The sequence below is a fragment of the Cynara cardunculus genome (genome assembly GCF_001531365.2).
Source record: "Cynara cardunculus var. scolymus isolate 2C chromosome LG 2, CcrdV1, whole genome shotgun sequence".
NCBI classification, from domain to species: domain Eukaryota; kingdom Viridiplantae; phylum Streptophyta; class Magnoliopsida; order Asterales; family Asteraceae; genus Cynara; species Cynara cardunculus.
In genome coordinates this window covers 35,412,877-35,466,916 of record NC_037529.1, presented here as the reverse complement: position 1 = coordinate 35,466,916, position 54,040 = coordinate 35,412,877, and the positions used below count along the sequence as shown (strand labels likewise).

The window sequence follows — 54,040 nt, the reverse complement described above, 5'->3', positions numbered from 1 at the left end:
AAGGGATTATTGGGCTAAGGTGTTAAACCAAATTCACAAGTCACAACACATATTTCATTTTTATAAATATTACATATATATATATATGTATATATATATATATATATAATTTTATAAAAAAATATACATTTGCGGGGGGTTGGCGGTTTGGGTTGGGTTACGTTATGCCAACCCAATTTCAACCCTTCTAATTAGCGGTTTGGCGGTTAGCGGATTGGCGGTTTAGCGGTTTGGCTGTTTGGGTTTAATCGGGGTTGTTAGCGGTTCGGGTTGGGCGGGTTTCGCGGGTTGGCGGTTTTTTGTTCACCCTACTCTTGTGACAACCGGACCACTTTAAAATATAGTTTATATTTTACGGCTCTTTCACAAAATCGTAATAGTAGCAATCTAAAATCAAATAATCGTGCTGATCAAAGTAAACGAAACAAAGACGCTGTCAAAGTCGTGTCGGTCTTTCTCTAGTTATCCGGGCGTCGTCACCGACGCAGACGCCGGTGGTTAACGTCTGTAACAAGCATTTGTATTTTCTTCCGACTTCCATACTCTCTTCCATATCCCTAAAAGTTCGTATATTCATCTCCCAGACAGTCTGTGAAGAGCTCATCATCAGGCTGCACTTGTAGAACAAGATCAAGTGCAAGAGAAAGGGGGAGCCTGGTCGGATCGATCAAAATTGGACGCATTAGTTCTTAGTTGATCGATTAAATGGCTTCTACGAATGGCCTGGTCCCCATTACCAGGGCTTTTCTTTCATCTTACTACGATAAATACCCATTTCCTCCCATTGTGTCTGACGTTTCTCGTCTTTCTGATGAGCTTCACAACATGTCCAACGAGCTTTGCAAGGGTTCTCCTTTTCTCCCTGAAGGTGATTTTCATTTCTTTTTACTCGTTTGTTGCTGTACAATGCCTTCGAATTGTTATTCCCAATTTAGTGTAAAATAAGCCAATTTTCATTACTTGCTGCTCTCCTTATCTTTATTTGTGAGATTTGGACTACGGGTTACTGTTGATGCGTCTTAGTCGGAGTTTGTCAGGGTGTTTTTTCTCTCAGTTTTTTCTTCTGTGAGTTTCACTTTTTTGCAGCTTAGGGAAAGGTATATTAGGTTTGATATACAGAGGATCTCGAATGGCATTCTTTGCGGTTGTTCTGTGGTTGGTGACACCAAGAATCCTCCTTTTTCTACTGTACAAGTTATGCTGCAAATTGGTGGAGTGATTATGATGTTCCTGTAAACAACTGCTAAGTTAACACTGTATGCATTTTAAGCTTTGGTATTCATTTGGCTTTGTGAAAGTTGCACCATAACCGAATGATCTACAAATTTTTGCTCCGACAGAGCATCTTCTGTAAAATATCCAAGTTCCAAATAGCTTATAGTTGAAGTTTATGGAGGAGAAGCATAGTTCACTTATTAGTTATGCATGGGAGTGATGTGTTAGATAGGTTGGAGAGTTGGCCATTGTTGTAGGACTTAGAACCATAGAGTGCATAAGAAACTTAAGTAGGTCATAATTTGGACGATTTACAATTTAGAGATCTTATATCCATTGTGTGTCCATGTGTAGATGCTGGTTGGTACTAAACAACTTATTATTAGTAACCACCTTGTGGGCGAATGGAGTAATGTTAGTTCATGTTGAGTGTGGAGTGTGATGTTACATGCTGTTTGTTTGACATGACGCTTGTGGGAGTCCGAGGATGTGATCTCCTTGGTCAGGTTTTCCAGAGGGAGCTGCCCTAGAAGGAAAATTCATTTTATGGCTCAGGCCCAAATAGAAGCTTTTGGCCCATTCTCCTCCTATAAATACATTTCCTTGTATTTGTAAAACCCTATAATTCTGATTTGTCAAAAATACTTCTATTAGGAGTTGGAAGCTTGGTGAATGGAGAAGCTTAACGGAAGCTCAATGGTAAATTCTGTAGGATGCGGTTAAACATGCTATGATTTATGAGGAATATTGAGCTATCAAAAGACGTTTAAATACAAGAAGTTTAGCAAAAATTGCAAATGTTTAGGGATACATCCCACCCAAGAAGTGATAAGATCAGAATTAGGATGTAAAGGAGAAGGTTCGTGTCACACTAATTGAGAAGATGCTTATGCAACATTATTTGAGGAAGTGCAAGTTCCAAGGTAGACCTTTAAATCACCAATTATTTTACCAAAAGGTCTTTAGGGAAGTTAGAGATCAGCAAGAAGTTGACATGCTTTTGTGTTACCTTCTGGATTTTAGTTGATTGCCTCACACGTTCTTTGTACGGGTTGTCGAAGGTGGTGAATCTATTAACCTTGTTGCATACCCATGCCAGTTTTCTAGGCTATTGTGACATCCAGATTTTTGTACCACAACTTAGAACTTTAGACCTGGTAGTCAATCTTTATCGTCTGTCACTTTGTTCGTCGCTGTAGTTTGTTTTCTACTGCTGTAACACACAATCACAACCTAATTAGTAAATTGCATGGTCTCTTTTCTTTTGCTATGGTAGATTGTATTAGATACCCGTGCTGCTAATATAGGTCACACTTGATCTTTTCTCTGGTTTGTTGTTTTGATCAACCCTGCTGCTGTTTTGGTTCATGATTTTTAGCTAGAAACACGGCATACACTGTTTTGCTGATCTATATTGATGATCTTGTAACCTTTGATGATGAGTCCCAAGGATGACAATTCTAAAGTTCTTTATTTGAGTAGCATTTCATATGAAGGGTTGAGAATCTCTGTTACTCCTTAGATAATTAGCTGGCTAGGTGTTGCAACAGCCCTTTTTTAGAGTGTCTTTGACACCTTGGTTGAAGTTGGCATGCTTTGAAACTTGGGAAGTTGATTCTTCAATGATCCTGGTGTCTAGCTTTATCCTTGCAATGGTCAAATTCTTAGTGCTCGAGAGAGGTTCTTTAGATTAGTTGGGAATCAATCTATGAAGGTGACTCGCATTGCATTTTTCAGCTAGTGCAGTGAGATGTCTAATTACATTGACAAGAAAGATGAACTGAATAATACTTTGCTGCATTTACTTTGATTATACAAGGCCTTATATATAGGTATTTACAGGAGATGAGGGAAACTAAATCAAGGAAAGATACAGTAAATATAACAACTAAGAAGGCAACTAAATCCCGTAATTATAGGGATTCCTCCTAATCTACAACCTGTACTCCTCGACACTCCCCCTGAAGCTGAGCAATATATGTCTTCCACTCCCAACATGGAAATAAGATCATGGAACTCGAACTGTTAAGGCCTTTTGTTAGGACACCAGCGGGTTGACATTTTGATGGCACAAAACACATGCACATTAATCCTCCTTCCGGTTTCTCTTTAATGGATGCCGATCAATTTCAATATTCTTTGTACTATCATGTTGAAGAGGATTATGAGAGCTTCATAGGACCTTCCCATTTGATCTGTGAATCATTCATAATAATCTTCAACCATAATAACTCACATGACATGTGAGCAATGGCCCTAAACTCTGATTCTGCAGATGACCTTGCCACCACATTCTGTTTCTTGCTTCTTCATGTCACCAAATTACCTCCAAGGAAAATGCAATATCCTGAGGTAGATCTATAATTCTATTTAGAACTAGCATAGTCAGCATTAATGTCGGCTTCGAGAGCAAGAGTTTCATAGATTGACACTCAATTATGTAGGCAGTGGACCTGTTCGCACTGTTTTCATTCTCGTTTTGATTGAAGTAGTAGAAATGATTTGCAATAACCATTCTTTCTAAGAAGCGTAAGGAACATCTCAAGATTTAAGACAAGAAAATATGTGTTTTTGTAGGGAGGCTATGCATCACCACTCAATTATATCTTAAGGTACATTAGTTATTGCCTTCTTGGCCATGTTGTGGGGAACAACTTATGTTTTGTTGGTTACAATAATGCTTGAGCTGTAGTTTGTTAAATGGTTGTGAGACTGATACAACTTGTCATATTCTATATTAGCGGAATTTGTACCTATACGGCTATACCTAAGATGATGGAACTTCTATATGATGTATGTGGTTAATGTTTGTTTGGTTCAGTTGCTTTCTCCTAAAATTTGCACCTTGTTGATAAAGTAGAAGATAAAAGCAGGTAACAAATTGTTCACTTTATACCTAAACTTGGATAAGGAGCTCATTATACTATGTGTACATTCTTCTATGCTAGAGCTATCCTTGTTCACAAGGAAGACCTTAAAAACTACGTAGTAATCAAAACTTGTTCTATCACTAAGATGTATGGATACCTAAAGCTACATGAGCTTTGCTCTACCGATACCAATGAATTTGTTATATAGTCGTATATATGCTTAGATGCATTAAGGGAAAAGCAACCACATTTAGTTACCAACATTTCTTTATTCTATTTGCAAATTGGAAACTTTGGTATGAAATATGAAGTCAATACTTAGTCTTGAATCACAGCACTTACAGAGTGGACGGTAAAGACCCTTTTTCTCTTTGTTCGTGGTTGTAGTTATGACATATGCCCTATATTAACTTTTCAAGGACATCGTTTTCCTTCTTTCTATAGGTTTAACATTAAGAATAACACTACCATCATGCTGGAAATCAGTTACTTGAAACCCATTCATAAATTACCTAAACAACACTTGCTTGAACTTGCACTTACCCTTATGGAAAATTAGATGTCTTTGTTGTTTGATGGTCAAGCTAGAGGCATTCCATTGAACAACTTGGTAGGTCCAACTATAGCCAAAATGCCATATTTAATGCTATACATGGATTTAGGAACATTTGTGTATCTACACCATTGGCATGCACAAGTCTACACCATTTTCAGATACTATCTAATAGGGATGTTGGTTTTTTAATTACAATGATACACATCGTCCAGATCATTCTTGAAAGTGTGCTTATTATCATTGACCGATTATAGAACACATTGATGAGCCTTGGCTCTAAACCCTAAAACCATAAGATGATAAAAGCAAAACTATAATTCTAGTGCCCATGACAACCATGACCCATCCACAAGTTGGACCATCACCTGTAGAGATGCACAAGGCCCGGGCCTTCCAAGCCAGTTTTTGGTAAGCAAGAAAAAGAGCACATGTTTTGGGTGTGAAAATAGGCCTGATAAGGCTTTTTCAGGCCTGGGCTTTTGAAAAAAACTTCGCCTGATCGGGTTCTTATGCTTTGACTGGGCCCGAGCTTCTGGCTTTTTGTGCGTCTGTAATCACCATCAATATGCCAACTTGTCACCAATCAATGCCTAAGATGCTCTTTGGAGTTTAGACTCACTAGGCGCTTAGTGTGATACTTTCTGGATGAAGAAGCTTATAGCAGTGATCTCATTTAGATCATCAACTGTGCCAACTATGTTGCCTACATACACGACCAACATAATCCTCCTGCCATTTCAAAAAGGAGAACCAAACCTTTTGGGGTCTGATTCACACTGTAGGTCACCTATGCTAACAATGGTGTCTACATGGAACACCAACATAATCCTTTTTGCCATTTTTTGAAGAGGAAACACTGAATTACGTACACTAATATGTATTTCAAGTCATCTCAAAGGTCTCTCTAAAGCTTGTGAAGAAACAGAAAAACCAAACCTGACAGGCCTAGTTCGGACTTAGAGTTGCATCCATGAAACAACCCACCATGTACTGACCAGTAGTAACAATCAAAATTCATGCTTTAACATACATCAACTTCCAATATTTATAGACGATTCAAGTCTATTCACAGATAACAACCCAACAGATGGATTAACAAAAATTTTCGTCATAACAAAACTTTAGTCTATAATTCCATTACATCTTTCCTTTGCCTTTATCCTTTGATGATTGATGACCTGCAAAATAAATTATTACAACAACTGAGGGTTCTGGAAACTCACTTACAACAGAAAGATCTGCTATCTTATTCTTTTCTTTACATCCCTTACAACAAGAAAACTGATACACCCCTTTTGTACATACTTTGGAGCCTGTAAAACGGAAATAAGGCTGGAATAACGATCTCGCTTGTCGCCGTAGATTATAACCGGTCCCTTCCCCGGTAAACCTATATGAATCTTTTCTTATTACAGATTACATTGGCTTGGTTTTTAGCCAACCAATCCATATCCACAATTATATCAAATTCTTTTAACGGTATAGGAAATAATTGGATGGGTACCTCACACCCTTCTACTGATATGGAGCAATTATCAAAAACTTCCTTAACCGACACTTTACTATCATTTGTTGTATCTACTATCAAAACTTCATCTAATACTTTAGGTTTTAGACACGTGCAACCAACAAATGATGGTGACACAAAAGAACGATTTGCACCGGAATCAAATAAGACTTTAACACATACTGAATTAACAATAAATGTACCTGTCACCACTTCAGGATGTTCTTCAGCCTCACTTCTCGTCATCTGAAAAGGCTCGTCCCCTAACCACTGCCTCTCCACGTCTTACTTCCCCACGACCGCTAGAAACATTTCGATTATCTATTGATCCCCGGTTGGTTAGATAATCCCTAGTATAACCAGAGCCCCGACCCCCAGACTAACCAGATCCTGTCCCCCAGCAGAACCAGATCCCCGTCCCTTAGCTTGCGGATAGTCTGCATTAATATGTTGGGAGGAATTACACGTAAAACATCTTCGTATCATTCGGCAATCTTTGGCTATATGACCTGATTCTTGATATTTGTAACATGTTCTTGTTTCATTGTTGCATTCCCCTTGATGTATTTTATGACATTGGGTACATGTTTTATCAACAAACCTTGACATTGGACGATTCAAATTTTCAATAAATCTAGGTTTACATAAATCAGTTGCTATTGCCTCTCCTTTCCTTTTCTCTCCAACCTTTTTGGGATTGACGATTGATATCCTGCTCCAAAATTTCTGCAGCGTCAACTGCTGCTTGAAATGTAACCGGGTTCCTAGAAATTACATATTTTCGGAGGTTAGACTCCAAGCCCCAAATATATTTTCTCACCTTGCTGCTTTTCGTAGCAACATAGGCTTCAGCAAATCGAGACTGCTCCATGAATACTTTAGTGTACTGACGAACCGTCATGTTACCTTGTTCTATCCGAAGAAAACCGTCCTCTAGCTTTCGAACAACAGCTTCAGGACAATACTGAACTTTAAATCTGGCTACAAATTCTTCCCATGACATTGTTTCTAGAATGTTCGGATCTGAACTCATCATGATTTCCCACCAATACAATGCACTTGACCACAATCTTGATACCACAAACATTACTTTATCCTCTTTCGCCCTTTTACTAGTCTTTAGACTTGATTCGAATTCCTAAAGTCAACACATGGCCTTAACAGGATCACGCTATTCAGAAAACTTAGGAGGCTTGCATGCAAGAAACATCTTGATATCGCCTCCCTTTTGTACCGAAGATGAAGTATGTGGTGCAGATGTAGTCGTTACCAGTGTACTTGCTCCGGCTACTTCATGAAAATCCGGGTTCCCCATTCCTTCCGGATTATACTGAGTGGAACGCCCTAGTAGAGTTACCAGATTATCTTGAAAATTTTCCAGTTCAGCTGCTAACATTTCCTGAGTAATAAACCCAGGGTTGTGAGCACGACCTCTGCCTCTCGTTCTGCCCCGTCTATGACCTGACATTGAGCTTCCTTGTACCGACATTTCCTGTTCTGTATGAATTTCTTGTTTAATACCTCTTCCTCGACCCCGACCTCGGCTTCTTGTTTCTATGGTTGTAGCAATCTCTGGATTTTCTTCAGTGTTCAAAATTCTTCTTCCCTTGCCTCTTCCATGGCCCGTAGAAGTTCTCCGAAAATGATTAGGATTATCTGCCATTCTTACTTAATACTTGCAACACCTTAACTTCCTTCACTGTCACAATAAACATGTATACAATTAATCACATACCGAAGTATGATAATATGCTTACGTTTAAATCAGGCATCTGAAGCTCAAGATTACATTAATCTCATTTAATCTAAATCTACCATGCTTATCATCACATTAGGTCTAATTATAACACATTCCCAGGTTCAAAATCCCTGTGGAACCTATTATTACATACTTAACGCCTTTAGTTTAAGTCTAAGTATCAGGAAAATACCCAGATCTCTTAAACTAAGGCTCTGATACCAAATGAAACAACCCACCATGTACTAACCAGTACTGACAATCAAAATTCATGCTTTAACATACATCAGGTTCCAATATTTAAAACGAGTCAAGTCTATTCACATATAACAACCCCAACAGTATTAACAAAAAAATTCGTCATAACAAAACTTTCGTCCATAATTCCTTACCTCTTTCCTTTGCCTTTATCCTTTGATGATTGATGACCTGCAAAATAAATTATTACAACAACTGAGGGTTAGATCAAAGGGTCTAGTGAGTGAATTTCCCTCTTGTAATTAAAATTTGCTGTAATACTCTAATACAATTCAGACCTGATTTTTAATGATAAATTACCAATCATCTATAGCGGTTACACCGCCATTTCATCTATCACAGTTAAAACATTCTTATCGAACAATGCTGTAAGCAATGAGGGTTAATCCGGACAACACTTTGATCGGTGAAGGTTCAATCCGAACAACACTTAACCGGTGAGGGTCCTTATTGGACAACACTTGATGGTTGAGGGTTCAATCCGGACAACACTTGATCGGTGAGGGTTCAATCTGGACAACACTTGATCGGTGAGGGTCCAATCCGGACAACACTTGATCGGTGAGGTGATTGGTGAGGGTCCCTTATTGGACAACACTTGATCGGTGAGGGTCCTTATCGGACAACACTTGATCAGTGAGGGTACTTATCGGACAACACTGAGCGATAAAGGGTCCTTATCGGATAATACTTTTGATCGATGAGGGTCCTTACTGGAGGATGAAGGGTCTTATCGGATAACACTTTGATCGGTGATGGTCCTTACCGGACAACGCTTTGGTCGATGAGGGTTCAATCCGGACAACACTTGATCGGTGAGGGTTCAATCCAGACAACACTTGATCCGTGAGGGTCCAATCCGGACAAAACTTGATCGTTGAGGGTCCAATTCGGACAACATTTGATCGGTGAGGGTCCTTATCGGACAACACTTGATCGGTGAGGGTTCTTATTTGACAACACTGAGCGATGAAGGATCTTATCGGATAACACTTTGATTGATGATGGTCCTTACCGGATAACACTGAGCGATGAAGGGTCTTATCGGATAACACTTTGATTGATGAGGGTCCTTACCGGACAACACTGAGCGATGAAGGGTCTTATCGGATTACACTTTGATCGATGAGGGTCCTTACTGGACAACGCTTTGGTCGATGAGGGTTCAATTCGTGCGATAAAAGGGGCTCACCTGATGAGGCTTGGAGCGATGAGGTTCCATAACAGATTTAATAACACCATAACACAATAATTCTATATGAAAGGTAAATACTCATAACTTATCAAAACATGTAAAACTCACCTTCAATCGAAAACCTTCCTGAATACCTTAATTCTTCTCCTTATTCAATCCAATTTTTGCCAGAGTTACTTTTCCAAAACTAGTAACAAAACCTTTTTCCAATTCCTCTTACTATATATATAGTAAGTGTAGTGAAAGCATGGCTAGTAAAAAGGAAGGCGGTGCATGTACATGCACATGCACATGCACGCCCTTCCCCCACCCCTTCATACTTCTCCATAACCTTATTGGACCAAATTTGTTTTTGACACAAGGAGGTGACCCAAGTTCCAATACTGGTCCCTCTACTTTCAGTAAATGTTACCTCTTACCTTTGAACTTTCCATTGTTATTTATTTTCGAACCCCAACCAGTTATAACTTAACACCAATTATTATAATCCCTAGGCTGCTCATCAAAGGCCTAACACTAAGCCTCAAAATTAGAAACTATAATCCTTGTTTTAGTTCTCCATATGGGCTGAGGCCCACACACTTGGTGTAGTGGAACAGTGCCAACTGCCTCTTCAACTTCCTTAGTCGGCAGATAATGATCTTCAAATATAGGTCCACATAAGCTTGCCTTTACTATTTGGGTCACATGGCTTTGCAATGCAGATTATAGCGTAGACAACCATGTAATTGATCCAATTGCTAGCGTTAGCTCATTATCATGCCTGGTCATCCTTCAAGTCCTTTGCCACAGTGGTCCTTGCTCACATCATATCACCTTGGAAGTGATCTCTGCAATTAGGGTTTATGTGGGGGGCAGTTACTATAATTTTTCCCCGACAGTTATCCTGGCTATTAAATGGATTGCGTGATAGTAAATACATTTTTTCAGTAGCTGCCCTGTTCTCTAATGACAAACTTATGAATTGATACATTTCAGGAGAAAGATTATTGCTACAAGAAGCGGAGTCCCAGCCACCACACAAAATGGATGAGAACATGTGGAAGAACCGGGAGCAGATCGAAGAAATCATTTTCTTGCTTGAAAGCTCTCATTGGCCAAAATCTGTGAGATCCATTTTTTTCCAATTCCTATCTCACACATTAGATTTTGGGATAAAGACACGTTGCATCGTTAATATTCTTTAGTTTGATGAATTTAGTACTTCACCAAAATATATCTTAGTTACGTACACCTTAAAACCCTAACATAACAATCTGTTCAGTCAAGTTACATTAGTCTTCCTGGATTGCCTTGCATGTTGACCTCTATACCTAGAATGCTACATCTTCAGTTATAGGTCCATATGTTCTTTTTGCTTTATTGATCTGGATTTAAGAACTGCATATTTTAGAAGTATGGAATTGTATATATGTTGGATACTTGTGTATCCTATTAGGGATATATCTATATATGTGTGTGTGCTTCAGTTTTCAAAACATCTCTCATCTTGTTGTCACAGTGCTATTTATACGGTTTATACCTGAGAACAAAAACTAAAATTTTGTACTTTGTTGCTCTTGGCAGCTTCAACAACAGTCCACACCAGAAGACATTGAGCTTGCTCAAGTTCTTAAACAGCTGAAAGAAAAGTTTGAAGTCGCATTAAAGCTGGTGGAATCGTTTCAAACAAAAAATTCTAGTAATGTGTTCAACACAGGTTAGTTTGAGGACCATTAAAAGCTTTATATACCTACATCATATGGAAACCCCTCTGCAGGGGATGATTAATATGATCTATTTAATCTGAACGTCCATCCTGCATAGGAAGTTAAAATCTATTGCATGAAAGAACCCTGATGATTTTTCATTGATGTACACTGGGCTATGATATTCTTACTGAATTGCGTTTTGCTCCTTAGTCATGTCAGACAGTCAAAGAGCATTATATGCATCGGTAGGCATGCTTCTTAACAGTTTGTGCATTACAACGTGTTGATGATTATTAGTCATAGGTCAGAAAATTGAATGAGGCTCCCCCACTGTAGGCTGTAGGTTCCAGCTTTTCAGGGTGTATGCATGTTCAAGTGAAGACAAAAGAAGATCCAATCAAACAAGCATAGGCATTTTATTTTGTCTGATGTCATGGCCTTGGAAATCATGGATCATAAAGACATGCTTCCCTGGTTTGGTCATTTATTACTTTGACACGGAAACAGTAACAGAAAAATTCTCAATACTCTATTCTAAAAAAAGGGTAGACTCCACTCTCTTGAGGCGCTACCACCACACTGGTCCCATGATCATCATGGGGAAGGTAAATCAGCGCATGCATCCCATTGGCAGAGGAGTGGTGCCCGGGCTCGAACTTGGGACTTCACTCATATGGATTACATGCACACCTCTACCCACGCCAATATTCAAGAAAATCACACAGATGGTAGTGTCAGACTTAGATTAGTAAGAGTGTTGTAATATATCATAGAAGCCACAACCATGATATATAACTCAAATAGAATCATAATCAATTATCCTCATCACTCATCTATCATGGCCTTGTATTATTGGATTTCTAGTTTGAGTTTATAAGTCCATATTATTGTGCCTCACTTTAATGTGTGTGGGCAGTAACTATTTGATCCAACTGCCTACCAGTTTTTTTGAAGCTATACTGCGCAATTATATCATGGCATGTGAAAAATAAACTGAACCCTTTTGATGAAGATGAAATTATATGGCCTTACAGTTACTTATCCTTTTAGAGAATGAGATATATCATGGCTCCAGAACCCTTATCTTTATACAACAGTCTGAAAAGTCTTGTTTAGTGACACCCTCTTTAACATACTCCCTAGCTTGGTGTATTCATCTCAGCATTAGGTGTAACAAAAATGAAAAGCTATATGGTAAGAGCTAAAAATTCAAAATTACACCTGTAGGAATCGATCTAGGACCAGACGATGGAATTTATACATATTAGGACGTGTGAGAATACTCTCCTTAGGACAATTAATAGCCCCCACTGAAATGCTGTTGGGTTAGATGTCTATATTACCCCTAAGCTTCCCTAATCTAGAATGGAAAGAACAATGTTTCATTCTCAAGAACATCTGGAAATTGGTGCGGAACAAAGGAGGTTATTTGTTTGTAAGTTAAAATGCAGATATATATAGCAGAGAAAATGACAGTTAAAAAGTTATAACCGTCAACCAACCTTATCTACTGGAAAAGTCACTAGCCAAGTGCCAAGTCTTTGATTGTATATATATGTGTATCTGTGTATATGTCTGTATCTACACTGTTACAGCGGTCAAAATACAAAATAACGCAGGACTGATATTTGAAATAGCGGTTATGCAGTGGTATAGCGGTCCAAAAATAGCGATTCATATAATATTTCTTAGAACTATATATATAATATATATGTATGCATGTATAAAATATTATATGCATTAATTAAAAATATAGTTTCAACATCAAAAGATCAACTTAAACAAGTTTCACAAAACAAAATAGGAAAAATGTTCATAAACGATGATAGAAAACTCGAACCGTGTCGAAGAAGGTTGACTGTTGATGATGATAAAAAGAAATTGAAAACCTAAGATTCTAAGAATTTCTAAACCAGATGCTGGATCATATTTGTTGATTGTTAATGGATTAAAATAAAATAAGGGCCCAAATCAAATAAAAGCCCAAAAAAAGACAAAAAATTAAGCATTAGATTCAAAAGAGGCCCAACTGAGAATATTGGTATTGCGGACTGCTATTTACCTCAAATATCGGTGCAATAGCAGTAAACTGCACCGCTGTTGCACCGCTGTTGGTGTGTGTGTATGTATACATATACATATATGTAATTTCAGAGAAAATATGTTACTCTCATTGAAAAGCAATAGGGGTATTTATACAGCTTAGAGACCTAGCTAGAATCCCATAATTTAAGGGATTTGATAACATACAAGGAAACTTACCAAACTATACAAATATCTACCAAATTTGTTAAAAAAGGAAAAATAATCCCAAGAAATCAGGGATTATATTCATCGTATCAATTCCACACTCCCCCTTAAGTTGGTGCATATATATCATACATGCCCAACTTGTCTATAAGACGATTGAATGCCGGTCTAAATAGTCCTTTGGTTAAGATATCTGTTGTTTGCTCTTTGGAAGGGATGAATGCAAGGCAGATAGTCCCATTGTCCAACTTTTCCCTTATGAAATGTCGGTCCACTTCAATGTGTTTTGTCCTGTCATGTTGGACTGGATTTTGTGAGATGCTAATGGCTGCTTTATTATCACAAAACAACTTCATAGGTAGCTCAACCTTTAAACGTAAGTCAGCAAAGACCCTTTTGATTCAGATTATTTCACATATGCCATCTGCCATTGATATGAATTCAACTTCTGCACTGCTTCTGGATACAACACTTTGTTTCTTGCTTCTCCACGTGACAAGATCTCCCCATACATAAGTACAATATCCCTATGTAGATCTTCTGCTCATGTTTGGGTCTGCCCAACTTGCATCAGTGAAGGCTCCAATGGTTCGGTTGTCTCCTTTTTTAAAGAGTAGTCCTTTGCCTGGACAACTTCTTCATGTTCTTCATAAGGACAATGCATAAATTGGCTCACCATGCTAAATGCAAAAGCAATGTTTGGCCGTGTATGTGATAGGTAAATCAACCTTCCAACCAACCGTTGGTATTGATGAATATCAACCTGCTCAACTTGCTTCCCATTAGTAATGCCATCCAACCTTTTGTTAGGGTCAATTGGAGTATCTATTGGTCGGCATGCACTCGTTCCAGTATCTTGTAAAAGATCCAGAACATATCTCCTTTGTGACAATACAATGCCCTTACTTGACCTTGCAACTTCCATACCTAGAAAGTATTTCATTTCTCCAAGGTCCTTTACTTCAAACTCTTTAACAAGTCGATCCTTCATTCTTTCCATCTCCTCATGATCATTACTAGTGACGAGTATGTCATCTACATAAACTATTAAGGTTGTAATTTTACCTTTTGAGGAAAATAGAGTGAATAGAGTATGATCAGATTGAGCCTGTTTGTATCCGTGACTTTTGACTACTTGAGTGAAATGTGCAAACCATGCCCTTGGGGATTGTTTGAGCCCATACAAAGCTTTCTCTAATTTGCACACTTTTGTGCCAAAGTTACTTTCAAACCATGCTGGTGGCAACATATAAACTTCTTCTAGTTTGCCATTCAAGAAGGCATTTTTCACATCAAATTGCCTAATTGGCCAATCGAGATTTGCTGCTATTGAAAGTAGAATCCTTATGGTATTTAACTTTGCAACTGGAGCAAATGTTTCTGTATAATCAATGCCATAGGTTTGTGAAACCTTTGGCTACTAGCCTTGCTTTATATCTTTCAAGGGTTCCATCAGCATTAAATTTTGGAGTAAATACCTACTTAAAACCAACTGTGGGAGTACCTTTCGGAAGATCTTCAACACACCACGTCTGATTCTTCTCAAGAGCACTCAATTCCTCTAGAACAGCCTTTTTCCACTCTGGACTTTTAAGGGATTCCTGTATAGTGTTAGGAATTTGAACTTTGGACACATTTGAAGTGAAAGCAGAGTATTTTGGTGAGAGTTTTGAGCAAGACATGTAATTGGACATAGGATATTTAACACATGTACGTTTTTCTTTTCTCAAGGCTATTGGAACATTCAGGTCACATAACTTACCAAGAGATGGTTCCTTCCTCGGTTCGAAATCAGGAGCTGAGATTGTGTTGAACTCTTTGTTTGGAGGGAATCTTCGCTCATACACTTTTCCAAACTGTTTTTTTCTTTTTCACTACAATCCTTTGAGTAACTTGTTGAGGTTCAAATGGTACTTCAGTTTCTTCAGGAGGAATGTTATGTTTACTTTCTCGATCTAGTGGTGGTTCTATTGGAACATCTACATTTTCCTCATGTTCAAAGATTGGACAATCTTTGGGATTTGAGTCAAATGCAGATGGCTCAAATGTAGTTCGAAATACTAGATCTGAAAAATTTAACTCTTCTTTTTTATTCTCCCCCTGAAGACGAGATTTAAAGAAAGGAATATTTTCAAAAAACTTTAACATCCATGGTAACAAACATTTTTCCCGTGTTTGGATGAAAACATTAAAATCCCTTTTTATGTGGTGCGATTCCTACAAAAACACATTTGAGGGCTTTGTGGTCTAATTTGCCAATGTTGATATTGGTGTTCTTAATAAACACAGTACAACCAAAAACTTTTAAAGGCATGGAACAAAATAATCGTGAATTTGGAAAAGAACTTTCTAAAACAGATATGGGTGTTTGAAACTTTAAAGCTTTAGACGACATTTGGTTCGTTAGATATGTAGCATGCAGAAGAGCATCTCCCTATAAATATTTTGGTATTTCAGTTGAAAATAGTAAAGCCTGGGTGATTTCAAGCAGATGCCTATTTTTTCTTTCGGCTAGCTAATGCACAAATCTCACATTGAAAGGATGAGGGATTTTTATTACCAAATAACATAGGAAACAAATGTTTTAAATAAAAGAAACTTGGATGTCCAAGCCTAAAGTGCCATAAATAAATCTCATTATTACTCAAATTAGATGCGGTGAAGAAGCAAGAAGTCTTCTTATTAGAGTGGATTCCCTCATCTAATATGTAGAGTCCACCACATTCATCAGCACGTCCAATCATCCTCCCCGAGTCCAGTCCTGAAAAATGCAAATGGAAGGAAAGAACAAAGCACGACAATTGAGGTCAGTAGCGAGTTTATGAACAGAGATGAGATTACAAGAGAGTTTTGGAACATGTAGGACATTAGAAAGAATGAAGTCCGATGATATCTTTATATCACCAACTCCTGCTATTGTAAAAAAAGTGCCATCAACAATTTGCACTTTTCTATTTCCAGTACAAGGCATATAAGAATTGAAGAGATTCGAACAAGAAGTCATGTGATCAGATGCCCCTGAATCAATGATCTAGGCTGATGTATTTTGTAAGCACGTATGAGAAGATGAATAGTTAGACGAAGGGGTGTTTTTACGAGATTGCACATAGCCACATGATGGGTCAGCAGAAGAAGACATAGGTCTGGTTTTAAGTAATTTTAGGAGCTGCTCCATTTGATCCTTTGTGAATTGAGACTGTCCTGGTTGGATTTGAGTGTTTTGAGTCGTTCCAACTGTGGTGTGTAGGGATCTTTCAGACTTACTCTTCTAGCCGATAGGCTTGCCATGAAGCTTCCCACACTTGTCCAGAGTGTGCCAAAACCTCTAACAATGGTCACAATAAGGTTTCTTTTTTGTATCACCCCCTTGTTCTATGCCACGGACAAGTAGGGTTGCTGTGTCCCTGACATCAGTAGGTTGGATCCCATTCGTCATTACTTTTCTTCAGCTTTCTTCAAGTCTTATTTTGAAAAACTTCTCGGATGGATGGAAGAGGCTTTCGGCCAATAATTCTTCCTTTAACTTCATCGAGACTTGGGTGAACACCAGCCAGGAACATGAACACATGGTCATTCTCCTTTTTCTTCTTCTGTAGAGTACAATTTACAGAACTCTCCCACACATCATCATGGCATTGGTCCAATTCTTGCCATAATGCTACCATCTCATTATAGTAAGAGGTAACATCACGGTTATCTTGTTTGGCTTGCCACAGATGTGTTTTAATCTCAAAGATCTGGGAAAAATTCTCCAAGTCTGAATATGTCACTCAAGCAGAGTCCCACACTTCCTTGGCGGTTTTCATGAACATATGTGGCTTAGCAATGGACATGTCCATTGAATTGAGTAGCCACATAGTTACTAAAGAATTCTCAGATCACCATTTACAGTATCCTGGATCAGATGGGACCGGTTTTGAAGTTTCACCGGTCAGGAAGCCCAACTTACCTCGACCATCAATGGCGAATTTCACAGATTGTTACCATTCTAGATAGTTTTTCCCATTCAAACGATGCACAATGATTTGCATCAGTGATTGAGAGTAGTCAACTACTGGTGTTGATCGATCGGTAGATGTGACAGTGGAGTTTGATTCGGACTCTGGCATGTTGAACCTCGGTTATTGGTTCTGATTATTAACAGCAAATAAGTTGTTAAAACAGATACCATTGTAGCTCTCATGTAAGAAAATATGTTGTTATTCTGATTGAAAAACAAAAGGGGTATTTATACAGCTTAGAGACCTAACTAGAACCCCATAATTTAAGGGATTTGATAACATACAAGGAAACTTACCAAACTATACAAATATCTACCAAATCTGTTACAAAAGGAAAAATAATCCCAATAAATCAGGGATTATATTTACTGTATCAATTCCCCAGATAAAAATAGCAAAAAGGACACATATCAAAGTCTCTTATTTGCCAACTCATGTTTGTTTGCTACTACTTCAGCATAACATTCATCACGATATTGTTTCAAAAGGTATAAGCATATGCAGCTAGCCTGTCTGCAGTAACATTAGAATGCCTGTAAACATCTGTAATAGGACTGACCGGATACTTAAATCACTAATCTAAGTATTTTACTTAGTCACTTATCTTGATGTTTTCATAAATTGGCAGTGATAGTATCCCTTTCGTGGATCCTCCTTGAAATATATCTATATTCGAGTCACCTCATCTAGTGTTGGTGTGAGGACTATCCCCCTTAATATATATCAATATTCGAGTCACCTCATTAGATCGCTGAATATTCCTTGGTACCTCCCCGCATCATTAGGCTTCCCCTTCTCAACTAGCTTGCTATCAAGCATCTCTGTCCCATCAAGAAGATGACAGTAGGCTAGTAGTGCCCTATATAGGGTTGAATGAACAAAAAAGAGTAATGTTGTTGTCCGAAGTTATTTGCACAGAGAATGGACTGAGCAATCTGTTCTCTTTATATGCATTATGTGCCTCCAAAAATTGTCATGTGTTCAATTGTGTCCTGGGAATTAATTAACATTTCTTGAAATTTAAATTATTGCACTGATCAGATAAATAAAAATGTCAAACTAACGTTTGAAACAAAAGTTCAACAGTTGCCCACTTGCCCTAAATTCTACGCAACAATGAAGACACACATATCATGACCATGTTGGATGTGAATAACTTTCTGAAATATCATTAGCTTCCATAGAAGTGAAAGCTAATTGAAAATGAAATATTCCAAGTTATTTGCGACTTCCGGAAAAGTGAAGTGAAAAATTATTCATGAATGAGAGAACTTCTTCATAGATATATTATTCATTTATAATGCTACCGGACAATTACTCTTTTAGTCTGATTACACCAATTTGACAAGCCAATTGATACTAGTTGGCCCCTAAGTTCTGTTGTGGTATTTGGTGCTATACTAGCCTGCAATAATTACATATGTACCAAAGGGCCTTTGGCCTAGCGGTATCGTAGCCCTTGGCCTTCTAGGAGGTCAGGGGTTCAAACCTCACCATAGGTGAGGAGGGTGTGTGAGTTTATTTGTTGCATTTGTCGTATATAAATATTATATACTTCAAAAAAAAATAATAATAATTGCATATGCATTTAGATTCCATGCTCAACGAGGGTAGTTTATCGTAAACTACCTCTACGTTCAGTCATTCAGGCTGACACTTGATTTTTTATTTATTTGTGATGCTGATGATCTTTTTGGGTGCATATGTAGTTATGACCTACATGCCACAAGATTTCCGAGGTACACTAATTAGACAACAAAGAGAGCGCTCAGAGAGAAATAAGCAAGCTGAAGTTGATGTTTTGGTAAACTCTGGTGGCAATATACGTGATCGATATGCTCTGCTTTGGAAGCAACAAATGGAAAGGTAATACCTTGTTCCTAATTACTAGTCCTGAGATGGTAGTTGAAAGATCTTATTTTGTCACTCCCTGATCTAGTCAACTCGGTTGATAATTACTGTAGGCTAGTAGCCTGAAAGTTACCATTCTTATGTCTTCACTGATAATAAATTTGTGTCCAGGAGAAGACAGTTATCTCAGCTTGGTTCTGCAACAGGTGTCTACAAGACTCTTGTGAAATATTTAGTGGGAGTGCCACAGGTATATCCTTGGTTATTTGTAGGTATATGAGGATATATCCTTTCATACAATATCTTCATTGAGTTATACATTATGATTAATAAATGTAGTTGAAATCTGTATATACACATGTAAAAATAATTGTCGGCTCTACGTAAGGTTCTTTAGCTTGGGTACTGCTATAACTTTCATATATGAGCTATGCTCCTTTTACTTGCTGCAGGTTCTACTGGATTTTATTCGGCAGATAAATGATGATCATGGGTATTTTCCTTTCCTACAAAGTGTAATGACCGTACAAAATTTGGTTCAAGTGTGTTCTCTACTAGACCAATAATAGAAGACAAAAAGGCTATCTAATTTTTTACTAGGTTAAGCTGAATGGCATTATATGTCTAGGCCCATGGAGGAACAGCGTCAGCGTTATGGACCTCCTCTGTATGCCCTGACAAAAATGGTGCTCAACATTCACCTTTTTCTTTCGTTGTCTTGGTGGCGCTTTGAGGATATTAAACTGTGAGCATGGCCAAGTTTTTTGGATTTTATTCTTTGTTTCTTATGCAAGCAGTTGCATTTATTCCTATGACGTACTTGTGATTTGTTTTTATCTTTTTCTTGTTTGTTTGTGGCAATTTCTATTGATTAGGCAGAAGCATCAAATGTCCATCTTGGAAGAAGCAGTTCAAGTCTATGTTTCCGAGTTGGACAGATTTCTGAAATTCATCGGGTACCGACTCTTTTCCTTTTTTATACCAGGTGATAGTAATGTGTCTATGATCTCTGCATGTTTAGTTAACATCTTCATAGTTCATTTGTTTCTTCTTTATAGTGTCTATTGGGCTTGGTTTGATAAAGTGAGGCATATTGGTGTTTCATTAGGTTAGAGAGGCTTAAGTTTTTTGCTCATAAATATCACTCTTTTGCGTTGTTTTTCATAGAGAACACTATTTCTTACTAAAAGAAATCTCAGAAAGGACTACCTTTTCATCTCAGAGAATGCAAAGCACTAAATCCATTAAATATTTTCCATTTGCATGACCAGTAGAATGGTTTAACAGAAGCTGGAGTTTGATGTAAACAAAGGATGCTTGTTTTGATTTAGTTTACACGACAACATTCTACAGTTTACATATTATTCTCTTGGGAGAGTTCATTTTCAGCTCCAATTCTGGTGTCTTCATACTTAAGCAATTGTTTTCTTTCCTTCTTTCCTTTCTCTGGCTCATATATTTGTCTATGCCAGAGCATGTTTCCGTGTTGCACAGTTGGTCGCTTGGATTAGTTTCCATGAGACAGTTATCATGGTAGTCTGTTAACGTGGGTTTGTAAGCTGTTTTGACATGGATCTTCTGGAAGTTCATGTAGAATTCTTCTTGCTATCCTTTTCATTTGAATCTTTCTATTTTTCAACTTAAGAGTTTTCTTTTGTATCCTGACCAGGCTCAACTCTTGGTCATACGGAGGTGAACACAAGAGAGTTGATCACTTTTGCATTTTATGTTAAAGAAGATGTCGTACCATTAATGCAATGGCTTTCTGTTTGTATCATTGGTCCTATTTTAGTGTGTCATTAAGGGTGTGGGTGCAGGAAAAGAAGATAGATCAGGAGAATGGGATGTTTCTAGATAGCTATAATGTACAGATGTTAACAAGGAAACTCAGGTGAGCTAGACAAAATTTCATGTGAAGTAAGTGCATATTGGAGTCGTCTGGAAACTAAAGTAGGAATGTGAAAAAATAAAAAAAGTATGAAGATCAAGAGCATGGTCTTGGGTTTTATGTAAATGGTATTGGAACGATAGGAACAGGAACTGGTTAGGTGTTTATAGTCAGTGATCTAGAAACTGGCCTCCGGCACTTTGTTGTGTGCCTAGGCATAGGTTGGGGCTTTCACAACTCACATAACTTTTAAGCGTTGGGCAAAGGGTCTTGTCTAAATTAAGTGGTAGTCAAGCGGTCTAAATTGTGATTAAATGGTCTAAGGGGTAATTTACTAAACCTCTTACCACCTCTTACCAGTAAGAAGCTCTGATCTGATTAAGAGGTAGTGTTTACCAAAAAACAAAAATAAAGCTCTGACCGCCAACAATGCTCTGACTGTGCTCTGACCAGAGATAGAGATGGAGGTGTATCTGTCTAGAGACAGAAATTAACTTTCCTTGTTTACCCCTTACACCAAAGAAGCACCCCACTCGATTTTGGAAAAAACGCCTCAGATCACATGCCTCTTCCTCTATTTATCAACAATTTAGGGCAACTCAAAGACTGGACGACAAAGATGATAGGATTTCCTAGAGTTTTTCTGGACAAGGAGAAAGTCATGTGGTTTTTGGAACTAGGCTCAGGGTCGTTTTGGCTACTTTAAAGGAGATGAGCAAGGTTTTAAAAAGGGGAATCAAGCGTCGAGGCGCTTTCCCTGGACGAGGCGAGGCATAAGCCTCAAGGAGGTCTGAGGCAAAAGCCCCGAGGAGGAAAGTAAAATAAAATTATATATATATATATATATCAATATATATCTAATAATAGTATATTGATCTAAAAAATATACTAATAGTTGTAATTAATTCTAGAAGATTTTATATTTATTACTTCATAAAAAACTGAACAATATATATACAAACAAAGAAAACCAAATTGGATGGTGGACAATAGACACAAAATGCTAAACATAATTATATATTGGGAAAATTGCATCAAAATGGAACAAACTTTGACCTAATTCTTGTTTTAGGGAACCAACTATTAAAATCATCATTTTAGGGTCTAAGCCAAACTTTTCTTATATTTGAGGGCCTGGATTACTTGGTAACCTGATAATCATGACATGTTTGAGGTAAAAGCCAACTAGATGTCATGTCATTTAGAATATAAAAACATTTTGGTCATCTTTCATTCTTTTAATAAATTGTACTAGTGTGTAAGCATATGCACAAGGTGTTAAAAGCATCAAAAAAATTTCTCTCCAACATTGCCTTCTCCGGCTACTCTCTCAGACACTAACCTTCTCCTGCAAACTGTTCCCCCTCCTTTCTAGCCTTCTCTGACAACAGCATTCACACAAAACCCCATCCCTTGTTCATATTCTCCAACCACCACATCTTCACCGGATAATAAGACTTTGCAGGTTTTTTTTTTGTTTACTTCTTTTTCAAATTTTATGTTAAAGGTCACTCATGGATCATCAAAACAAGCTAACGAATCTTGCAAACAAAGGAGAACTTAAGCCCTAAAAAACCCAATCAGATCCAAGGCATTAAGCAACAAATAAGAACCAGATCTTATACGTGAATTCAACGCATTTTATAAATCCAAGAACCAAAATGTAATTCCTGGATGTGATAGGGATGGATGCTGTGGGTCAGCGGCTGGTGAAAAATAACTCGTCGAAGATGGAGACCCACTTGGTAAGGGGCGCCGGAGATGGAGACACTTGCTTGGAGGGTGTCGAAGAAGAACTTCATAGATGGAGACCCACTTTGAACATGAATGCATTAGTTAGGTGGAGAAAAAGAAATTGAGTATCAGTAGCAATACTCTTAACCGTTGAGTTAAGTAGGTCATTTATCTTCACAAAGAAAACGAAACGGGACTAATCCCATCGATGGATTATAAATATGATATTACTTAGAAGCAATACCGATTAATATGATCTTGGATCATGGAATAGTCATCTTGACAAGAAAATTCGAATGAATAAATAATCAAAAATATTGTTTCCCCATATCTCAATTGGTCAAATTCGAAGCACATATCTCTTTTCTATAAATGTCTGGAAGAATTTAAATAAATTTGTATCAAATTTGAACTAGTAACTAATCCCAACATGGAAGTACTGAAAAACTCATATAAGCAAAAAATCTTAAATATTCGTGATCATGAGACATATAATTATCACTATAAATAAGAACCAGAATTCCAACAGTAGTTATTAATATTGACATAATAGAAGTAAGTGGATCGATCAAGTATCCGAATTCTAAAGAAAAATCATTATTGATAATCCAAGACCATACATATTGATGGACAGAACTGCTATTTATTTGATGAATAGACAAATTCATGGAAAAAATCATGACTATACTTATCAATAAAACGCTCAGCCCACATGTTTCTCGAGAAGAGATAATACACATAAATTTCATATTAATTTAATTCCAACCTGAACCTGAGTCTTGCAGCTGTTGAATGCACTTTTATTCTTTCTCTTTCCTCCCTTATTCTAAAAAAGGGAAAAAAGAGAAAAGAGTTTGCCTTAGGATTAGTCAGTTCTATTTCTCGATGGGGGCAGAGAAGGGATATAACTCAGCAGTAGAGTGTCACCTTGACGTGGTGGAAGTCATCAGTTCGAGCCTGATTATCCCTAAACCCTATGTGAGTTTGTATATTTTGATTTGCTACCCCTCCGTGATTGGATGAGAATGGATAAGAGGCTCGTGGGATTGACGTGAGGGGGTAGGGGTGGCTATATTTCTGTGAGCGAACTCCGGGCGAATATGAAGCGCATGGATACAAGTTAGAAACAAAGGTTTGAAAGGAGGATTGAGGGAGAATGAAATGGAAGGATTGTGAGTTACGAGGAGGCAGCAGGCAGAGGTAAAAAAGGTAGGGTTTTGTTTGCTTTTTGACTTTGGAACATGATGAATTTAGTCTCCATTTGTTTTCTTTTGTATTTTTAATTGATGATGAGGTGGATTTTTTTTTAATATTCATATAAGCTTTTTCTAGTTGATGATTTTGCCACATCATATGGGGTAATCAGTTACCTACTAAATAGGTAAACCAGACCCTTTTATATATGAAAAGTTTGGCTCAGACCCCAAAATGATGATTTTAAAAGTATTTTCCTTAAAATAGGAATTAGGTCAAAGTTTGTTCCATTTGATGCAATTTTCCCTTATATATTAACCAACATAATACTATAAATAAATCATATCTCCTTACTCAAGTCTCTCACTTTAAAAACACACACATATACACATAAATTACACATTTATATTTTATACAAATTGGACAGGACAGAATATACATACATATACCGGAACATAATACATATATATTTTATACAAACTAGAAACATAATTCATAATATATGTGTATGTATATCTATTATATACCAACAAAGAAAATATATAAAATATATATACAAAATATATAATACTTGTACCTAGCATGTACGAGTTTCTAGTGCAGCTGGTACAAGTCGTCAATGCAGCAAGGAGGGTTTAAAGATTAAGTGGAAGAACCCGTGGTTTGACATATATTCTTGTTTCATGTAATAAAAACTGACACACCCACTAACCCATGTGTTATCACACACACACATCACATTAAGGAGAGGCTTACGGCTCAGCCCTGCCTCACCGCCTCATCCATGCAAGGTGCATGCTTCATCCGAGCATTGAGAGGTAATGCCTAAGGTTCTCTTTTTGACTGCCTCGCCTTAAGGTGTGCTCAAGGCGTAAGCCTCAACCATTCTTTAAAACTATGGAGATGAGTATTTTTATTAATTGCATTGCATTGCGATGTTGTGTGTATCTATCAGTTTGTCCTGAAAACAAAATGAGCAGGAAAGAAGCTTCCCAGATAGTGAACAAACATAAAAATGAAGGCATACCACTAAGGGTGCGTTTGGTATGCAGACAGGACAGGACAGAACAGGACATGACAGAACAACTGTTCAGCGTTTGGTAAGACATGCGCGTTTGGTAAGACATGACAGGACTGGACAGAACTGGTTAAAATGACCAATTTACCCCCAGTGAGCTGTTTAGTGTTTTTTTTCCACTAAATACGGTGTGCAAAGTATAACTTACATCAAACCACTACTAACAAAAATACATGATTTCATAATCAACTAATAATATATGAAAAAGGTAAATATAATATAAGCATCAAGAATTCATTATCGAAGCAAATCTATATGCATTCCATAATAAGAAGAAAAAACTACTACCAACAAATGCACAATCAATTAAAATGGATTAAATATCAAATAATAAATAAAATATAAGCATCAAGAAAACAATTTGGCTAGTGATCCCATATAGTATCATCACATTCACAAAACTTGGTTTTCAGAAAACAAATAATTCACCTATCATCTGTACAATCACTCCTGTAAGATCAAAGTCGAATATTTACTACTCTGATCAAGGGAAAACATACAAAACTCATCGAAAACAACAAATTGCATGCGTGAACCTTACGCAATACGTTTGACGGTGATAAAATCAAGAAAACAATTTATGTAATTTATTAAATTATAATAGAATAATTATTTTTTATAACAAAATATATCATTTGAAGTTTTCGTCAAAACAATTAAAATGACACCAAATAAAAAGTTTATGTGGTATTCTATTTTTATTTTTATCTCTTTTCTACATTATTTTTTATTATTAATATATAATAAATTACATAAATTAATAAAAGTATAGAAACCGTATAAAATTAATATTTTGAGGACAGTAAAATGAAAGTTTAAAAAACATAAAATACAATAAATAAAATTTAAAAAATGAATAAAATGTAAAAGTAAGACCTATTTGATGTTTTAGAAGAGAATTAAGTTTTATTTTGAGGTTATATTGGTAAAATATAAGTCTGTTCCACCTTGTTCCACCTTGTTCCAACCTGTTCCACCCTGTTCCATGGGGTAGGGGTGGAACAGGTCTGTTCCACTTTGTTCCACTCTGTTCCTGTCTGTTCCACATAAAATTCATGCCAAACATGGGACAGGGATCCCTGTCCTGTTCTATCTTGTCCCTGTCCAGTGTACCAAACGCACCCTAAAGGGTGCACTTGGTATACTGGACAGAACAGAACATGGATCACTATTCCATGTTTGGCTAGACCTTTAAGTGGAACAGACAGGAACAATGTGGAACAAAGTGGAACAGGCATGTTCCCATCCCACCCCATGGAACAAGGTGGAGCAAACCTATATTTTACCAATATAACCTCAAAATAAAACCCAATTCTCTTCTAAAACATCAAATACGCCTCCCTCTTTATATTTTATTCATTCTTTAAATTCTATTCTCTTTAAACTTTCACTTTATAGTTCTCAAAATATTATTTTTTATATGGTTTCTATATTTTGGTTAATTTATGTAATTTATTAAATATTAATAGTGATAAAATAATATAGAAAATATATAAAATTTTTTTGGGAACTACATAAACTTTTTATTTTGGTGTCATTTTAATCGTCTTGACAAAAACTTTTTAATGTATATTTTGTTATAAAATTATTTATTTTATGATAATTTAATAAATTACACAAATTAATCAAAATATATAAAAGATATAAACAACTCATTAGTGGTGAATTGGTCATTTTATATGTTCTGTCCTTTCCAGTTCTGTCTTACCAAACGTTGAACTTCTGTCCTGTTTTGTCTTGTTCTGTTCTGTTCTCCCTGTCTCACCCTAATGGAACATGAAGATACATATGGTGCTGAAAGATGAAGAGCATGGAAAGGAAAGAAGAAACACAAGCAGATCAAGGAAGGCGGCAATCAAGTTGACAGGAGCATTGATGGAATTGGTACCAAACGAGGCAGTAGGTGCTGCCGGACACACACCCTAGGGAAGTTGCAGGATGTGCAGGTGATCCTAGGAGGGCAGTAGAAGGGTAAGACAGGCCCTAGGAGCACAGCAGGAGGGTGATGCATTCCAAAGGGGAAGTTTAAGGTGAATGTGGTGCAGTACTATAGCAGCTGGTGGCTGTTGAATGCTTGATTTAGAGATGTGGGCTTTTGGTTCTGAAAGCCTTTGCTCTGCCACCATGTTTCTCGTGATGAAAGGGAGTTAATTAGAGTACACAAACAAGCGTTGGCTAAAAGTATAACATAAAAAAGGAAAATCTAAATGGCAGACATAAAAGGAAAAGAGTCATAACTAGCGAGGATTTACCCCTATTATTTCTATTGAAACTTCTCTTCATGATATCTATTGGGTTCCATTTTTAGCCTAACCCAAGTAATTCGCGATAAAAATCTTGTATGTCAGATGTGAAGTGTATCCAATACGTTCTGATGTTAAAAGTCATGGTGGTATTGTATTACTCCATGGATTTTGTATGTGTGTATCAGAAAGTTCAGAAGGGTAAATATAGGATTTGGTAGGAGTAGACTTGTATTTGTAAAACAATTACAGAAGACCTCTTTGTAACTAATATTGTTATGTGATAATATGAGCAGCATCATCTTACAAATGCACTTAAATATTGCTTTACTGCTTCCTGCTTAAAATCCTCATTTGAATTTTTTTCTTAACCTCCAAATCTTGGCTTGTTAAGAAAATCATTTATAGCTTTGTTCTTAATCTAAGCATTAGAGATTTGCACCTATAAATCATTCCAGGTTTTCTTCTTCTGATCCTCCAAATCGTTAATCCCCTATCTTCCTACATTCATGCAGTGTTCGTAGGGGGTCTATATGCTTCTTTGTCTTCAAAACCCTATAGCTAAGGTGACTAATAAAGAAACAGCTTTACTAACAAGAAAGAAAAGGAAATGAGAAAGCAGGAAGAAAGAAAACAAGAGGAGTAGAGTAACTCTATTTTCATATACTCCCTTTTAGATCCCTTTATATGAGATATCCTATAATCCAGTTTTTTTAGTTATAAAGGAAGACCATTAATGTAATTCTCTAAATAGGCTAATGGCTCATTGACAGGCAACTAGTTGTATATGATGCTTCATTAAGTTCCAGTTGTGACACCATATCTACTACGTGCTTTATACATGCACATTTTGGGCATTGATGATTACTTACACTATTGACATCCGTTTTACAGGGAAGTCTTTGCAAATTCTCCTTTTTTTGTTACTGCAGAGGAAGCTGGTGCAATTGAAGGAATGTAAGTGCAGAACTTTCTTTTTCAAAATTCTTTCATGTGAATGGTGAAAAGGGCTTGCTAGAATCGACTGATCTGTGACTGTAATTACAATCCTGCTCAATTGATTTCTGCAGTAAAACTGATGGGTATAGCGAAACAACTGTTACTGCAGGGAAAACTCATGAGGTATATTTAGTCATTTGCAGTGTTCTCAATTACTTGCATATTTGCTAGTGCTGCTATCCACAAACTAATGAACATACACTTTCTTTGTCTATGATTTTGTCAACCTAAGATTATCTGGGGTTGGCCAAGAGTCAAGTGTGGAAGATAGAGAAAGGAGAAGAAAATTAAGTCCGAATTTGCATTATCTTTGGTATTTTTCCTCACCTTCTGATAATTTGTTAAAAAGTAATTACCCAGATAACTAATGGGTAACGCAGTAATTGAGAAATGACATGGGTACAAGAAAGTCTCATCCCATTAGAGAGAATTGAGGATTTATACCGCCTTCAGCTTGAATATTAACTGAAACAATGTATAAGGTTTTTCTGTTTTTAACTTTCTTTGTCTATGATTTTGTCAACCTAAGATTATCTGGGGTTGGCCAAGAGTCAAGTGTGGAAGATAGAGAAAGGAGAAGAAAATTAAGTCCGAATTTGCATTATCTTTGGTATTTTTCCTCGTTGTATTAAAAACAGAAAAACCTTGTACATTGTTTCAGTTAATATTCAAGCTGAAGGCGGTATAAATCCTCAATTCTCTCTAATGGGATGAGACTTTCTTGTATCCATGTCATTTCTCAATTACTGTGTTACCCATTAGTTATCTGGGTAATTACTTTTTAACAAATTATCAGAAGGTGATGGTAAAAAGGACCAACTACACAAATATACCATAATCAATGCCCCGTATAGCTGTAGATATTCTATGAATAATAATAAATGGTATGTTGATTAAATTCCATTATTTTAGTTTAAACATATTTGATTACAAACTTGAATTTTGATTTTAACTTATTCATTAATATGGATTTGTTATAATTGATTTTAAAATTTTCTAGAAGCTTCATATTATTATGCGTTGTAATATATATAAATCTGAAAGTTAAATTTCAAATAATTAAGGCCTTCCCACAAGGTCACCAATATTTAAATTATACAATTCCAAAAGGCAATATCTTTTTTGTGCGTTTTCTTTTTACAGCATATACTGTTCTAGAACTTCGTGACTAATATTTTGTGCTTTCCCTCAAGGTTTCATTGATGGTGGAATCAGTAAACTCATACATTGCTTGGGATTTCTCCATAATGCAAGGGAAAATAAGCACGGTACTTGTCTTATACCTGTATGAAGATTTTAGCTGTCAAGTAAATTTCCTATTGTCTTCTGTATGTCAATCATGTACTTGTTTAGATCTTGATATACAAAGTCTTCTTCTTCATTTAGGTGTCATTGTAGGACTTCATAAATTCAATGTCCAATGTGCGTTAAGTTGCTGTTTCTTGTACTTTAAGGATGACCCATTATGAGCATGTGGTATATCCTCCATACGAGGGAAACTGCATAGATGTGCGGTCTTTTTGAAATGAATTTTTTTAGTATTAATAACTGAAATGTTGGAAGTGAACCAAAAAACTGAAGTCAGAAAACAGCAATGCTAGCTAAGTTACTCTGATATTTTAACTTTTCACTCGTCCTCTTCTTACTTCTCCAAAAGTAAGCCTTTCCCGTTGGAACTCCCTCAATCCCCTTATTCGTGATTCTTCCCCTCCTGTCCTTTCCCCTTCTGTAGAGAAAAAGGGATGGCCGTCTCACTTCTTTCTCTGTCCATGAGGTCTAGCTCTCCATCCGCCCCAATGAGCCGGATGTCGGGTGGCATCACATGGTCTGGTTCTCTTAAAACATCCCCAGACATGTTTTCGTTCTTTGGGTTGCCCTCAAGCAGCGTATGAAGACGCATGATAAACTTCGGTTCTGGGAGGCCTATTCTAACCTGTTTTGTGCTTTCTGCCTTAACGGGCCTGATTCTCATCAGCATCTATTCTTTGAGTGTCCTCTACTTCTCTTTTTATCTTCTCCAAGAGAATCATATACTAATTTCAAATTATTTATTTGTGGAACTTCACTTGGTTGCATGCATGAGCCTCTCTGGTGCATCTACCCTTTAGCCCTGTTCATCTTCCGTAGCCTCTATCTCTGAATCTTGACTTGATTTTGCTTTTTCTTCTACATTTCTCCAACTAACCCAACTTATTTCTAGGGAATATATGGCACATTTAATGGTCTGAATTTTTTTATTTAAGAGTCTCGATAAATGATAATTTGATGATCAAGCAAGGAAGTAGAGAAAATCCCGTCCCTCCCCTTCCTCAAACCACTTCATTGAAAAGGAGGATTTAATATCGTGAATTTGGAATGAGGAACCAAATGTAGGGCATCATGCATGGAGTGGTGGGAAGATTTTGATCCTATTAACTCAGTAAAACCAAATTGGTATGGGATTACTTCAGGTGGATGTGTCAACAACGGGATACTATTAGAAGTTATAATATACATATGGAGGCTGGAGTTGCAGACTTGCATTTGTTTGAGAAGAAACCGATGTAACACCATTTGAGATGGCTTGATCATCTTATGCATAATCCTTTGAATAGAAAGGTTAGACAAGAAAACATATCCCAACGGCTTTAGCCTAACAGGTAAGGAGGTGGGCATCTTTGCATAATGAGTTGGAGGTATGAGGTTCGACTCTAGGCATCACCCACCTGCACCTGGGACACACTATTTACCACCCCCATGATAGCTGAATGACTGGTATGGCGAGGCCGCTTCAGAGGGTGGCATTATATCCTTATTGCAAAAGATAAGTGAAAAGAATATACCAAAGGAGTAGGTTGAGATTCAATCCTTTACTGCAAATTTCTAAGCTGTTTATTTCACTTATATGACTATATGGTTTATTTCATTCATGTCCCGTAGCCCTAGGTTATACATCTGAAGTAATTTCCTATTAGGTTTCATTTTTCTCCTACCCCAGCTAATTAGCATCAAGAGGCTTGTTGATGCTGACCTAATCTCCATCCTTGGCCTATGTCAACACACTTGTTAACATAACTACGTTATTTTTGTTCATAAGTTTGATATTCCTGGTAAATTTGATTCTCACCAACAAATTATTTTATACTATTTGATCAAATTGTAAAGGTTTAGGGTTCAGGGAGGATGAACAGATGGGACTGTAAGCCTAAACTAATACAACATTCCATATACAAGGAATATAATCAGATTACCCGTGAGCCTAAACACATATACACAAATATATTCTAGTTGTTTTGATTGTCTCCTTGCACAAAGTATCTTTCAGAAGAGAAAATTACCATGTAGATATAATCAAATAAGAAAAATGAAATGACTTTACAACTCAATCAAAAGCTTTCCCTTCTCGGGAGTATCAAACAACCATTGATCACAACCAATGACTCCCTTCGCACTAGCAACACCTGGGAATACAAGTCATGGACTTGATTCAATTTTAGGGCAACAAGGAATTACTCTAAACTAGAATCAAGCATAATCTGAGATTCTTGTAATCCAACCAAAACGTCTATAAATGGACCAAGGCATGTTGCTATGTTATAATTCTGATCATTATCTTAAATTGGACTGCAGAATTACTTAATGTGGCACTACAGGTTTACACAAAATATGACGACAGAAAAACTTAATTTAAAACAGCCAACACTACAGGATGACAACATGAAGACGAGTACTATAAAACGAGTCGGAACAAGTGTCGAGAGTACAACCAAGTAAAGAGAGTAAGTCCAGCTGAAGACTAAATAGAACTGGACAGATGAACTCCAGGACTGAATTCAACTTCAAACAATCCTTGAACTTCCTCTATTTTCGAAATTATCCTTTAACTTTTTGTAAATTAAGAGACGATCCCTTTACCGCAGCTTCTTTTATTATGGACCTTGAACTCACTGTTAACTGCATAATACACCCTGAATTTTTTGTAAATAGTAGAATGCCAGAAAAATCTCAATTTTCTAAATTAGCATATGATCCTTTTAACTTTGTGAAATGATCCCTGATTTTTTCTGAATTTTTTTAAATAGCTCAACTCGTTTGAAACCATGTACTTAGCAAGAAAATTTTAAAAAGGAAAGGTAATAGTGAAATCGATCTGGAATAAACAATGATGAACAGAGTATACATAGAAAATGATCGTCTCAGTTGTAGGAACCCAACTGCAGCGACCACCAACTCAGTTCAGGGGATGACGTCCCTTTACTTGTTATACTCTAAAAGGTCCGAAAGGTTGATGAGGCTGTCAAAGACAGATCAAAACTGTCAAGAGGCAAGAGAAGTATTAAGGTTGTGATTGGACAGGAGGTCCACACAGGGGTTATGAGCTCTGGAAGAGCAGTGAGTCTATAGGGAGCTTCATTGAGGACTCAGAAGGAGGCCAGCTGTCCAGAATTACGAGACGTGTTGTGAATGTATCACAAAGTACTTAATGGAGCATCAGAAGCTGTGCGGGATTCTGATGCTGAAGGTGTTGAGAGGCATAAAGGGTCAATGGTTGATACAGGTTCTCATGGTCATACCGGAGGTCAAGGAGTCTCATCATCGTTTAGCATGACCAAATTAGCTCTGGAGTGACTTGCTGAATATCTCTGAAGGCACAATGAGACACCAACAATGGCCAACAGTAGTGGCGCTGGTCAGGAGCATCTGAGAAGCTTATCAGAGTTTTCGCTGTGTAAATTCTTAGAGGTTCTGCTATCTGGTTTGCACACATCTACCCTTCACAATAAACATGGAAGCCACTACCGTAAATACCTGTAATTTGACATTCAGTTTCAGGGTATATACTACAAAATCCTGTCTTCAACAAATGTTCATGTCTGGCTCATTGAACCAATGGACTGCCGAAAGACTGCTAAATGGAATAAAAGACTTTTGCACGTTTAATTATCATGAGTTAGGTCCAATAATATACAAAATAACTTTACAATCATTCCCATTTTATATTTGCTGTATGATTTGAGTCTAACTGTTAAGACTATCGTATCTATCTTGTTACAGGACATTGGGTTTTGCGTGGAGCACACAGATTCTGCTGGGCAGAAGACAGTAAGTTCAATTAGGGAAGTTGCATACTTTTTGGGATCAATATTCACATTTGTGCTTCTGTTCATTGGTTACCAGAGTTCTCCTGCCAGAAACACCCTCACAGGCTAACTATGTCTTTTATCTGTTTGATGGTTTTAGTTTCTATACATAGTTTTTCTACTTATGACTTGGTATTTTTCTATGTTGCATTCTTTTATAGCTTATCTTGCCATACCGACGGTACGAGTCTGATCAAGTAAGTATATAGAATGTTCTCGCAGCTTTTCTATCACCATCTAAATTTACAGTAAACTTATAGCATGAATGTCGTTTGCAGGGTAACTTTTGCACAGTTATGGCTGGCAACTACAGACTCATATGGGACAATTCATATTCCACATTTTTCAAAAAGGTTGGTTGGCACAATTTATGAAACTTACCATTTGTCAATAATGGTATTTGATTCTTACATTAGAAAAAGGGATACATGATTTGTGGTTGAGATTGGATCTCACAGTTACCACAAACTAATCAGTTCTCATTTGATTATATATATATATATATATATATATATACACACACACACACATATATATATATATATATATATGAAATGTAGTTGGCATATATAATATATATACATACGCATATATACGTACACACACACATATATATATATATATATATATTCATGTTTTATCCTTGATATGGTGATTGATGTTCTTGAAACAGGCCCTTCGCTACAAAGTGGATTGTATACCACCTGTTGTGGAACCAATTCCCGCAGCTGAAGCAGAAAAAAATATGTAACTTTAACCATATATGATTGTGCCACTACATACAAATTTAACTGCTGATTTGTGAAAAAACCTTCAAATTTGCAGCAGAGTGTAAACATGTAATCATAACCTTTTTACATGCTTTTGTTGTCTGCTATGAAAACCAATTTCTGGTGTTTAATGTCTTTACACTCGTTAATAGCAGTGTATCATCTAGTCATGAATCATTTTTCTGTTATGATAAATTAGCTTTCACAAACCCTATTTAACAAATGAAGAAAATAGGGATTTTAGAATAAATCCTTCATAACTTCCTCTAATGGAGAAAGTAGGAAAAATATGATAAAAATGCACACATGTGCATTGCTGTTGGAATATGGAGACGCATATCTTTGTTGATTGTGCACAGTGCAAATTGTTTTGCTCCCAAACAAGATCCTAAATGTTTTACATTATGTTTTCTTTCTTTCTCTTGCCCTTTGTTTTCGGTTCATCCCCTAGTGTTTCAGGATTATATATTTGTATACGTATGTCTTCTTTAGATGATCATTTGACTTTCAGCTTGAGTGTTATGGATGCTCTGGGTCTTGGAAGAGAAGTAGATAATGGACTTATTGCTGCTGATACTCATCAATCATCTCTAATTTTATGTGGCAAAGTCTTTTGTGATGCAAATGGTATAAAAGATGTTGAAAAATTATCAATGTTACATAGATAAAAATAATAAAGTTTTAATCTATATAAACAAGTTTAATTTTTTAATCCAAAAGATTATAAAAATTAAACCTTTATGAATAAACACGGTAACTTTTAATATCTGAAATCCAAAACACCCCAAACCGAACAATGTCACACAGATTGAATCTATCCTCGGCGATAAATTTAATGAAAGAAGGGAGTAGAAGCAGAGTTGTTCACTTAGTGAATAGAAATTAAATACAGTACATGAAAATCAAAACCAACTTGATTAAATTGTCGTTGAATCGGAATTTGCACGATAAACCTGTCCTTAAAGGTTTTATACGACCACTCTTATATGCTGTGAGTCTACTAGTGCCCTAGGATTTGATGTAGTATTGGGTTTCGTTTATCAATAGCTTTGATGACGAAAACAAAGGCAAGGTGGATGCAGAATGTTGGTAGAAAGAATCAGTTGAAGCAGAAAATTGAGAGAGGAAACTATTTTTGGTGTGTGTTTAGGGGTGGCTTCAACTCAGTATTTATATTGGTTGAAAACCCGAAACCCGTGATTTTTTATCCCCTAAATTTTGGATAATCATGGGTTAGTTGGAAGATAACACTTCAAGAATAAATATCTCCAAAAAAACGTGTTTAAATCGGTTTAAAAAACTGATTTTTATTATGTTTAAACACAATCCGATAGCTATCCATCTCTCCTAATCTGTATGAAAAAGATACTCGGGAGCTCGGGACGAGGCTCCTTCTGCTTCGAGCGAAGTGCAAAGTGCGCCTCCTCGCACCCCTTTCGTGAATCCCGCGGCCTCGGCCTCATGCACGGCCACATACGCGTGTGTGTGTGTGTGTGTGTTGGGCCTTCCACTCAAGACCCTCACCATAAGTCTACCAATTTGTTCAAAGCCCAATTGAAGAGAAAGCCGTATAAACCTCTTTAATCACTGTCTATCTACCAATGTGGGATGGAAGATAAACTTCCAACCTCATTAAAAATTTCCAACAATCCCCACCAGGTTGGAAAGTTTTATAGACATTCATAGTAGATAATGTTACAATGGTGCAATTGAAATTAAACCCTGTTTGATGTAAGTATGCAAGAAGGGATCAATTCAATGGTATCCTTAGGATTTAAACCTTGAATCTTGTGACCGCTCCAGCTTACTTACACACATCATCTATCATCCTTGCTCTCTCACTGAGCGCGAATATGGTCATGCGCTAAACCTTGTTTCATGACTTAGTAGACGAGGAACCACTACTCTTCGTGTGAGGCGCCACTAACTCTAAGTCATATAGGCAAAGTTCTATAACATCTTCGTTGCTAAGATGCCTCTAAACTTTGTTAAGAGATTGACTCATCCTTATTCTCGACAACGTCGTATTATTGTTCACCTCACATGGATCTATCAATTAGTACCTTTATCAATTAAATGACTTTTTGCTACCCTTTAAAATTGGTAGATAGAAGCACTATATCCAAGTTAGGTTTCCATCACTAACTGATTCTATATGGTTTCAGATCCATGTGTCTGGTAGTTGACTCTACCAATAGGGATGGCAACAGGGCGGGGATGGGGCGGGTTTTGTAATCCCCGGAACCAGACCCCGGTAGAACCCCGATCAAACCTCATGAAAAACATTCGTTAGTTTGAGTCTACTGGGGATCCCCGGCCCCGATTTGAGTAATATCCCCCGGCCCCAAATACTGGCTTGGTTTTAGGATGTAGAATCTAGATGAGACGGATCAACCCCTTTTCAAGTGATTCTAAATTGGTTCTTTTCAAGTCCAATCCCAAAGTATAGGGGTATTTTGATAATTTTATTAAGCAATACTCAAAGTATTGTTAAAATACCGATTCCCTAATCGTGAGGTCATTTTGGTAATTTGATAGGGAATAAATTTAAAATAACACTTAGATACCAATTCCCAAGACATTGAATCATTTCGGTAATTTATAGGGCGAATACGTAAAGTATCACTAAAATACTGATTTCCAAGTTGTAGGGTCATTTTGGTAATTTCATAGGGAATAGATTTAAAATAACACTTGCATACCAATTCCAAAAATATTGGGTCATTTCGATAATTTTATAAAGCAAATACGTAAAATATTGCTAAAATACCGATTTCCAAATTGTAGGGTCATTTTGGTAATTTCATAAAAATAATAATATAAAAATAAAGTTCATAGACCAATCACCAAGATATATGACTATTTCGGTAAATTTTGGAAGCAAATACGTAAAGTATTGCTAAAATACCGATTTTCCATTTAGGGTGATTTTGGTATTTAACGAGATAAATAATCGAAATGAGGTCAAAGTTTACATTTTACAAAATACAAACAAACTTAATAAAAGTCTCATAAAATTACTATGGAGAAAATTATTTCTGGAAATTCAAGGGACTAAATGCGAATTTTTTAAACTTAAATATTTAATGCTTATTAATAATATCAATGTATAAAAATAAAAAAACTAACAGCTAGCTTATTGGTTATTGCTTCAAAACCACAAGGATGAGGTGCGAGTTCGAATCCTGCTTTCAACACATTTTATTTTTATTTTTTTAAAAGTGTAAACGGACGCGGGTCTTGGGTCGGGCCGACCCGGTCCGTGACCCAGGGGGAAAAACAGCAACGAGACAGCAGCTATGGCTGCACCATTTTTACATTTTAAAGCTTGAAAATGGCTCATTTCTTGACTATTTTTTTTCATTCTTTTTGCGCCAAACTCTTGGTAATATTTTTACCAACACTTTGACATAAAGAACATGAATTTTCATCAAGAAATGAGTTCCATTTACTCATTTAAAGTTTTATTTTTATAACTAAAACTCAATAACTTAAAAACATAAAATCGAAACACATAAACACAAATATGAGACATGAGGCTACTGGGGGTTTGATAGAGTACTTAAAAACGAAGCTATAGACATAAAAATCAAAAGACTTGATTAATAATCTCACCCAAAATCGGTGAAAAACCGAGATTTTTGATTCCGAACTTCAAACTCAGATTTCTCTCTCAAAACTCAACGATTTTTCGAGCTATTTGAACCAAAATGATACTAAGCCGGTGTTCTATATTTATATACAAAATTATTGGCTAATTAGTTGACGAAATCGGAAGAAATCGCGAGGTTTTGGCTGATGGGTTGTTTTCTCCAAACAGTTATGTATTTTTGGCAAAACAGGTTCCTCATCTTTGAAAAAGATGACATTCGGCCCCCTCAAGTTTCTGACATTTACCATCAGACCCCTCCTGACGTAATATCTTACATTTTTGGTCCAATAATTAAAAGAGAACAATTTTATTTTATTTTTCTTTTTGTCTTTCTTTTCATTATTTATTTATTTATGATTTCTATAATTATTTTCTTTGATTAATTACGTAAATATTTTAACACTTCAAAAAAAATATTTAAACGATCATATAATATTATTTACATATATTAAAACAATGGGTTTTACAGCTTCGGAACAGCACCACCTTGACCAGACTCTATCTCCTCCGGGTGTGCCGAAGCACTACTAGAGACTCTACCCGTACCGCGGGTAGGTGTACTGCAACTACCTCGACCGGTAATCTGAGTATGCGACATTGTTGATTTTTCTACAAAGCAACATTAGAAAACATACAAACAATAATTCAAGTATACAATAAAAATTCCACACAATAACAGATGTCGAACAATGGTTTACTAAGATTTAAAAATGGAAATAATAAAGATTTAAAACAACTAGACAAAGTTTACTAATCATCTAAGAAGTGATCAGACAAGTCAAGTTCTTCGTCCTCAGAGTTAGTATCCGAGTATTGGAACTCTTCTTCTTCGTCACTACTCTCATCAACATGCCAGTTGTCGCGACGATCATTGGCAACTTTGATGTCGTCTTCCCCTGTGACAACATGGATGGGTTCTTGAACGTTTTCATTTCCCCCATGTTAGGTTATTCTATCATAAAACGAAAATATTAAATGACCAAAATTAAAAAGATAACGTTTAATTATAGCTAACAAAAGAATTACTTGTTTCATTTTCAAAAACAAAGTGGAAGCATAAGATGCTTTAATCAAAAGCCATGCTACAAAAATATACAAACATATATATATATATATATATATATATATTGTTGGTGCCAGTCGGGTCTACAAGAGTTTTAGACAAACAGTTTGTAGAAGGAGGGATGAATACAAACACAGAAAACTTTCGTATTTAAAAATATATATTGATAAATAAGGATCAATACAGACTTTTTGCAGATTATTTGCGGAAATAGAAAAGGTAAAGATAACATATTTAAAATAATATTAAGATTACACACAAATATACTTAGCAAATAGAAAAGATTTGCCGAAAAGATAAAGAATGAAAGACGTTCTTCTTGGGTAAGAACTTTAGAGTTCTTGAGAGAGATTTTAACTAGCTTGAAGATAAGCGCATGTGTTCTTTTGATAGTTGTGTGATCTCTCTTGCATGAAGAGAGCACTTGGCTATTTATACTCATTGCATTAAATGCAAATCAGAAGGGTCGGAACATGCATCATGTTTTAAATAGAAAGCTCGTCCTTTGCAACAGTGAATAGTACATTTGTCTATTCATGAGCATACATTCTTTCCTGGAGTTGGTGGGAACTAGAGTCGACAAGTCGGCTCCATGCAGTACTGTACTCTTGAAAGGGTATGGGTTTATTCTTTGTGTGTATAAGGAGAAGACAAAAACAATCGTGCTCAACAAGCTTCTTTTGATTGCTGAGTGCTTGAATAACCTGAAGGTCTCTTCAGCATTCACTGAAGCTTGTGCAGTCTTCACACATATGTTGACCAGGATATAATCACTGAATGCTGCTTCAGATCACGAACGCGCCAGTCACTAATCTTCAGTTTCAGTCTTCAACATTCACTGAAGTTTATTTGGTGTGAGTTTTGTCTTCTTGAAGTATCGTTGTCGCTGTAGGATTTACAATGTGTGTTTCAGCGATCACTGAACAGACTCAGTGATGATCGCTGGAATTGAAAAGACAGAAACAATAATACTTTGAAAGGTAAAACGATTATCATCAAATCAATGAGAGAGAGGATCAACAATCTACCCCTATTTGATGATGACAAAGCAACAAAAGAAATTGACTTAAGGTTTAATAGTAAGGAAAAGTTAAACATAAAGTACATGTCCCTTTTAACTATTTTGGGATCTTTTTCAGTGAATCAGTCTTTACTTTATAAGTTTTCTTAAGTTACAAGTTTAAGAAAGAGTACAAGAAGAAAAACTGAAACTGAAAGCATGTTCACTAACTAAGGATTGTCAGTGATTGTAAGAGCATATTGGAACTAAAAAACATGTGTCCCTATTACTCTTTTCAGGGATCTTTTTCAGTGAGGCTGTTGAAATACTTATATTAATCAAGGGAAAATTACAAGTGTTTCAGTCAGTACATATCTAGATTTAGTACATATATGTTGTACACTAAAAGAAAAGACATAGATAAATAATACATACAATGAAAGATAAATTTACAATACAGAATTTTATAACTAATCTAGGTCGTTGTTGTCGACGTAACCATGTACTTCTTCTCCAAGCATCTTTCGACGTAGAAATTTTCTTCTGATCTTCCGGTCTATCATTTCACCATAGATATGATTGTCCAACCAATACCTTAGATAATCTAAGTGTTCTATAGGACAAAGATTAAACTCAGACACTCTCCGGAAGCTGTGTTTGCATTCATAGTCGAAGAAAATAAATCCAAACTCAGGCTTTAGATGCACAGTGTTGGGTATGTAAGGATCCTTCGCTGGCAAAGAGAGGTTCAACATTGAGATGTCTGGCTTCGAATCCTTTAGGACTTCGTCCAAGGAGAACTTTGTTTCATGTTCATTCCTCAGAGTTGGTCTGTCGTTAGGACTTGAAGGTCTTCTTCTTCCACCTTTCTTTAGTGACGGCTTTGTAGATTCATCGACGAATTTAGACATCTTCTTGATCAGCTCGCTGAGGATGTCCTCAATTATTGACTTGTGCCTTGACTTTGAGCGTTGAATGGCTTGTCGGATCTCCAGCCATTCACTGTAGTCGTACTGACCTAGGTAGGAAGGATGTTGGTCCCGTTAGGTTCTACAAGATGTGTATAATAGTTTGTAGAAGGGGGGGATGAATGCAAACACAATAAACGTTTCAAATTTAAAATATATATTGATAAAGAAAAAACAATTCAGATTTTACAAGACTATTTGCGGAAAGATAAGGTAAAAAAAACATATCTAAACAATCTAAAGTTACACACTATTTCTTAGCAAATAAAGAAAAGATTTGGTGTAAAAGACTTAGAAGAAAGTAAGTTCTATATGGGAGGGAAATATTTAGAATACAATAAAGGGATTCTAATTTGCTTTTGAAGATGAGCGTATTGTGTTCTTAGATGTGTGTTCTTTTACTTATGAACGAGAGTTAGGGTTCAAGAGTAAGTAAGTTAAGAGTGTAGAGTGTATCTCTGCATGAAGATAGAACACATCTATTTATACCCATTGCATTAAATACACATTTAATGCAACGTGGTAGGTTTAGAACACATGTCAAGTCTTTAGAAAAAAAATTGTCCTTTGCTACAGTGAATAGTACAAAAGCCTATTTATGAACATACATCCTTTCACAAAGCTGGTGGGTAATAGAGTCAAGTAATCGGCTCCGTACCGTACTATCTTTTAGAAATGGTATGGGTTTGTCCTTGGTGTGTATAAGAACAAGACAAAAACAATCGTGCTCAACAAACTTCTTTTGATCGCTGAATGTTGGAATAACCTGAAGGTCTCTTCAGCATTCGCTGAGGCTTGGGCAGTCTTCACACATATGTAGACCAAGTTGTAATAATTGAATACCGCTTCAGATCATGTACTCGCCAGTCTTTAATATTCAATTTTAGTCTTTGACTTTTGCTGAAAGTTTTTTGGTGTGAGTTTTGTCTTCTTGAAGTATCGTTGTCGCTGATGGATTTACATTACAAGTTCTTCAGTGATCACTGAACAAACTCAGTGATGATTGCTGGAACTGAATGACAAAAACATAAATACTTTGTATAAGGTAAAAGGGATTATCATCAGATCACTGAGAGAGAGGCCCAACAAAGGATACTCTATGACAGCTTCAAGGTTGTCTATAGAGATGAGCATTGAGATGAGAAGTCCATCATCTTTCATCTGTCCACTGTTCGTGACGTTTGAGATGCGGTGAGGACTTATTCTATTGTTCAGACGATCTTCGTTCTTCTTTCTTTCTTGGTCATTAGCTTCATTGCCTTTTCATGTTCAGCCTCTGCAATGGAAAGCAACTTAGCTTGGGCTTTGACAGTGTTCACCATCTTTTTAGACTTTTTCTTTGGAAGAACTTGAGCAACAAGAGACTTGGCCAGCTTTATGCTGTCATCAGTCTATTGTCATTGAAGATTGAGTTCTTCCTCAGCCTTGAGTGCCTCGAGTCTTTCAGGTTCAGACAGAAAGTCAAACTCACCATAACTAGAGGTACGAAAAGGGATTTTTACTCTAGTTTGGTCGAGTGACTCCTTAAGCTGACACATTTGTTGGTCGCTAGGAACACTGCAGGTTGGGTTTTCAGATACCCATTCCTCTAGCCAACTGCAAGTAGTAGAAGGGATAAAAGAAAGTTGACAAAAGGAAGTGACAATAGCAAACCTAGAGGATTCTGTACTTTAAGGCATGATAGGTTACAAGAGTACCTTGAGATTTCCTTCTTCAGCAACACCTTTGTCTTTCGATGTGGGTTCTGGTTCTTTTTGGAAGTCCCCTTCTCCTTTTCTTTCTCTTATTCCCCCTGGGATGCAGAATCCCTGAGAGAGACCCCTTTTAGAGCGCTGGCGGGTTTGTGGTATTGAATCGTGAAGTCATCATCATCGTCGGCTTCATCATCATCATCATCACCACCGAGATCCTTTTCGGTGTCAAGAAGGGTAGGAGAATCATCGTGATCTTCATTGTCATCGTCTTCATCATCATTTTCCTTATCACCAACATCAGCTGTAGGGGTGATAGGAAGGTCTTCGTCAGGAGCTTCAGCATCAGCTCTGACAGCTTCATCAATGACCTCAACTTCATTAGTTTAATGGGAGGTGATGGTTTCATCAACAACCTCAGCTTCATTAGCTTAAGCTCTAGGAGCATCAGCTTCAGTTTCAGTTGTTGGGATAGCAGCAACAACAACATCTAAATTTTTCTCCCCCTCTTTGTCATCAACATGACTAGAGAAGAAGTTATCAAGACTCAGTGCTATGATGTCCATCCGCTACTCAAGCTCACTCAGCGATCACGTTTGAAGAAGACCGACATCGACAGCCTGATCCAGCGTGAGGCGATCCATCGCTGTGAAGAAGGGCATAGGAGCTGGTACTGGACGTTGAAGGTGCTCCAATATCTGCTGCAATAGCTCACTATGCCTGGCAAGTTGAGCATTCTCTTCATCGTCTTTGCTAGTTAGAGTAGAGATAGCCTCAGCATTGGTGCGTACAGAAACTTGCACTACACAAAGCTGTTCCTTGACCTCATGAACGTCAGTTTTGACAGCTGAGAGGTCAGCAAAAACTTCATCCTTGAGAGGCATGCCTTTATGAACTTCATCCATCTTTACGAAGACAATCTCTACTGCGGGGAGTAGCAGCTTCACGTCATCATCCATGTTATATTCCTCTTCTATGGCTGGTGTTCTTTCATTACAAGGACCTGAAAAAGACGATGTTTGAGCATAAGATAGCTCGGGGTTAGACAAAATGAAGGGATAGGATGGAGGATTACTTGAGGGTTCATCAGCACCATCTGAAGGATTGATGTTGGTTCTCTTCAGGTTGCCTTTGAGTGGATAGGCGTCCATTAACTGAGGTGTTTCGAGAGGAGCAACCTCAGGTCTTGTGGTGGTGCTTCATCATCTGTGAGGATAATTGTTAATGAGTCATGAGCACGTGTCAAGATCAAAAAAGAATGAAAATAGAAGATGGCTGAGACTGGTGGAAGTGGGTGTTCAACAGTGACTATGCTGATATTCACACCTTTAGTGATTTGGGTCACGAAGGTGGTTGGGATCAGAGCCACATGTATGACAGTGATTGCCAAAATTACTGAAGAGATTGGAGGAGATAAAGCTGAAGTTGTCTCGGGGTTAAGGCTAGTTTCAGTAGTTGAAACCTTTTGAGAGGTAACAACCAGAGATGTGGTTATCCCTTTTTTGGCTTTCTTGGCCCTTGATGGAGAACCAAGAGAGGTTTGAGAGGAGGTTCTTTTGGAAGAAAGGGAGGTGATGGTTGGGATATAATATGGGGGGTTTTCCTTAGTCTTGACCACCGGAGCAAGGGAAGAAGGACATACAAGCACAGTTGGAGAAAATGAAGAAGGATGTGTAGGCACAATTGCAGAGAGTGCAATGTCTTCATTTCTCAACTTATGGTCCAAGATTCTGGATCCAAGCTTGTAGATGGGTAGGTTGCAGGCTTTCCATTTGGATCGTTGTTAAGAGAGAGAGAGAGAGAGAGGTAGAGAGAGAGAGAGAGGAGGAGCCATTGGAGTTTCAATAGATGAGCTGTTAGATAAATCAAACTTTTTCAGCATATCACGGACATATGTTACTTTGGCTGATAAAGATACCTTTATCGGATTGCTTGATCTGGAGACCTAGAAAGTAAGTTAGTTCTCCCATCATACTCATCTGATATTCTTTCTTCATGCAATCAGCAAACCGAAAACATAAAGAGGGATTAGTGGAACCAAAAATAATATCATCGACATAAATTTGGACTAGATATATATGACCTTTAACTTTCCTAAAGAAATAAGGTCTGATCAATCTTTCCACGGACAAATTTCTTAGAGATGAGAAATGAGGAGAGGGTATCATACCAGGCACGGGGAGCCTGGTTTAACCCGTAAAGAGCTTTATCCAAACGATATACACGGTTTGAATACTTAGGGTCAAGAAACCCTGGAGGTTGTTCAACATAAACTTCCTCTTGGAGTTTTCCATTTAGGAAAACACTTTTTACATCCATTTGGTAGACTTTGAAGTCTCTATGGGCAGCAAAGGCTAAGAAGAGTCGAATAGCTTCGAGTCTAGCCACTGGTGCGAAGGTTTCATCATAATCGATTCCTTCTTCTTGTCTACAACCTTGAGCAACAAAACAAGCCTTGTTACGGGATACCACACCTTGTTCATCTAACTTATTGCAATAAACCCATTTGGTGCCTATCATAGTTTTGTCAGGCGTACGTGGGACAAGGTATCCGACTTTGTTTCTATCAAACTCAATGAGCTCTCTTGCATGGCAATGACCCAACTAGGGTCTGAGATAGCATCATTGACTTTCTTGGGTTCAAATAAAGAAATGAAGTTGACAAAGAGATAGATATTATCTAGACCACGATGAGTCTGAACACATGCACTTGGATCGCCAAGAATTTGATGAATAGGATGGTCTTTTGTCCATCACTGAGCTGGTAGAGGAGTGTCATCTGAGCATTGATGTTTAGGAACAGAAGATGAGGCTTCAGTTGTAGATTCTTTAGCAATGAGTATAATTGCTAGAGGAGCCTCAGATTCAGCGACTGATAGAGGTTCAGATGCTAAGGGCATTTCATTCACTTATTGGTTAGTGTTTGAAGTAGAGGGAGGAATGCAACTAATGGGCCTTGCAACGATCTCTGAAGAATATTTGCTTTGGTTATTAGCTACAACTGAAATGATAAGTGGATCATCATCAGCTTCTAGAGTATTAGCGTTAGGTTGATTGCTGAAGAAAGCTTCAGGTTGTTCAACATGAGAGAACATCCAGTTTTGTAATCTTCGTCATCATTAATGATGGGTTTAGAATTAGCTGATTGAGATTCATCAAAGGTGACATAAATAGTTTCTTCTATTGTCTGTTGGCTTTTGTTGAATACTCTGAAGGCTTTGGATACTGAAAAATATACAAGAAAGATTCCTTCATCAGCTTCGGGATTGAACTTTTCAAGTTGATCACGGTTGTTGAGAATAAAACATGTGCAACCAAAGATATGAAGAAAGCTAAGAGAGGGCTTTCTGCTGTGGAAGAATTCGTAAGCTATCTTCTTGAACCTCTTAACGATCAGTGACCGATTTTGAGTGAAATGAGCAGTATTGATAGATTCAGCACAGAATTGAGTGGGAAGATGAGATTCGCTGAGCATTGACCGWGCAGCCTCAATGATTGTTCGATTTCTCCTTTCAGTGACCCCATTTTATTGAGGAGTTCTTGTTGATTCTATCTCTCATTGATTTGATGATAATCCCTTTTACCTTTTACGAAGTATTATGTTTCTGTCTTTCAGTTTCATTGATCATCACTGAGTCTGTTGGACCGATCTAGGGAACCCCCACGTGATATTGTCTGCTTTGTGTTTGACCAACCCCTCACGGCTTTAAAACGCATCACTGGTAGGAGTAAGACTCCCACTTCCTTATAAGGAAGCCGAATCCCCCTAGCCTCACCGATATGGGATGCTCCTGCATTGCTACAGGAGCGTTGGGTTTAAGAATCGCGGATTTGACCAGCTCGAGGGAACGATGAGTTTTTCGGACCCAACATTCCCCGCCCCCACATTGGTGCGGCCCTAGCTCTGATTCCAATTGTTGGACCGATCTAGGAAACCGCCCACGTGATATTGTCCGCTTTGGGTTTGACCAAACCCTCACGGCTTTAAAACGCGTCACTGGTAGGAGTAAGACTCCCACTTCCTTATAAGGAAGCCGAATCCCCCTAGCCTCACCGATGTGGGATGCTCCTGCATTGCTATAGGAGCGTTGGGTTTAAGAATCGCAGATTTGACCGGCTCGAGGGAACGATGAGTTTTTCGGACCCAACAAAGTCTGTTCAGTTATCGCTGAAACATGTATTGTAAATCCCACAGTGACAGCAATACTTCAAGAAGACAAAATGTTAGGACTGAAAATCTGTGTAAAACTGTATTCGTCTTGAAAGTTTATTTTGTCTATAATTGTATAAAGTCACCGTGTTTGACTTTTCTTAGATGTTTGACTTTGACTATATGGTTTATTGTTTGACCCTATAAATAGAGTGATATCTTGTAATCTTAGTGAGGATTCTTCATTGTAATATTATATTCGTAATAGTGAAGTTTGACCAAGATTAGATCTTTGACTTTCTCTCTCTCTCTATTCCTTATATGTTCTTACTTGAATATATCCAGATATGCCATTGTTCTTGAAGATTTAATGAAGATTGATTGATTGTGGACACACAATTGGTATTAGAGCGCGTTTGCAGGAAATCTGATTGAAGAAATCATCATGAATTGCACAATTTTCTGGAAATTTCATCTTTTTGTTCTTGATGTTTATATGTGTTCTTGAATGTTCATCCTTTTCTTCTTAAATTTTTCTCATAAATCTCTCATTTTTGAACAATTGATTATTAAAATTGTGTTCATTGTGTATGAATTTAAATCGTGAATCTGTTTCATTCTTTCAATTACATGATTTTGTTTTTGAAAGTAAAGATTTGGAGAGTTTATGAAATTTTGATGTTCTTCATGTTCATGTGAAAACTCATCAAAAAGGTAGACTTTTATCCAAAGTTTGTATAAACTTTTGTAATATTTGTGTTTGTGTGTTGTTTGATCTAAAGTGGGTTAACATCTTGATCATAACAGACTTTGATCAATTTACTTTATCATAGCAGAAAGTGACCGGATATGAGATTATCTAGACTAAGTGTTTGAGCGGTTTTGAGCGAATTCGGACACCCCTTGAGCGGTGTTGACCGGATTAAGGCAAGGCTTTGAGCAAATTAAGTTTAGTGTTGAGCGATTTAAGACTTCTCTTGACCAGATTAAGAACACTTGTTGAGCAGACTGTGAGCGGACTTCTGAGCGATTTAGCAACACACTGAACAAGGATTTAACCGTATTCGGACACTATGTGAGCAAGGCTTGACCGTATTCGGACACTATGTGAGTAAGGCTTGACCGTATTCAGACATCAAGTGAGCGGTTTAACCAGCATGGTGAGCGATTTAAACAGTTGTTGTGACCAGCGGATTTTTGAGCAGATTAAGTTTCATAATGAGCGATTTAGTTCATTCTCTTGAGCGGATATAGGGAGCATAGTGAGCGGACAGTGAGCGATTTAGTGACACTGTGAGCGAGGTTCTGACCGAATTCAGACACTAAGTAAGCGATTTAAATCTTTAGGTGAGCGGTTTAGATACATAGTTTGTGCGATTTATACTTGGTGTTTTTCTGTCTTGAGCGATTTAGTTGTTTGAGTGTTGAGCAATTAAGAGATAAACTTAACAGATTTATGTTGTATGTTAAGCAAACTTGAGAGTTTGAGCAACTAGATTTGAGCGATATAGAGTATGCTTTCTACGGACTACATCTTGCATTGAGTGATTTAGATGCTATCTTGAGTGGATTAGGAGTTTAGTTTTTGAGCTGGATTAAGCTAGTATTGAGCGGATTAGTTCATATAATGAGAAATTTTCTTATGTTGTGAACATTTTATGATGAGTAAATCCATGCAGTGAAGTAAATAGGATTTTTTTTGCTTTGGGCAAGTTAGAGTAAGCAGGATAGAGAGTTGTTCTTTGATTTGCTTAGGGGTCTTATTGTGAGAGGTAAGAAGTCTGTATTAAATTTTGTTTGGTCAAAGATCTTCTTGTTATTTGATTTTCTAGTAGTTGTGTAACATTGTTTTTCTATATTTCTTTAATCATTTTTCTTGAACTGCATAGATCCTGTATTTGATCAATATATTTTTATGGCATATATTCTAGAGAAGGAGAATAGAGAGCTGAAAGATAGAATTTCAAAGCTGGAAAAGAACATTGAGGATCATAAAGAAAAATATTTTAATATATTCGATAAAAACTGTGATGATAAATATTTTATCAAAGAGCTTCAAAGTGAAAATAAAACCTTAAGAGAAAATTCTGAAAATATTTTATCTGATAAGGCTAGTGAGTTTGAGAGAACTCTGGACAAAGTAAGGAAAGAGTATGAAGAAGAATTGAAGATTTGGACTGATGTTAATAAGAAGTTATTCAACAAACTTCAAGATGTGCAAAAAGTAAAGGGTTGTTTTGAGAAAATTAATACAGATAAAGTGGACTTAACTGATGAATCTCATAAATCTGAAAGTGACTTAATTGAGCTAAGAAAACTTCTGAACTTAGAAAAATAAAAGGTTTTGAAAGCGGAAACGGATTTGAATGTTGAAAGGAAAGTTTTGGAGAAAGAGAAAAAAAAGATTATAGAAATTGAGAACAAATTTTGTATTGAACGTGAATCTTATGAAAATAAGATTAATTCTCTTGAGCTGAATGCTAAATGTCTTTTGAATCAAATTTTAGATTTTGAACAACTTATCATCTTGGAATGAGTCAAGGTTGATAAAAAAAAAAGAGACTGATCTAAAGCAGAAAGCCCTAGATGAAGAGAAAAGATTGTTTGTTATTGAGAAGAGAAGTATTGTCAAGAAACATGTTGCAATTGCCAAAGAACTTACTGAGAAAAAGAAATGGCTTGACATTGCCTCGGAGAATGATAAGGGAAGTTCAGATGAAGAAAGAAAGAAGTTTGAGAAAGAAAGAAAAGTGTTTGAAAAGATGAAGAAAGAATTAGAAGGTAAATTTTTGGAAACTTCAAAGAAGTTGTCTGATCTAGAGACAGAACTTGTATCTAAATTGAATATGAGAAATGAACTTAAGAAGAATTATGATTTAATTGCTGATGAGAGAGATCATTTACTTAAGAAAGTTTCAGACTTTTCAAGAGCTGAAAACTCAACTGGTTCTCAATCTCAGTGTAAAACTTGCTTTGGTAACTGTTACAGTGCTAAATCCAACAGTTATTCAAGCAGTCCTAAATCAACTGTTTCTAAGAAYAAGTCTCATTTTTCAAATCAGTTTTATCAAGGGTATGTCATTGGATCATCCAATAATTTTTCAAAAGTTAAACAAGTATGGGTTAATAGAGCTGATTCAGTTGTGTCTTATAAATCTGTTGTAACTAACACTGTTCTTCCTTGCACTGTAAGTTCTACTAATAAAATGACCAGTCTCGTCAAGAGAAGAATCCTATGCTCAAATTGTGGAACTAATGATTGTGTTAAAAAGAAGATCAACAGAGGTCATGGGAACAACTGGTTTGAAAACAACTGGAATTCATTTAACAGGTACAATAATAACTGGTATGGTTCTTCCTGCTTATCTGATTTACCTGTTAAAAGTGCTAAAAAAGATATTAAATAGAAATAGATGGTTTGGAAGTTACAACATACCCCAACCCGATACTAACAAAATAGGACCCAAATTCATTTGGGTACCAAAATCTACTTAATCTGGTTTTGCAGGTGTGTCAATTTTGTGCTGATCATAATATCATATCAGTGATACACCAATGCAGGGGGAGTTGTAATCTGTTCCACAAAGGCTTCTGAACAACACAGTTCAGGACCCGTGCTTTACCGAGTGTGGTTTATAAACACTTAGTTTAGAATCCGTGCTTAAAATGTTTCCCTTATTTTTTTCAATTTTTTGAGCTTAACTGAAACATTACAATAATCTACTTTCTAGGGGGAGTCTCTAGAAAGTTCAATAAATGTTTTTTCGGAAATTTTTTTTTTTTTTGGTAACGAGTACATTTTCTGAACAGGTATTTCCTGAGATTTTATTTGCGTAATTTCTCATCGAACATAACTCCAATATATGTTTCAGCTATTATTCAAACTGTTATTATCACGTCTCTTATACGAAAATCATTTTCGGTGATAATACGCTCGTTTATATTCAAAAATTGATTTTTTGATTTTTTTTCTTTGATTGATATACAATTCATATTTTTTTTAATCAGAATCTGTAAACTTGTTCTTACAGATTTTCATTCATTTCTCTCGCATATCGAATAATTTGATCTTTGTCGCATCATTCTTTCGTTAATTGTGCTTAAAGCTAAATATTTTGATCTATTTTATCTGATCGTTGTGCTTTATATGCAATATTATTTTTGATCAACTCTTGTGATCAAATGTGCATAACTATAAATTTTTAGGGGGGACTGAGTGCTTATCAGAAATACCTCAATGAAATGTCATATCCGACAAACCTACCCATGAGGACAACCATATCTGAGTGAGCTTTAAATCAAAAAGGTTTGTGTGCCGAGATTAAAATGAAAATGAGAGGGGTAGTTGTTGTGAGCTAAAAGAATTGACGAGAGTTGTGTCAGGATTAAAAGAATATAAGAATCTTGTTCCAAACTTATAAAATCCGGGCATACCACACAATCTATTAGTTCTCAATTTTTTTCCAGACCAATTCTTGTCACAACCCCACCAGCTACTCATTTATCTCTCAACAGATAATTGTTTCAATAACACTTGGGGCACGTAGCTCATCATCTATCAATTTCTCATTCGGAGAAAGTTGATATTGAATCAGAAGGATATATGCCCCCCCTTCAAGTCTTTTTGATCACTAATTGAGTCTGATAAATTTGTGTTGTCCACACGATTTATCTTTTTAAGCATATGTTGCTTTATCTTTCTACACTACACAGATTTTGCATTTTATATGTTAATTTGCCAAAACATTCATAGATATGCTATTAATAAGCTATCAAAGATTGAATAGAAGACTTGGTGAGATGAGCATCAAAGTCTCATATATACAATACATCTGCTGTACTGAGTATATCTGTTATACTCACAGGCCAATCTTTTTATAAGATTGAAAACAATTTCATTCGTTGAAATTGGTTGTTATCTTCCCATTCCCTTAATCTGAAAAGATTAAATAAGCGGATTTGCAAAGATCTACTTACTATTTTATGGATTGACGGCTTACACGGAAGATTTCATTCATTCTTATGTATGATGGAATGATTCTCATTTCATCATAAGGGGGAGTATGTAATAATGAATGAAATGTCCAATTCCGAACATTGTAAGGGGAATCTGATGTAAAGATCAAGGGGGAGTAACTTTAATAATGGCAAAAGACTCAAAAGGAGTGTGACTGGAGATGATTATGAAGATTATTCCGATGCTACAATGTCTGAGAGTTGTTGAATGTGAAGATCATCATTTCAAAAGTTTACTGATAGATATTTCACTTCGTAAAAGAATGCTTGTGATCTTATCTGAAGAAATTCATTCTTGGGGAAAGTGTTTAAAATTTGTTCGTTAATGCTTATGATCTACATTGTCAAAAGAGAAGATCACCGCTGTTCTACATTCGAGGGGGAGAATATTAGAAGATCTTTCTCAACAATTGATTGTCTGAATATTTCTAGTTGAAGATTCTTTTGGAGAAGACATAGAGTGCTTAAAGCTTCAAAGTCCAAACAAGATTCGAAGCGCGCAAATTCTTTCAAGTCTGAATACAAAGGGGGAGAATGTTAGGACTGAAAATCTTTGTAAAATTGTATTCATCTTGAAAGTTTATTTTGTCTATAATTGTATAAAGTCATCATGTTTGACTTTTCTTAGATGTTTGACCCCAAAGAACCTTCAGCGAAAGTCAAAGATTGAAACTAATGATTAGAGGCTAGCGTGTTCGTGATTAGAAGCCACATTTAGTGATTGCAACCTGGTCAACATTTGTGTGAAGACTGCTCAAGCCTCAGCGAATGCTGAAGAGACCTTCAGGGTTATTCTAGCTTTCAGAGATCAAATGAAGCTTGTTGTGCAAGATTGCTTTTGTTTTGTCCTTCCACACACAAAGGACAAACCCATACCCTTTCTAAAGTGTAGTACAGTACGGAGCCGATTAGTTGACTCTATTACCCAGTAACTCCATGAAAGGATGTCTGCTCATGAATAGGCTATTGTACTATTCACTGTAGCAAAGAACAAGTCTTCTTTTGGAAGCTTGACACATGTTCTCTCCATGCAATGGGTTTAAACAGATGAGTGTTCTCTCCATGCAAACGACGTGCATACACACAAGAGATCACACACACATCTAAAGAACACTTTGGCTTATCTTCAAGCAAGTTAGAATCCCTTTCAAGCATTCTAAAAAGTTCTTACCTAGAAAGAACGCATTTTCTTCTTAGTTTTAACAACAAATCTTTTCTCTTTGCTAATATCATTTGTGTATAAACTTAGATTGTTTTAGATATGTTATCTTTACCTTATCTATTTCTGCATACAATCTTGTAAGATATGTATTGATCCTTCTTTATCAATGTATATTTTAAATATGTATTGTATTCATCCCCCCTGCTACAAACTGTTTCCGTAAAACTCTTGTAGACCCTAACGGGACCAACAAGTGGTATGAGAGTAGTGTTCTCTTCTCTTATTGTTTAGTTGTTTTCTGTATTTTATTATCTCCTTTTCTCTAATAATTTACTGCTTTCAAACGGCTTTACAAAACACAAACACACACTTTCACGATAATGGATCCCTTTCCAAACCTCCCCGGTTTATCAGAGACAACTTTAGTCTTTGGAAGAATCGGATGTCCCTATTTCTTGAAGGTGTGGATCCTGAAATTCCACACTATATAGAAAATGGACCATATGTTCCATATGCTATTTCTTAGGTTGTTCCCGACACAGCTACGACTGCCACGATTCCTGAGCAGCAGATTCCTAAGCTCCCTCATCAATGGAGTGATGAAGACAAGAAGAAGATAGCTATAAATACTCATACGAAGTCTATAATAACTATGTCTCTTCCTGACGAGGTTTATCACTCTGTGATGAAGCTTAGAACCTCAAAATCCTTGTGGGACAGTCTCTGTGTTCAATATGAAAGAACCTCACAGGTTCAAGAATCGCAGAAGATTATTTTAGTAAGAGAATACGAAATCTTTCTCCGTGGAAAGACTGAGACGTTGTCTGAAGTACACCAAAGGTTTAATTGTCTTTTTATCGATTTCAAGACAGTTGGCAGAGAATATTACAACTCTGAAACTTTAACGAAATTTCTGGAATGTTTACCAGAATCTTGGTATACTTATGCCATGTGTCTCAAGATGTCCAACGACATGTCCTCTCTCTCTTAGCACCTTATATGGGATACTGCACAATCATGAGTAGTCTCGACAGCTGAAGAGGAATATAATCAAGGATTCCAGAGAAATAAAAAGCTCTCTGTTAGTTTTGATCTCTAAAGATTCTTTAGTTGAACTCCCTTCTTCTTCTTCTTCGTCTTCTTCTTCTTCTTCTTCTTCTTCTTCTTCTTCTTCTTCTTC

The 54,040-nt window shown here is 36.7% G+C and overlaps 1 protein-coding gene across 5 annotated transcripts; it reads left to right on the top strand.

The window, feature by feature from the left end:
* Positions 1-380: 380 nt before the first annotated feature.
* Positions 381-34,294, top strand: LOC112505839. 5 transcript variants are annotated; one of them, XR_003068449.1, is made up of 15 exons: positions 381-868; positions 10,318-10,445; positions 10,906-11,038; positions 18,991-19,147; positions 19,304-19,382; positions 19,585-19,625; positions 19,761-19,877; positions 20,008-20,088; positions 28,164-28,226; positions 28,340-28,391; positions 29,462-29,536; positions 32,454-33,003; positions 33,081-33,197; positions 33,303-33,350; positions 33,550-33,586. XR_003068449.1 is itself a non-coding variant. In XM_025109872.1 (15 exons), exons 1-15 carry the CDS (start codon positions 706-708, stop codon positions 34,137-34,139), a joined length of 1,326 nt encoding a protein of 441 aa, XP_024965640.1. In that variant the 5' UTR covers positions 381-705; the 3' UTR covers positions 34,140-34,294. The 5 variants fall into 5 exon arrangements, 2 of the variants coding, with proteins under 2 accessions (XP_024965640.1, XP_024965641.1); XM_025109872.1 differs by lacking the exons at positions 32,454-33,003; positions 33,081-33,197 and adding exons at positions 33,667-33,741; positions 34,062-34,294 and having other exon boundaries at positions 33,550-33,585; XR_003068448.1 differs by having other exon boundaries at positions 32,454-33,197.
* Positions 34,295-54,040: the final 19,746 nt, after the last annotated feature.

Excerpts from the sequence above, each read along its gene's own strand:
- LOC112505839 (XM_025109872.1), top strand. The coding sequence starts at position 706 with ATGGCTTCTACGAATGGCCTGGTCCCCATTACCAGGGCTTTTCTTTCA. Across the intron at positions 11,039-18,990 it reads TAGTAATGTGTTCAACACAG|TTATGACCTACATGCCACAA; the intron begins GTTAGTTTGAGG and ends GTGCATATGTAG. Across the intron at positions 29,537-33,302 it reads TGCAAGGGAAAATAAGCACG|GACATTGGGTTTTGCGTGGA; the intron begins GTACTTGTCTTA and ends ATCTTGTTACAG.